Source organism: Eretmochelys imbricata, chromosome 6, assembly GCF_965152235.1.
Source record: "Eretmochelys imbricata isolate rEreImb1 chromosome 6, rEreImb1.hap1, whole genome shotgun sequence".
Lineage (NCBI taxonomy): Eukaryota > Metazoa > Chordata > Testudines > Cheloniidae > Eretmochelys > Eretmochelys imbricata.
The window spans coordinates 22,742,136-22,813,317 of record NC_135577.1 but is presented as its reverse complement, the minus strand read 5'-3'; the positions used below and the strand labels follow the sequence as shown (position 1 = coordinate 22,813,317).

At 48.5% G+C, this 71,182-nt stretch overlaps 1 protein-coding gene across 1 annotated transcript; it reads left to right on the top strand.

Moving 5' to 3' along the window:
• Window positions 1-26,702: 26,702 nt before the first annotated feature.
• Window positions 26,703-64,664, top strand: SLC25A22 (solute carrier family 25 member 22). The gene is made up of 9 exons (XM_077819877.1): window positions 26,703-26,722; window positions 35,563-35,688; window positions 37,246-37,301; window positions 45,101-45,191; window positions 56,658-56,776; window positions 59,334-59,505; window positions 60,733-60,887; window positions 63,605-63,680; window positions 64,511-64,664. Exons 1-9 carry the CDS (start codon window positions 26,703-26,705, stop codon window positions 64,662-64,664), a joined length of 969 nt encoding a protein of 322 aa, XP_077676003.1.
• The last annotated feature ends 6,518 nt before the right edge of the window (window positions 64,665-71,182 follow it).

Genomic DNA, 71,182 nt, shown 5'->3' with positions numbered 1-71,182 from the left:
GACCTCGGAGTATTGGTTGACCACAGGATTACTATGAGCCGCCAATGTGATATGGCCGTGAAAAAAGCTAATGCAGTCAGGTGAGGTATTTTTAGGAGAGATAAGGAGGTGTTAATACCGTTATACAAGGCACTGGTGAGACCTCATCTGGAATACTGTGTGCAGTTCTGGTCTCCCATGTTTAAGAATGATGAATTCAAACTGGAACAGGTATAGAGAAGGGCTACTAGGATGATCCAAGGAGTGGAAAACCTGTCTTATGAAAGGAGACACGAGGAGCTTGGCTTGTTTAGCCTCACCAAAAGAAGGCTGAGGGGAGATATGATTGCTCTCTATAAATATATCACAGGGATAAATACCATGGAGGGAGAGGAATTATTTAAGCTCAGTACCAATGTAGACACAAGAACAAATGGATATAAACTGGCCATCAGGAAGTTTAGACTTGAAATTAGATGAAGGTTTCTAACCATCAGAGGAGTGAAGTTCTGGAACAGCCTTCCAAGGGAGGCAGTGGGGACAAAAGACCTATCTGGCTTCAAGATTAAGCTCGATAAGTTTATGGAGGAGATGGTATGATGGAATAACATGATTTTGGCAATTAATTGATCTTTGACCATTTGTGGTAAGTAGGCCCAGTGGCCTGTGATGGGATGTTAGATAGGGTGGGATCTGAGTTACTACAGAGAATTCTTTCCTGGGCATCTGGCTGGTGAGTCTTGCTCATGTGCTCAGGGTTTAGCTGATCGCCAAATTTGGGGTCAGGAAGGAATTTTCCTCCAGGGCAGATTGGCAGAGGCCCTGGGGTTTTTCACCTTCCTCTGCAGCGTGGGGCACGGGTCACTTGCTGGAGGATTCTCTGCACCTTGAGGTCTTTAAACTATGATTTGAGGACTTCAATAGCTCAGACACAGGTAAGAGGTTTATTGCAGGAGTGGGTGGGTGAGATTCTGTGGCCTGCGTTGTGCAGGAGGTCAGACTAGACAATCATAATGGTCGCTTCTGACCTTAAAGCTCATAGACTTTAATCTTGCAGCAGTTGCTAATGTAGGATCACCTGAGGAAGTTTCCTACTTGTACCTGGTAGCGGGTGGATTTTTCAAGCCCTGGACTTGCTCGCTCTCTCTGTATCCCCACCCTGGGATACAGAGGCCACCTCTTGCTGCTGCCACGTTCTTCTCCCTCTGATGTTTCATACAAGATGCCTGCACTCACTGCATGCAGTGACAATACGGTCTCTGCTCTTCCAGTTGGGCGAGGCCACTTTAGCTGCGTTTTTGTTGTTCCCCTTCCAGGAAGATTTATTAACTGTCTCTGAGGCACCGTGAACATGAAACTGTTACTTCTAGTTCCAGCTCCCAGACAAGTCCTGCTTTGGCTATAAAGTAGCATGGAAAGGGGGTGGAAAACTTGATCTTGGCAGATGGAGAATATAGGATCTTGTGAGTAATTCAATCTGTTTAAACAGCTGATCCCTTCTACCATTGTGATGAAGGGAAAGTGAACTGTTCAGTGAGCTCTTCCTCCCCCAGCATGGAGAGGAGGAAGAGTGTACATCTCTCATTTTGCAGATGGGGGAGGGAAAGTGAAGCACCAACATATTAAGTGACTTGCCCAAGGTCGCATAGGAAATATGTTCTAGAGAGCTGGGAATTGAACTCAAAGCTCCTGTGTACTAGTCCAGTGCCGTACCCACAGGTTCATCCTTCCTCTTTGGGTTCAAAAAGGGGCTCCCGGTGAGCCAGGCCGTAACATGGGGCTGTATAGTTGTGCCAATAGCTGGTGGCATGGTAGGACCCATGGTTTGGTCCAACTTATGTGAGCGGGGCAAAGCCATGCTAGAAATTGTTTTGGAGCCAAAACCCCTCTCTCCCCCCCCCCCCCCTTTTTTTTTAAAATTTTTTTTTATTTAGAGCATAGTTCTAAGTTTTGGTGATTGGTCTTTAGGCCAAACAGTATCTACAACATGGTTCAATAAAGACCATGTCTCAACAGCGCAGTCACACATGGCTACTGTATCAGTGTAACTGGGGCCTTGGTGTGGTGTTTTGTTTACCAAGGCTGCTGGGAGGGGGAGACAGAACCTGCTCAGAGGCTCACTGATGTCAGTGCAAAGATATATGTGGTCAGGCCCCCAAGAAGCCTTTCACTTTGAGGTGTCTGGTTTCAATCTGGCTCAGGGCATTAACAACAGGAGTTGGTTACTGCGCAGCGGGGGGCCGGGGGCCAGTGTGAAGCAAGTAGGCACACCAGCCCACTAGCGTGCCAATAGCCACTGGCCCTTGTGAGCACTCTTACAGAGCGGGCAATGATTGGAAGGGGGAATGGAGCCTGAGCAGCCCTCCTTCCCCTAGAACGGGTGGTACGTGCAGGGCCTGGCAAAAACATCGCTGCTGTCTGTCGCATACTTACTCTGTGGGACAAGGGATTTCAGACTCCTCTGTTGTTAATCAAGCTCTTTTCACTTGTCTACTGGCCAGTGGAACCAAGCTAATGACAAAGGGGAGCCACCTGGAGAAATGTGCCCTGTCTAAGAAACATGCACTGGGGTGGCTTGGTGTCTCATGAGATATGCTAATCATGGTAAAATTCCTGGCTATGGGTTCAAACACTACTGTGCTGTGAAAGACACTGGCAAGACGGTTAGCGCCCTTGTGCCAGGGCAAAGAAAAATCCAGCCCCTTACCCATATGATGGTGGTCTTTTTTCCCAGTGTATAAAGTAGCAGCTAATTTGAAAAAAGTCTTGTGTATTTCACTACTGTGTTCTCTGAGCCTTTCAAGTACACAATCTACACTGGGAAACTTATATGTACTGAATTGGGGAAACGGCACTCTTCCAGCAGAGGAAGTGAACCAGAAGCAGAGGAAGTCTGGCACACTGCACAGGATGGTCACTGAAGTACACTAGGAATGGGGTAGAAGGAGCAGGCGCAACTGTGCTGCTGTAATGCCATCATTTTCCATCTTAGATACTTCTATGGCCTCCATTACTGTCGCATCTCAGCTTCTCGCTATGTATTTATCCGCCCAGCGCCTCTGTGAGGTCTGTTATCCCCATTGCATGGAACTAAGGCTCAGAGAGGTTAAGTGACTTGCCCCTCCACTCCACTCCACTCTACCCCTCCACTCCAGAAGTGCCTCGTCAGATCTCCAGTCATCACCTGTCTCTGAGTAGGGATCTCATCCCACTCTCTTCTTGGAGGTTTTAAGGCTGCACTGTGATATCCGAAGCAAGCCAGTCTGCCTAACAGCCAGTAACTGTGCCCTGCTTTCTCTCTGAGGGCTATGAATGGTGTGTTGTCCACAGTTCCAATTACCACACAGCACTTTCTATGCAAACACCTTTATGCTTAAGGTAAAGGCATTCCAGAGAAAACAACCAACTGATTTAAACCTACCAAGAGCCACCCATCAGTTCTATGGGGCCCCAACAGGCCAAAGTCTTTCCAGCCCTGCTCTAATGGCTGCCCCCACAGCCCTTGGATAGAAGGGCCTGTCCATTTCCTGGATCAGAAAGAAGGCTCTGAGTTAGTTTAAAGGCCGACTTTTTATGCTAAAAGCCCTTTCTTTCTCTGTTGGTCTCTGACAGCCCAGTTTGAACCAATATATGCGAACCACTCCGAGGAGAGGTACCTCTCTGAAGGTATTTACAGCCTGACTGATTCGCCATAATCACCTCCCACTGTTTTTGGTTACCTCAGGAGTTCTGGTTCCCCTCCCTTCTGGAGCTGCAGAGAATCCCCAGCTCACAGTGTTACATAAACTTAATGCAATATGGCCCCCAAACATATGGCATGGGATCAGTGTTAGTGCAAACAGGACACCTGTGGTTTTGAACAATGTCCTCTGACCTTCCTCAGAGCAGAACTAAATGATGCATTGGTGGGAACAGGCATACATGACAGCACCTTATCTGAACTAGAGTTTCCAGCATTGGTATCAATGTTGCAATTCATCTAAGTGTTTATATGGCCCTCTGCTGGAATATTTGTGCCCCTCATAATTATTAATAGATTTTTCTCCTCACAACACCCCATTTTTACAAATAGGGAGCTGAGACAGCGTAGATGAAACAACTTGGTCAGAGTTGCACAGGGCGTCTTTGATTGGGAATTGAATCCGGGTCTCCTGAGGTCCAGTACGCTGTCCAGTAACACCATCCTTCCTACCCCATCCATGAGAAAGCTTAAGAAAAGTATTTTTGTCTCAATGTCTGACAAAGAGGAAGGATAGTCCAGTAGGATGAAGGATGGCCAGTTGAGGGCAGGAGTGAGGGTAGGACTTGGTTCAATTCTTTGCTCTGCCACAGACTCCCTGTGTGACCTTGGGCAAATCACTTGAGGTGCCTAACTCCCATTGATGTCAGTGGGAGGTAGATGCCTAAATACCTTTTGCAGATCGTGGTCTTCCAGTATCTCAGGTCCCCATCTGTAAAATTGGGATAACAGTGTGGCCCTGCCTTACAGGTATATTCTGAGGCTAATGCATTAAAGATGTTGAGGTGCTTAGATACTATAGTAATGTGGGCCAGGTAAGCACACTTTAATGCAACACACCTAAGGTAATCTCCCTTTTTGGGCATTTCACTTCCCTTTTTGGTTTTATATTGCTCCTCCAAAACAAACCTGCCATCCTGCATTTTAGAGACCGGTATGTGAGGTAATGACTTTTTATTGGACCAGCTTCTGTTGGTGGAAGGGACAAGCTTTCAAGGTTCACAGAGCTCTTCCTCAGATGCTCCATGAAGCTCGAGATCTTGTCCCTTCCACCAACAGAAGTTGGTCCAATAAAAGATATTAACTTCCCTGTCCGGACCAACACAACTACAGCAACAGTGTAACCATCCCACATGTTGCCCATAAGCTTCCTTTTCAGCCGACTGGTGAAAAAGCTCTCAGCCTGTGTGCGTATGCAGTCGGCTTTCTTGTTAACCTGTCTCATTCACTGGACCTGGCTGTTGTTTATGGGAGCATTTTAAATCAATTTGTGCTCGTGCAAAATTACCGTGCATTGACCTGACCCTCGTTGGCTGGATAATCTATGGGAACAGTCTTATCACTCAGTTTGCCGTCGGAAGTTTGCTTCACCCAAGCAGCTTTTGTCTTTCAGTGTAAGTTTTTTGCAAAAACCTGGGGATGGGGATGCACCGACCACTCTCCTTCCTGTTCTTTGCATATAAGTAAGAATGCAATGGAGGGCTCAGATCCTACAGTGACGAGTGCTGTAGATAAATAACCACAACCAGCCTCCAGCTCTTCCCAAAGGAAGAAGTGATTTGCAGAAATATTTCAACAGATGATCTGAATTTGGCTCTGGAAGAAAAGATGGCACAGTGACTGCAAAGCCTGGTATGTGAGCGTATCCATGAGCCAAGCTCTGCTCACTGCTGGAGCTCCCTTTGCTATGTGAAGGACGTGGCATGGGGTGTTTATAGTCCCCCTCTTGGACTTGTATAGCATTGAAGGGATGGGCATGCTTACTCAGTATCAGCAGTGGTGCAAAGACATTCTTGAGCTGCTCTTTCCAGGCAGATCATGGTAATCCATAGTCTGGGGCAGACCTGGTGACACTTTGAAAGTTTGCACACACCCTCTCGGACAGGCATATGTGCACCCATGCTCCTGGGTGTCACAATACGTTCATCCATCAGCTCAGTACAGATGTGATACCTCCTACATGTGGATTTGCCGATCCCAAAGGATCATTTAACCCACATGTAACGGTGTTGTACATTTGGATCTGCTGGAAAGTCATAACAATTTTGTTAAAGTTTTAACAGCTTTGTGTGACAGTAGTGCCTAGAACTCCTGGCTGAGATCAGGGCCCCATTGCGTCAGGTGCTGTACAAGCACATAGTAAGAGACAATCCCTGAAGAGCTTGCCATGTAAATAGACATTGTGGGGAAAAAGGGAGTATCGATATGCCCATTTTCCAGATGGGGAACTGAAGCACAGGAGCTAAGTGATTTGCCCATGGTCAGGAAGTCTGTGGCAGAGTGCTCAGTCTATTTCCTTAACTGTGAGACCATCCTTACTCTGTTGTTAACACAATTGTCTTATGAGAGCGAATATCAAATTTAATAGGGTGGTTATTGTATGCTATTTAAAAACTAGGCCGGGTGGTCTAGAGCAGTGTTTCTCAATGATTGGACCAGTGCCGGTTCCTGAGATTTCCCTGATGCAGTTTAGGAAGGCAGCAAGCTGGTTGCTGGTATCAAAAAGGTTGTGAAACCCTGGTCTAGAGGCTGCAGCACAGGGCTAGGAATTGAGAGAGCAGGTTCTTGTGCAAGCTTTGAACAAGGGGATAATTTTGTAAAAACCCTTGAAGATACTCAGTGGTGTGTGTAAATGTATGTATTATTATGCGGAACCTATTTATTGAGGATCAGCAATCATGTCATAGACAAATTACTCTGGATGTACCTGGGGATAGGGGGCATTGGCCAGTACATGTGTAATTTCACAGACAATAATTGTCACATCTGATTATTGATGTGTAAAATGTGTCCCATATCTACTTTCACTCAATATAGGAAGTGTGCTTAAAGCAAGAAAAGATCCTGTATCCAGGACTGTGCGGTTTGTTTGTCTGTAGCTTTTATCGTATACTGGAAAGAGCTAAACAGCTTGTCTGCTTTTAAAGACCACCAGAGAGACTGCTATTTCACAGCACTTGATGTGTGTGAGAGAGAGAAGTCAATGAATCGCTTTGACTCTGGATTCTCTGGGATAATCGGATTTGTGCCGTTGTAGTTGCCTTGGAAATACCAACGGTTGGCATAGAGATAGTATCCATAGGCTTCCCCTGAGTAACCGCTAACCTCTTTAGGGAGGAAGTACCAGCGCATCGCTGTTTGATATGCACTTAGCTAGGAGCCATTTTGTTGCGTTCCTAGGCAGCGTCAACTAATGGTGGAGATGGGAAGAGAACCATGTGATTTGTGATGTTGGAGAAGAGCAGGTACGCTCCTGTACCCATGAAACAAAGGGCTTGGCAGACTCAGTAGATTCCTGTGCCATCCTATATCCCCACCCCTGCAGTTGTATTTTTCTGTTGAAGGCTAGAGCAGCTGTGGAACCTTGTGAGAGGTGAGGAACATTGAGATTGCCATATTGGATCAAACCGGTGTCCTATCTAGTCCAGTATTCCTCCCCATCAGTGGGGAGCGCCAGCTGTTTTAGAGAAAGATGCAGTTCACGGTTATTAGATAACCTGCTCTCTGTGAGTTCCCTCCCAACATCCAATTGCTAGAGGCTGATGCCTGAGGGTTTATACCCTTTTGAAACTCTTGGCTGAGTTTCCTTAACCCTTACTGGTGTAACTCTGGATGCCATTGTTATCCATATAAATGTCCAGTTCTTCTCTGAATGCTGCTGAGCTCTTGGCTTCAATGACCTCTTGTGGCAGAGAGTTCTGCAGGCTAATCATGTGTTCGCTGCTTTTCTAGGAGGATTGTTGGAGGCAGCTGTCCTTCCCTGCTGCACCCTGCAGTGGGAAATGCAGGCCCAATGGGCTCTGACTCTGGATTTCGATTTAGCAGTCCTTTTATGGAGTGCAAGCTCTGCTCCATGATACCAGAATTAGTGTTACATCTTCATCTGGAGTTATTTATATCCTGTGGCAGACAGCACTACTTCCTATATGGCTGTTCTCATGCTGCTTACTGCAAGTACTTCCTCTAAAATGAAAAAAATTAGTAAAAAATTTGTCCTTAGTTGCATCGAATACTTTTCCTTTAGGTTTCTTTTTATATTTAGTTCATAATGAGCCCCCCCCCCACCCCCCACCAGAAGAAAACCTCTCTCTTTTCTAGAGGAGGAAAGCAGGTGCTCGGTTTGAAAGGCCTTCCTGCCTCGGGGCTCGTCTGCACTTCAAATGCTGCAGTGATGCTGCTCCAGTGCTTAAGTGAGGATGCTGCCGAGAGGGGTTCTGTCGTCGGTGAAGGTTCTCCGCCTCACCACGGGGTGGTAGGCTGGGCCAATGGGAGAATTCTCCTAGCACTCTGCCCTGGGGGTTAGGTCGGTTTAATTGCATTGCTCAGGAGCGTGGATTTTTCGCACCGCTGAGCAACGTTGTTACACCAGTGCAGTTTCCTAATATAGACCAGGCCTCCGTCTCTCTCATTCAGGGGTATTTTGTATTGACTTCAGTGGGCCTTAGAACAGGCCCTTTGGAAAGCAGATTATGCAAACTAAGGCTGCTTCCTTAGGCTGTTCCAGGGGAGGAGAGCAGGTTGTGAAAAGGACACCCACACCCACACCCACACCCACACCCCCTGCCCCGCTTCTGTCTCTCTTTGTTGGAAGGAATGAGGGAAGTCTGGGGGAAGGCTGTTTCTTTCTTCCTCATGAGATGAGGTAGGAGATTGCACTGCTTTTGCTCCTCCGCCCGCCCCATGTGTGTAGTGTTTTCCCTCTTAGGAATTGTCCCCCCGGGGAGCTTTATGCTGGTGTAGTTACACCTCTCTCATTACGCCGGTACAACTCCACAGGTTGTCACTCCTATTCCAGAATAAAAGTGGCTTTTTCCAGTTTAGCATAAATGGCTTCCAAAGAGACATAAGCTAAACCAGGGGAAAAAAAAATAAAAAGCCCTCTTCTGCCAGAGCAAGTGTCTACATGGGAAGTTATACCAGTATAACTATAATGGCTTACCTTAAACCAGTATAACCACCCATGTAGACAAGCCTTTAATTACAGTGTGCAAGCTCCATCTGAACACTGGACCTCAAAGGGCTGCACTGTTTAAATGTGATGGGAAGACTTTGTTCGCCCAGAGGGTTTCAGTGTGGTGGCTGTTGGGTTAGTATATAAACCTAGTCACATATAACTCAAAAGGGCAGTTATTTTAATAGAGCCTCTTTCCCCACACCTCCCTCTCTGGAGAAGACACCCTATAGATCTAGAGGGACGCCATTTGCTTCCAAGTGTTGTATGGCAAGGTCACAGACAGGTGACTTCTGTTGTGCCTTCTGCAGGAGCAGAATGCAAACTGTTGTAGGCCGTATATCAAGGGTGGGCAAACTTTTTGGCCTGAGGGCCACATCGGGGTTGCAAAACTGTATGGAGGGCCAGGTAGGGAAGGCTGTGCCTCCCCAAACAGCCTGGCCCCTGCCCCCTATCCACCCCCTCCCACTTCCCATCCCTGACTGTCCGCCTCAGAATCCCTGATCCATCCATCCCACCCGCTCCCAGGCCCTCCCATCCCTATCCAACCCCTGCTGCTCCCTGTCCCCTGACTGCCCCGACCCCTATCCACATGCCTGCCCCCAACCGCCCCTGTTCACCGTCCCCTAACCGCCCCCTGTCCCCTGACTGCCATCCCAGGACTCCCCGCTCCCCTCCCCCTTGCCATGCTGGAGCCAGCCATGCTGCCGTGCCGCCCAGCAAGAGTGGCGGGCCAGAGGGCTGGCGGTGGGGTAGGGGCCAGGGGCTAGTTTCCCCGGCCGGAGCTTAGGGGCCAGGGAGGACGGTCCCATGGGCCGTAGTTTGCCCACCTCTGCCCTATATAAACAATGGCTATTTTTCTTTCATACAATGGAGTCGCATCATACGTGCATTTAACTTACGCGAATTCAGCTATACGCGGTTGGCAAAAAAGAAAAATAACAGTGACTCACGGCGGTGGAGTACTGTGCAGGAGTTGATGGGAGAGCGCTCGGGGGTCAATTTATTGCATCTAGACTAAACGGGATAAATTGACCCCCGCTGGATCGATCGCTGCCCACCGCATCTCGCCGCGCTGAGTGTGATTCTAGTGTTTAAAGATACGTATTTTTCATACAACATGGCCGTTAAATGCAAGCCAACTACTTCATCTGGTGCTCTACCGAAGAAACAGAGATCTGTTCCAATGCCGGAGGAAAAACTGGCTGCGTTGGACTTATTGAGAATGCAAACTGTATGTCGGTCTCCAACATGGCGTGTAAACATGGCCGCAACGAATCTAGCATCCGTGCCATCAAGGTTCGAGAGAGAAATTCGTCAAGCCGTGGCATCAAGTGCTCCAATAACTGCTAAAGTGACAAGCCAGGTGCATGATAAGACTTTAGTGAAGTCTGAAAAAGCATTAAACTTATGGCTGGAAGACATGAACCGTAAACGTGTGCCTATTGATGGCAACACGTTGCGAGAAAAGGCTCTTAGCCTCTACACGCTGTTCAAACCTCCCGCCGAAGCGGGACAGTGTTCTGATGAGAAGGAATTCAAAGCCAGACAAGGTTGGCTTAATGGTTTTAGGAACCGCTTCAACCTCAAAAACGTGCAGACTACTAGTGAAGCTGCATCTGCCAATGAAGAGGCAGCAAAAGCCTACCCCAAACAATTAAAGAAAATCATAGAAGAAAAGGGCTATCTTCCAGAACAAGTTTTTAATGCTGACGAGACTGGGCTCTTCTGGGGAAAAAAATGCCCAACCGCACTTACCCTTCAAAATCAGAAAGACAAGCCCCTGGCTTTAAAGCAGCTAAAGACTGTGTGACTATGACTGTGTTTTGTGGCAATGCAGCTGGGCATTTAATAAAGCCAGGCTTGCTCTACAGGGCTGCAAATCCCTGTGCCCTAAAAGACAAGAACAAAAATCTCCTGCCTGTGTTCTGACAATCCAATAAAAAGGCTCGGGTGACGGCAGCATTATTTCTGCACTAGTTCCACAAGTGTTTCATTCCGGAGGTCAAGCGGTACCTCGAAGAGAAAGGACTTGACTTTAAAGTGTTGCTGATTGTAGACAATGCTCCAGGCCACCCTGAGGCACTCCGGTTTGCGCATAACGACGTTGAAGTCGTCTTTCTCCCTTTTTTATTCTTTCATTCTTCCGTGTCTCTCTCTTTTTGACTGTAGGCGATTTTCGCTTTATGTGCTGACTTTAGAACCTAACCCCCACGTAAGATGTGACTCCACTGTATTTCTTGGCAAACAATGGTGATTTTTAAACAAAGAGTACCCCATGTAAGCATTTAAGGTCCGAGGACGTCTCCCTACCAGATCTGAACTGCTTTAAAACTAAGGGCTCGTCTACACTTGAAGTGCTACGGTGGCACAGCAGCAGCGCTGTGGTACTTCAGTGTAGATGCTCGCTAGAGCGATGGGGGAGGCTCTCCCGATGGGAGAGAGGAATTCTTCTGTCCGCCTAGCGCTGTCTACACCGGAGGTCGTTGGCTTGACTACGTTGCTCAGGGGTGTGGATCACGGGATGCAGCTGTGGCCTCACACGGCAATGTTAGGATTTTGCAAGGCAGGCCACAAACATAAAGGTTGTTGCCCTGTAAGCGCATGGTCACGCGTCCCCGTTCTAGCTTTCCAGGGACGGTCATGTGGAGTCCATACTGGAACTGCCTGTGTTCATGAGTGTATTGCGTCATACGAGTGCCCATTCACAGCCTTGGAAGTGTCAAGGTCTCTAGATAATACTTAGTCCCACCATGAGTGCAGGGGACTGGACTAAATGAGCTCTCGAGGTCCCTTCCAGTCCTATGATTCTGTGGTATTTTATGGGAGGGTGAATGTCAGCACTTTTTTTTTTCTTTTTTTTTTTGTTTAAAATGCTTTGATTCCTGTGCTCTCTTCCTTCTCAAGAGCTGGTGCAACCGTTTTTCAGGCCTGTGAAGCATCAGTTCTGTGCACAACCAGGTGCTTGTGGCAGAGGAACAAAGTTTGTGTGTGGAGGGGCTCTCTCACTCCATGCAGTCTCCCAGGCCCCTAGGGACCATATGAGGGCATGCTTTAGGAAGTGCTCTGTGTATGCATTTCCTTGGAGGTGTGAAGAAATGTGACCAACCTCCTCTGCTCTTCCTCCCTCCTCACCATTACACACACCAGGGGGAGGTGACAGCAATCGATGAATATAGTCATGGTGTGAGCAGAGCTGACAGAAACGCTTTTCTCTCTAGTGATGGTAGAATTCAGGGATCTGGTTACCTCTGTGTTAGAGAGAAGAAAGGCTGGTGGGATTGCCTGCTTTTCCTGCCAGGGGAGAGGGGGAGCCAGGCCTGTGCTCAGGAAATCCTGATTTGTTTTTCAAATCTAGGAGGCTAATCCCCTTTTTCCACCCCATTCCTACATATACCATTCCCATGTGGCATGTGAACTGAGGTTAGAGATCCCCATTAAACAGTAGGGTTCAGTATAAGGCGGGGTGGGCAAAATACAGGCTGGATCCAGCCTGTCTAACATTTCTGTCCTGCCTGCCAGGCTCTTTGGCTGCCCCCTCACAATCTCCAGGCTGCTAAAAGTCCCGCGGCACAGCGGGGTGCTCAGGCAGGCTGCCTGCATGCCATGGCCCCATGCCGCTCCTGGAAGCGGCCGGCTGCTGGCACCATGAGGGGGAGGTGGCTCTGCCCCCAGCACCGTCCTCACAGCTCCCATGGGCCAGAAACCGGCCCATAGGAACTGTAGGGGCGGTGCTTGCGGGCACGGGCAGCGCACGGAGACTCACTGTCCCCCTCCCCCCAAGGGGCGCACAGAGACGTGCCACGGTGCCAGCAGCTGGCCGCTTCCGGGAGCGGCGTGGGGCCACGGCATGCAGGCAGCCTGCCTGAGTGCCCTGCTGCATTGCTGGCTGGGAGCCACCTGTGGTAAGCGCCTCCAGGCCAGAACCTGCACCTCCCACACCGCACCCCACCCCCACTGCCCCAGGTCAGAACCCCCTCCTTCACCCAAACTCCCTCCCAGACCCCCTCCATTAATATAGTAGAAATGTGCCGCCCATGATAACTTACCAAAATTCTTGGAGTCCCGTCCCGTCCCGTTCCCCCCCGCAAAAATTATTGCCCACCCCTGGTATAAGGGATTGGGATCATTGATCAAGGTCTGTTGCCCTCTGCGTCTGTGTCTGCATCAGCCCCCTTGCTGTTGTATGGCATCGAATCCCTGAGACTCAGACAGGTGATGGGCAGCTGGCTGCTCGATGCAGGACTCTGAGGCCCACCGGAAGCAGTAATGCAGCTTGTTATGGTGATGATGTCCAATGGGTGCTCTTTTAAATTCTCTCCTCATGCAGTCACCATTGCTGTATGTCTCCAAATGCCCCCTAGAGCCCTCTCCCTTCCCCATCTGATAACATTGGCAGGCCTCTCGGTGCTTCCCTTCCCCTCTCCTTTATACAGTTTGAAGGTGAAAGTTGATGTTTGTGTGGCACTTCTGGGACTTGAGCGCACATGAAACATTGAGTCTGTGTGTGCCGTGGCGGGGGAGTTGAGGGAAGAGTATCTGGATTAATTTATTAGTGATTTGAAACTGTTTTGACTCCCTTCTATCCGTAAACTGCCAATGAAATGATCCCCCCCGCCCCTCACCCCCCCCCCAAAAAAACTCTGTACCCCATGCAGAGTTTTTTATGCCAAAAAGGGAGAAGAGCCAGAGTCCCCATTCAGTGCACAAGGGACTTGGCTGTTGCTATTGATTATATATGGCCAGTGCGTCGATATTGCAGCAGTATAAAACCCTAAAGTAGATGATAAACTGCTTTGAGCTCTCTCATTGGAGCACATTAGAGAAGTGCAAGCAATTAGCATAATTATGAACATCCACACACTCTGTTACGCTGATTGAAGATTAGGACCGGCTCCCAAATTGGTGGTGGTGGTGATTAAAAAAAGAAAAAAATGCATCTAAGCTACTGCTTCTCCCCCCTGGGATGGGATTTTCAAAAGTGTCCAAATTATTTAGGAGCACAAGTCCCATTGCCTTTCAGATAGCTCTGGGGTAGACATCCGGGGTGGGATTTCAGGGATAGGGTGCCCCTAGGCTTTACTTAAACAGTGCTAGTTCATATAGGCATTGTCTAGACTAGGATTAAAAGATGTAAGAGTTACCAAGTTAACTCAAACAGTTTAGCAGGTGCTGTTAATATATAATTGCTTTGTCTTGTCTAGAGTTTTGGAAAGCGTTAACTAGAGTGCACTAAGTAACTTGATCTAATATCAGACCTTTAAATCCTAGTCTAGACAATATTGTTTTCCTCTTGTGCCGTTCCTCGATACCACTCACAACTGGGTTTGTGCTGCCCTTTTCCCTAGGGCACACTGGAATTGTTTGAATATAATTCATAATAATTCTTAGGTCAGTAAAGCACACAAGAATTTGTGTGTCTTAGTAGCCAGGTTAAGCGGATCCTATTACCTAATAACAATATCCTCTTTACTCCTTGGCAGCAGTGCACACCAATTGTTCCTGCCAGATATCTAGGTGGTGACTCAGGGTCATCAAGTTTTGAAGTGAGTATGGGTGGGTGTGTGTGGGGGAGAGAGAGAAAAACACAGAGCTCATGATGTTGGTGAAATACCAATATGTGCAAGAGATGAAAGAAGCTTTAGTGGGAATTTGCTGAATAACTAATTCTCAAGATATTTCCGATATCACCTTCAATATATGTTAATAGACTTTAAAGCCAGAAGGAACCAACCTGATCATTTAGTCCTCCTGCAGAACACAGACCATAGGGGATAAAAATAGAGAGAGAGTGTTTGCTTGTAAAAACTTTGAAATAAAGAGTTGAATCTTGTGCTGGCAGGGGAATGGACTAGCACTAGATCTAATGTCTCCTTCTGTCTCTATTTACATGAGTCTACGCAAAGGATCATGGCCTTATTGGGCCCACAGTAAGGCTATATCTACACTAGAAAAGTTCCAGCTGCCGCACTGCAGCTGTGCTGCTGTAGTGTAAACGCTTACCACAGCGACGAAAGGGGTTCTTCCATCCCGGTAGCAAACCCACCTCTCTGAGAGGTTCTTCCCTTGACCTACCACTGTCTACACCAGGATCCAGGCTGGCTTAACTGCCTTGCTCAGGAGTGTGGATTTTCCACACCCCTGAGCAATGGAGCTGGATCGACCCAACTTTTTAGCGTAGACCAGGCCTGAGTTGTCAAAGTAGCCAAGAGGATGGGCAATTTAGTGGAGGAGTTGGCTCACCAGCATTTAGTAGTACAAGGTGGGGTGGGGCAGAAAAAATGGAGACCCACCCCTTTTGCCCCCAAAGGGAAGTAGAAGTGTGTTCAGTTGGGTCACACAGGGGAACGTTGTCCTCTTCCACTGCAGTGGCAGTGGCATTGCCTATGGTGTTGACCCTATTGGAGAATATCTGCTTGTGGGGGTGGAGGGAAACACCGGGTTTGGGGCAGGGCAGGGAAAGATGGGTGGCAGAGATGTGGGTGAGGTTAACAGAAAGTATCGATCCCTCGTTCCTTTCTTTTGGTGCAGTGCTGCAGCAGTAGCTGTGTGTCCGAGCTCTTGCTGCCTGATTTGTAGCCCTGAATATTTGTAGCGGTAGCAGAGACTGTGTCTGGCATTTGGTGCTGTCGTTCTGCATCTGCCAAATGGGATAATGTAAGGGTCAAAAGATTTATTATTTTTTCTTTTTTAGAAGAAGGAAAATAGTTTTAAAAAGAAACCTTATACCAGACATCATTGTGGGCAAATGTTTGTGCTTGTGAGATGGCCTGGCTTTGGCCGATGGCCAGTGTGTGACCTTCCTTTGTACAACTCTCTCTGCAGTGCTCCTAGCTATCCCAGTTCTGCTTATGCCCCTCAACCCTGACCTGCACAATCCTCTGCCCTGGGCCCCTCCACCAGCTCTGCCAAAGCACCCCAACACTGATCTAAAGCACTCCCAGCCTGCTCCCCTCCACCAATGCACCCCAACCCTGACCAATAGCACACACTGCTAGTCTAACCTTAATACTCTCCTGAGTCAAGGCTGCCAGTTGTGTGCCAGTAGGGCCTAAGATGGGGTCTGACGCTCATGACCATTTGTAGTTAAACCCAAGACTACAGAGGTGAAAGGCTGGTGCCTCTCTATGGAAGCTTACTGGAGAGCACTTGGCCCTGAGAAGCCCTTCTGAGGGCATTGGGCACTGTTCCTGATGAGATAATGCAGGGATGCCTGCCAGAAGTGAAGTTTAGTCTTCTTGACGGGGCCTTTGAAGCCCTGTTTTTGGAGTACAGCATCCGGCTCTGAGCCAGGATCCTTATTTTGTCACTCATGGGGAATGAATGGGGCCTTTGACTCCTGGAGATCTCAGCTGGGTGGCAGGGCTCGCTTCAGCATGTTCCTACTCTAAGTAATGAGCTGGAGGGAGACCCTCTCTTTATACCAGGCTTCTTGGGTTTTTAATGACTTTTATATCTTGATTGTATTAAAGCACTCAGGACATTTTTTCTGGCTCTCATTTCCCGGCTTTTCGTATACCCCTGCCAGTAGCCCCTTGTCTATCTTTTGTGACCCACAAGAATCTGAATAAATGGTCTAAGCTGCTCACTCTACATCTATGCCAAACCCTTCCTAAAGTAGCTAGTAAAAGGGCCCCAGTCAGTTGGTGTGTCTGTGTCTATTCATTTTGGGTTTTACTCTCCATGGCCTGTCAGACCTTCTCAGAATATTGAAAAAGAAATGCCTTTTCTTACCAGCTTTGTTTTCCATTTAGCAAACTTCAGTTTCTCTATTCACCAGTCCCCTTTCCGTCCAAGCTTCTCGTAAATCTCAAGCCACAATGGTTTTCTTTTGTTTAGCTCCTGGCTCACATACTGGGACGATACTGGGAATGGGGTTGGTTAGTTTAACTTCTGCTCCCTCTGCTGGATCATCAGGCACAAAATAATGTAGGACCTATATAAACTTTTTGGCTGCCTTTTTAACAAACTTCATCTCTTGGCAATGATAGTGAATTAAATATATGTATATTTTTAAAATCACCATGGTTGCCAAGAAATGGAAAAGTAATATGTATTAGATTTTGCAATCCAGAGGACTTTCCTTACTGTTCCTACTTGCTTTAAGGTTGGTTTAAAACAAATGTGGTGCTTCAGCTTCTGATGCTGTTACAGCTCTGACCTTGCATTACAACGTGACTGAGGATTTTGCAAGAAGAGACACACGTGAGATGTCCTACTGGCTCTGTAACCCCATGGTCACATGTATCACATTGCTGACACTGGGCACTATCATGACCCTTTCTCTCTCACATGTTCTGGGCAGGGTAAAGGACCTGGTAGGTGAAATCATCGGTTTATTAACCAGTTGAGTGTCACTTACGGGAGAAATGATTCTGTCTTCATTACCTGCCTACCACATTTCATTCCGGGGGTCTCAGTGCATTATAAGTGCATATATTAAGCCTCTCAGCACCCCTATGAGGAAAGCCGCCTTATTCCCATTTTACAGATGGGGAAACAGAGGCACAGAGACCAGGATTTTCAAAAATGACTAGTAATTTTTGGGGTGCCTCAATTTAAGGCCCAACTTGAGATGCCTTAAAGGGGGCCTGCTCTTTTGGAGGTGCTCAGCAAATCACAACTCCATCTTTAAAATCTGGGGCAGGGAGGTGAAGGGACTTGCCCAGATGTCACAGTGAGTCTGTGGCAGAGCTGGGATTACACTTCAGCCATTCCAGCTGCCAGTCATGTGCTCCAGCCACTGGTTTTACGTGCTCAGACATCTTGGCATGTCCGTGAAGCACGAACTGTGTTGAGTCTGCAGAACTGAATGCCTTTAGAACATGCAGGTTCTCAGCCCGGGGGGTTGTGACCCTCTCTCCCACCCCCGGGAGGACAAGACCACACTTTTTTTTTCCTCCTTCTTCTTTATGGCCAGATGGGAAGGGTGGGTCCCCTGGGACTTTTTGGTTGTAACATTGCCTGGAACAGGTTTAGGGACCCTGAGATAACAAGTCTGTTTAAGGGAGGTGGCGGCAGGAGATCTGGGCAAACTGTGACTTGCTGTTTTGCAAGTCTCCAATCTAGAATTTTGACAGCAAATCTTCCCCGACATTTCTGGCTTGGGACTGAAGGGCAGCCCTCCCCTGTTGGACAGCCTAAGGGGATCACTCATTTGAAAAACAGGGAGGAGAAAAGCCTTGTAAAGGAGGTGAGGGAGAGAGCTGAGCTACCCAGATGCTGCAGGCCTGGCCTGTGGGCAGGATGTGGTAGGAGTGGTAGGGAGCCTGCTGTGGGTTGCTGCTTAAGCAGCATCCCTGCAGCTCCGGTGGGCAGAGGCCTTCCAGTGGCTTGGCTGCCCCCTCTTGCCCAGCAGCCAATCAGAAAGCTGCTTTGCCTGACACCTTCCCCCTCCCTGCTACCTTCAGGGACTTTGGTCTGTAACTGCCTCAGAGCAAGGGGGGGTGGGGGGGGAGGAGAGAGAGAGATTCATTCCCTGCTTTCTACTCCTTAAAGACAAAGTCTGTACAGAGATGTCCCGCCCATAACCTTTGTGCTTCTGATGACGTGTGATGAGTTCACATCTGCAACCCCAAAAGTATTTTTTGTAAATGCAGCATTTGGTGTTTGTGCTGTGGAGAGGTGCGACTCTGTAATGCAAGGGGACAATGCCATCAAGCGGTTCAGGGGGCATCGGTATTTTATTATCTAAGCCCCATGAGGTGCCCAGCGCTGTGTGCGACTCAGATACTCTCTGCTGCACAGAGCCTACAGTCTGAAAGGCAGATGGCACTCAGGAGGGAAATACAGATGAGGTCATTTCCTTTTTTCTTTTTAAAGTATGACGAGAGAGCAGTGCCTGATTCACCAGGAGCCCCCAGGAGAGATTTCTCAGCACCAGTGGTCTGTTATACAGTGAGAGGATAGAAAGCTTCTCTCTGGAAACGTTTTCAGTTCATTTACATTCCCAAAATGTCATCGCAGCAACTATGTGGTCGCCTTACTATTTAGTGAAGCTTGGCAGGGTGTCTGCGGCTCAGCGTTTTTGGAAAGGACTTCACTTTGAAATACACAAATGGATACAGTGTAATAGGATACCATAACCACATCCCTTACTCCAGGTTTAGGATGGATTGAGAGGCATCAAGTGGAGGGTCAAATGCCTCCAGTCCCCAGGAATTGTGTAGATTAACCCAGTACCCTGGAGGACATCATTGCTTGGATAAATGGTGTGAAAGGGGTGTGTGGGAAAGTGGGTGTGTCTGATCTAATGTAGTGCTAATTAGAGGTGCTGGCCCAGTAGTCCTGGAGATTGAAGGCCTCTCTTTAACCATAGCAGAAGCATCAGCAAAGCAAGAATCCCCAAAGCTGTGCACCTCACTTCTCATGAGCCATTGCATCCTGCAGGCCCAGGCCACAGTGCTGTTGTGTGTAAAATCTTCCCATCTCGTGGCCAATCCCTATGCTCCCTGACTGTTCCTGTGCCAGTTTCCATCTCCTCGTCCCCACAGTCACTCTCTGAGTCTGAGCGTTGCTTCTCGGTATTGTCCTCTCCTTCTTGGGAGGTGGGTTTGTCTCTGTTCATAAGCTACAATTCCAGTGATCCAGACCTGGTTTGGATTGGTTCAGCTATCTGATTGCTAGCCCTTTCCACCTGACATTCAGGTTAGTGTCCGATTGTACTGTACCAATTAACAGGTGTCATTGCCGATCAAAGAGACACACCAGCTGAGTGTGCTCAGTGGGCTAATCCCCTCCCAAGAACTAGCTGGAAAACTTGTCTTGAGTAGCCAGGGAAAATGAGTCTGGTCTCCCCCTAGTCCCAGTCTTTCCACATCACAAAACATTTTCAAATAAAGCAACAAGATTGACCATCTCCACTCAAGTGGCCCAAAGGCTAAGGCTTTGTCTAAGCTACCAAGTTTTGTCAGCAAAACTTATGTCGACACCCAAAAGTTGACAAAACAAAAATCGCCAAAGGGTATTCACGCTTGCTCCCTCTGTCGACCGATCATGTCCACATTGTGGGCACCATCATTGACTGCGTGAGCAATGCACTGTGGGTATGTTGTGGGAAGGCCGAGCTGATTGCTGCGTATCTTGGGTAGCTCCATGAGCTCTCGGTGCTTAGGAATGTCAAAGCAGCACAGCAGTCTTCCCCCCCCTGCCCCCCCCACACCCCCCATGACAGCAGTCTGCCTATCTCTGTGTTCCTAGTGCAGGGCAGAACAGGAGCATTCCAATCATAGAATAATCATAGAATATCAGGGTTGGAAGGGACCTCAGGAGGTCTTCTAGTCCAACCCCCTGCTCAAAGCTCTTTGCTCCCCAAACCGGAGCAGTACCCTCAGCTGTCAGATACTTCCCGCAGCTTTGAAAGGGGAGGGGCGTGTGCCTGCCAGGCAGCAGAGATCAAAACACTGAGCAGAGCGATCAGGGCAGGCATTGTGGGATACTGGCGGAAGCTGGTTCTGTTGACAAAACAAACAGCAGCGTCTACACTGGCTCTTTGTCGACAAAGGGAGGGGAAAAGAAAAAAGCCTCTCCTGGGGTGGAACATTGTTGTCGCCGAAACCAGGCATTTTTCCTGACAAAATTGACGTTGCCTTGCACTGTGTACGCTCTCATTGTTTTGTCACAAAAAAGCAGTTTTTGGTGACAAATCTTGGTAGTGCAGACAAAGCGTGTGGCTATGGTTACCCTACAGCTTAAGTCAACATAAGTTATGTCACCCATGGGTGTGAATTAGCCCCCCTCCTCGTGCTACATAACTTATGCTGATTTAAGGACCAGTGTGAACAATACTATGTTGGTGGGAGAGTTTCTGAAGATTGGGCTCTGGTTGGAATCCTCTTGAGCTGGGAACGGGTGTGCAGGAGAGCTTCCTTGGTTTAAAAACTGGCCTGTGGGTTAGTCCCATGTTTGGGGGGGGCCAGGTGCAGGCTCTGCAGAAGAGACCTTGGTGACCAGTGCAGGTTTTGCTGATCTATTCTGCAACACCAAATAGGCATCTCACCCAGGTCATTCAGAGAATGACTGTCATCCTCACAGCATAAAGGTGTGTCAGATGATGCCAAGTGGTGACCCATGAGGGTTCTGGGGCTCTCCACAGTACACCTGGACATTAACGCACTGTCACTTCAGCAGCGCTGGCAGGTTCAGGCAGATCAGCTGATCTGGGCCCTACGCTTCGAAAGGGGGTTGCCAAACTTGGCAAATCTACCGACCCTGGAGGGAAGTGAGCAGATGGGTCCGAAGGAGACCTGAAAGTTTGCAACTGAAGCACTTCCCTCTCTCTGACTGGTAACAGGTTTGGGAGCCCCCAGCTCTAAAGTTGATATAGTTGTGTGTCACCTAAATCCAGGCCTGGTTAGTGTTCTAGACAGAGTAGAGGGGCGTGGCCTGATGGCAGGAACATGGGACTGAGGGTTAGGAACTCGTGAGTGCTAACTCCATGCTGACACTTCCTCTGCTGCCTTGTGTGTGCCACTCAAGCCCTGTCACTTCACTTCACCCCTGGGGACGACAACTACTTATTAACCTGTCTCTGGAGGGCTGTGGTGAGAATCAGCCGGCTATGGTTTGCTTTGAATGGGACATGCGCTACACAAGCCTCAAGTGTCTCTGATCACCTACTAAGGTCATTGGAAGTACCGGAGGGTCCCAGCAAACTCCCCCATGCCTGTTCCTCCCCCTTGCCTCTCTCCACACAGTGGTCTGTTTGAACAAAGAGCATTTGCGCACACGCACATGCGTACGCACAGAGTGGACTGTGGTTCAGTGATAAAGCACTTTCCTTCTTGTGATAAGGTGAAGGGAAACAAGGTTAATAACTAGCCAGGTGCACAGGGATACGCTTGCACCAAAGGGATCAGAAGTACTAAGGTGGCAGTCCCTGAAGAAGACTGCTTGCCGACTTGAAAGGGTAAATTTTGATGCAAGGGGAACTCGGTTGTGGACAGGACATCAGAGATCAGTGCATGTGGTGGCAGAGAGATCGTGTGAGAGGAATTATTAACTTATCTTCTGTGAATATTGTCTCCTGGCAGACTGCATGGAAGGCCACGGTGGCATTTGAAACTGACTAGGTTTGTGTTGTGATGCTACCTGATGTAGCCAGGTGTGGTGGTTCCATCTCTGTGGGGCTGTTTTGGGGAGCTAGGGGTTGGAAAGGTAGGTTAAAGGTGAGGTACAGACTTGCTAGAGAGGTCCCCTGAATGGGGTTTGAGGTGTGGACAGCAGAGGGAGGTCGGAGTCTGGTTTGGTGTGTAACTCCCTCTCTCGCTAAGCAATGCAAAGGGAGCCGTTTGTAGCTGTAATGCAGAGCGGTGATCCGATCCAACGCAACCATCACAGGATGCTGGGGATCTCCGTACCTTGGGTCAGAGTTCTGTTCTTGGCATTAAGCAATGGGGTGCTTCCTTGGGAGGGAAGGAGGACAGTGCACTGGACAGTTGTGATCCCTCGCGGGCATGACTGGAATTGGTGGGAATGACTGCAGAACGTGAGAGAGAGAGAGAGAGAGAGAGAGAGAAGATGGCGGAAGGGACAATTTGATCTTTGGAATGTGACCCTAGGCTATGCTAGGACTTCAGCCTAAGGTGCAGCTTCACACCGGGGCAAATCCCTGATGTAGGCATGATTTACACCAATGCACTGTATAAACCAGGTATATGCTGGGAGTTTGCCCTGACGTAGCTACACCAGTGGTTAACGAACCAGGGTGGCTCAGGGCTGTTGGGAAGTTGTGGGAACGGAATGAGCTGCAGAAGCATTCACTAGGGACCCTAGCACTCCAGAAGTGTATACCCATGTCCTAGCATCTGAACGTGGGTTATCATGAAGACTTGCCCTTCCCAGATTGCTAAATGGGGCTGGCTGGCTCGAAAGGGGGTCTGGTGAGATGGGGCTGCCGTCCTGAGATGGTTCTGGTTTGGAAAAGATTGTAGACTAGTACTGGGCCCAGTTTATGTGGATTATCATGTTAACCATGTACAGGCATTTATAAATAGGCAGATGAAACAGAGTGATTGTCTATAATCTGTAGCATTGGCTGTAATGCAGCATATATGCCCTTAATGAGTGTGCCATTAATGTACTGCCCTTCCTTAGGATTGTCTGGCTAGAGCTTCCTCAAACAATGAAGGATGTGCGTGTCGTGCTAAGACTAATCTGCTTGGTCATGTTAATAAACATAAAAGGGAGATCCTGGTGCATGAATAATGGAGCATTAATCCATTCCTGGCTGCATTAACAACACACTATGTGAAAATTAATACCCCATAATTCATCCCCTCTGCAATTCTTCCTACCTAATAAGGCAAGGCTTGTAAGGTTTAGGAATTGCCGCTTTTTAGGGCTCATTGGCTAGTCCTGCTTAAAGGAAGGACCCCATAGAAAACACCTCTGCTTGCTGAATGGTACACTCCTCTCTCCCATTTGAGGCAAGAGAGATGATCTCCCCCACTCTTTCTCTGGTGTTACAGGTAGGGAGTTCTTGGATTTTCCAGTTTCCTATCCCTGCTTACATCCAGTTCTTTGCAGAACCCCTTTGTTACCTGGGCTGCAGGAAAGTGGTCTCAGCAGTGGTGTGACTCACATGGCTGGCCCGTAGCATTTTGGAGTGGCCATGTGGTGGTTTTCAGGGAAACTTTCCTTGGCACCATCTTTCCTTGACACAATCCAGCTGCAGGGCAGGGATTTGGGGCTGGTCTATACCAGAAAGTTATCTTGACCAAGCAACATCGCTCGGGTGCATGAAAAATCCATACCCCTGAGCAACGTAGTTAAGCTGACGTAAGTCCCTGTGTAGACAATGCTAGGCAGCATCCATCGACATTCTTCTGTTGACTAGCTCCCGCCTCTCGGGGAAATGGATTACCTTCACCGATGGAAGAAGCCCTCCCGTCCGTGTCAGTAGTGTCTACACTGAAACACTACAGTGGCACTGTAGTGTTCCAAGTGTAGATGAGTCCTGACTGTGAAGGTGAGACTGAATCCAGGAGCCTGGATCCCTGAAATATGCCCCAGGAGTCTGTCTGGGCACTTGCTCTGCTTCAGAAGCTTCACTTGATTGTTTTGCATTGTTGGTTATGAAGAGTCCTGTGCTTTACACAGATTTTTCTTAGTTCTCAGTTTTATTCCTCTGTTTCCCTTTTGAGTGTTTTAACCTCCTGTGGAATTTCCCAGGGATGGTGTCCTCTCCCTGTGGCTCTTTTTCCCAGCCTGGATGAGCTAGTTAGCATTCCTGCTGTAAGAGGAACTGGAATCTGGCACAGAGCTCGGATCTTCCCAACCAAGGGGCATAGAACTTTTTCATACTTTAAAATGAATGATGGGATTCTGGGGAATACAGCAAAGTGCACTGGTGGAGTTTAAATTTGCAATTGTGGCTGCTTTGCAGGTTGGCCACACCCACACCCCCCTGAACCCAGGTTTTCTGATTCCTAGTCTAGTGCCTTAGCTATAAAACCATCTTTTCTCTTGTACCATCCCCACTGTCGTGGGAGATCAAGAAGTTACATGGTCAGCTGTCTCCTGAGCATCCATTTTTCCTCTTGACCGATTAAAATGTAAATATTTAACATTACAGTGTTTTGTGTGTTGAACTATTGTACATATTGTGTCGCATATCTGAAATGCAGCTGCCTCTGGGGTGGAGGGCAGCAGCTGACTAGTACGCAGCAGAGGTGGGACCATGTATTATGCGCAAAAGCCCTATTTCGAAAAGCATCTTGTGAACCTAATGCCGCTGTAATGGCACCAGAGCTGCATGAGGACTGTGTGTGGAATTGGCCAGACCTCTTCTATCCATAAAAGGGAACACCCTATTTATTGTAGTTGCTACCGATGAGTTTTCATGGTTTAGGGTTTGCTTACATGGAGGTGTATCAGTTTAACAAAAGGTATGAAGCTAATCTGGTGCAAACCCCTTTGTGTGTATACACTCTTACTTTATTTAGTTTGAGTGATTTGTGTCTGTTTAGCTTAAAGTGTCTGAGAAGCGGTTTAAGCTAAATGAAAATGAGTCTCCAAAGGAGATTGCAACCATTTTAATTAAATGGTACATGTTTTGTGTGTAGTCAAGGCCTTAGTTTTTAGGGATTTTAGTATATTCTCACTTGTCATTCACTAATTTTGAAGAAGAGACTGGCTGCCTGAAAAGAAACCCCAGAAGACATGCAGGTGAATGAAGTCAGAGCTGAGTACATTAGAAAGAGCTCCATTCCCCAGTGGGTTAGTGCACTGGCCTCTGATGGCTTCAGATGAGTCCTGGATCTCAAGTGCAAATGGATTTGAAGGCTCAGCCTAATCGAGGGGGATGGCTGTGCAGATACCACCACGCCTGTCATTGAAGCTAGAAGTCTCTGCCCGAGAAGGACCCCCAGCTGAACTATCGGGAAGAAAGTGGGGATTGCAGGTCAAGACTGAAGTGTGCTAGCAGAGCGGGGTGTGTGTGTGTGTGTGAATTCCTCGTTGTCGCAAACACTAGTCATGAAATTGTACCCGGCAATGAAAATGCAGTGTTAGCCTTTAAAGCAGTGGCTCTCAACCTTTCCAGACTACTGTACAGGAGTCTGATTCGTCTTGCATACCCCCCATTTCAGCTCACTTAAAAACTGCTTGCTTACAAAATCAGACACACAAATACAAACATGTCAGCACTCTATTACTGAAAAATTGCTGACTCTCTCATTTTGACCCCATAATTATAAAATAAATCAATGGGAATATAAATATTGTACTTACATTTCAGTGTATAGAATATAGAGCAGTATAAACAAGTCATTGTTTGAATGAAATTTCAGTTTGCATTGACTTCAGTAGTGGTTTTTATGTAGCCAGTTGCAAAATTAGGCAAATATCTAGATGAGTTGATGTGCCCCCGGAAGACCTCTGCATACCCCTGGGGGTACATGTACCCCTGGCTGAGAACCACTGCTTTAAGGTCTCCTTACAGACTATGAAGGGGTGGGTGTGGAAAGGACTCTGATGGGTAACCCAATGGCACATTTCATTGCTAAGACAGAGGACAAAGAGTTTGTTTCCAGCCTATGGGTTGCTACTCCCCAAGTAACTGAAAAGGAAGCTGCCAATGAGCCAGCACTGCATTACCAGATGGGAGCTGGGGACCAGCTGCTTTCAGAGATGAGGAGTAGGTGGCAAGAAATGAGAAATATTAAAGGAATCTAATTCTTGACTATTCAAAATATCCACCTTTCTGGGGTTGAGTTCCTTCATGGGCTGGGTTCCAGCAGCTCCCTGGTAACTCTGTGGGGCAGCGTAATCGAGAGAACAGGCTCCTCCCTGTGAGACCAGATGGTGTGGAAGTCTGACATCCCCCCCCCCACCTACCCCCCTTCACCTGCTCCCAAGAGCAGACAGTTTCAAAACAGGCTGCTGTCCCTTTAAGCCCTGCAAGGCGCTTGCAGCGTCTGGCTGCCATCCTTCCTCATATGCTGGAGCGCGATGCTCTTGGCAGCCAGCTAGAGACCATGTGGTGGGTGGGTGTGATGATTTCACAGCCTTGCAGCTTCTTGACTATTCCTTCTGTGCATGGCAGAGGGAAAGTCATTGGAAAATTTGCCTCTTTTAAAAATAAGAGTGAGACAATATGACTAACCCTCTTTCCTCTCTGAATAATCCGTGTCTGGGAACTGCTCGCAGGAGTCTCTGGGATCGGGGTCAGTGACTTCCCCAGAGTCAGGGTTAGGGGCATGGATGCAGGGACTCGCTCAGTCTCTGTCGTCGGACGTGTCGCTCTCTGTGTGTGAGGCATTGGCTATGCTCCAAGTACAGACTGGGCAGTCCCTGAACGGGGTCGGGGAGGGAGCCTGTGTACTCTGCCTACAAAGGTTTGGGCTTTGCGGGGAATGTAAAGTCCTGTTCTCAATCTTGTCTCCTTGGTGTTTCTCTCTCACCCTTCTCAGGAGAACCACTCGCCAGGACAGAGAGGCAGTGACTGAGGGGAGGAAAAAAAAGAAAAGCGACATTCAGGAGGAGCATTCAGGAGGAGCAAATTGATTTTGAACAGGATCACGTCTGAATTAAATGGCTGATAAACAGATCAGGTAAAAAGTTTTGCTGTTCCTTTTGTTAGGAGTAACTGTGGGCCAGAGAATCTCACCTGCTGTACAAGAGGTTAGACTAGGTGATCCGATGATCCCTTACGGCCTTTTAAAATCTGTGATTCTTTCCCCACTTCTATGATGGGGTTCAGGGTGCAATCCAGACCAATGAGGGGCTGTGTCACCACTTTCCTTGCAACCCTGGGTGCCTTACAATGCTTTGCTGCTGTAGCTCCCAAGCTGGGATGCTCTCAACAAGCCTACAGGCATGCAGGTCACGCCCTGAGTAACTGTGTGCTAGATGTCCCTGGTTCAGCAGCTCTAACCCCAGCAGCCTGTCTACAGCCCCATGGTCCCACTCTGGCTTCCACCAGCCTTGGTTCATAGAATCATAGAGTTAGAAGGGGCCTCAAGGGTCATCTAGTGTAATCTCCCACCAAGCTGCAGGATTTGTTGTGTCTAAACCATCCAAGACAGATGACTCTCCAGCCTCCTTTTGAAAACCACCAGTGAAGGGGCTTCCACAACCTCCTGCGGCATCTGTTCCATTGCCCTACTGTTCTTACAGGTAGGAAGTCTTCCCTGAGATTTAATCTAAATCTGCTATGCTGCAGTTTGAATCCACTGCTTCTTGTCCTGCCCTCTGCAGCAAGAGAGAACAACTTTTCTCCGTCTTTTTTTTTTTGTGTGTGGCAGCCTTTCAGGTATCTGAAGACTGCTGTCATATTCCCCCACTCTCCCAATTTCTTTTTCCAAACTAAACATATTCAGTTCCTTCCGCCTTTGCTCATACAGCTTGTCTTCCATCCCTTTGATCATCTTTGTCGCTTACCTCTGGATCTTTTCCAGTTTCTCTACATTGGGGCGGACAAACTTTTTTGGCCTGAGGGCCACATCGGGTTTCCAAAATTGTATGGAGGGCCGGTTAGGGGAGGCTGTGTCTCCCCAAACAGCCAGGCATGGCCCGGCCTCCACCTCCTATCCGACCCCCACCCTGCCACTGCTTCTTGTCCCTCGCTGCTTCTCGCTCCGTGGGACTCCTGCCCCATCCAACACCCGTCCCCTGACGCCCCCCCCCGGGACTCCTACCCCATCCACCGCCCCCTACTCCCTGTCCCGTGACCACCCCTGGACCTCTCATCCCTGACTGCCCCCTGCCGCCCCATCCAACCTCCCTCTCATTCCTCACTTGCCCCCTGGGACCCCTGCCCCATCCAACCACCCCTTCTCCCTGTCCTCCGACTGCCCCCCTGGTGCCCCATCCAACCCCCCTGTTCCCCGCCCTCTGACCACCCCTATCCACAACCCCACCCACTTCCCACCACCCCCCAACTCCCCTGCCCTCTATACAACCCTCCCTGCCCCCTTACCGCGCTGTCTGGCGCACCGGTGGCTGGCGGCATTACAGCCGCGCCGCCCAGAGCACCGGATCAGACCGTGGCTCTGCCACTGAGCTGCCCGGCCGCCCAGAGCGTTGCGCCGGCGGTGTGGTGCCCTGAGGCTGTGGGGGAGGGGGGACAGTGGGGAAGGGGCCGTGGGCTGTCGTTTGACCAAAATTGGACACTGTACTCCAGCTGAGGCCTAACCAGCGCCGAGTAGAGAAGTACCATCACGTCCCTTGACTTGCATACTATGCCTCTGTTAATGCAATCTAAAATTACTGCTTGTCGGGTGACCCCAACAACCTCATTAGTCCCAGATTTTCCCCAAACTGTGTGCTCTGTAATGCCCGATCCTCTCCTGGACCGTTCAGAGAAATAATAAGGTTCATTTGTTCCTCTGAAGACACAAGCACATCACAGCGTATTAGTTTAACTGGGGTAAATACACCATTCCCTTTAAACACAGCACTGAGCTGGTTGATAGTAAAAATAAAAACAAATGTATTTACAACAAAACATAGATGAAGTGATGCCAAGTAAAAGGAATAAAGTTAGAAATGGTTACATGCAAATAAAAGTGAAAACACATCGAAAACGTAATCTAGCAAGATACAGGCTTTGTTCAAGATGGTGTCTACCTTCATTCATTTTCCAGAGACTTGAACACGGCCTTGGCTGAAGGACCCATCTTTCTCAGCATGCCGGAGCTCTGCTTCCTTGTGTCTGTCTAGTGATGGAAGCCAAAGATGGCTTCCGTCTCTCTGCTTCTATCTGCCAGAGTTCTGTGACTTTGTTTCAAGAGGCAGGCTGACCTCATGCTGTTCTTCCCTTCCTGTGGCCTTCTCCTCCCCCCCCCCCGTTATGTAAATAGAGCTTCCATTGTCTTGATTACACCATGCTTGATTTACATAGGAGACAGATAATAGCTGGGGTGATCCCTCCTGCTATGTAGTACATACTTTTCACAGTAAGCTATTACCAGCAGGACAGTGGGGTGGGAGGAGGTATTGTTTCATATTCTCTGTGTATATATAAAGTCTGCTGCAGTTTCCACGGTATGCATCTGATGAAGTGAGCTGTAGCTCACGAAAGCTCATGCTCAAATAAATTGGTTAGTCTCTAAGGTGCCACAAGTACTCCTTTTCTTTTTGCGAATACAGACTAACACGGCTGTTACTCTGAAACTTTTCACAGTGCTATTATTCACCAATGTGTCTGTCATTCACTATCAGAACAGACACATTGGGACCATACAATATTACTGTATATAAAGGCATACAATATTACCGTAGTATAAAAGTATAATCAGTTGATTCAGTTGCATATCACTTGAGGTTCAGCCCCCCTGTCTTTATAGACCAGTAATCCTTTGCAATGGATTCTTCTGAAGGTTACCTCTCCAAAGTACAGTTTATTCAAGCTGTCTGGTGGTAAAGGAAGTTCCATGCTCTTTCTTCCCCCCACTTATTAACTCAAATGCAAATTCTTCTGTTTCCTACCATCTCCTCCTCCTGCTATCTTGATGGTCCTGTTTACTGCTTATGTGGCAATTGAAGTAAATACACATTCCTTTGTTCCGTCTGCCATACCTGGTTTACACACGTCAGTCATTATTGCAGCATATATTCATAACTCTCTTAATACACATCATGTACATACATCACTCAATATTATATGGTCAGCAAGTTGTTAGTTTTCAAGTGATACCTCACAACGCATATTTTGTACGAAGATTATCAAAGCAGTTTGTAACGTGTGAATACAGGGCTGCTTGGTGTCACAACTCCCCTCTCTCCTTCTTTTCTCCTTTCTTGTATCCTCCTTCTATTGTCTTTTTTCCTTTCATCCTGCCCTACACTCCCCACTTCTTGTTTTATCTGTCCACCCCTCAGCCCCCAATTCATTCCTCCTCTTTACCTCCCCTCTCCTTTCGAAGGCCAGCTCCACAGCTGGTTTAAATCGGGGTCATTCTTTGACTTCAATACACTGATGTCAAAGGAGCTGTGCCGACGGGCACCAGCTGAGGATCTGGCACTTTCTATTTTTGAACTATACACAGCAGCGACCTAGTTCCCTCTTCCTAAAGCCTAGTCTGTCCATCTAATTGTAGGCACCTTGGTATCCAAGCACTGATGCTACCAGGTTTAAAACAACTAGATGATTTGAGGACACAGCAGGCAGCTTGCAAACCTTGCTCCTGGCTTGTCCCGGAGCTATATTTGTGTCCTTTAGGAAAGTAAATCTGGAATATGCTTCTGATTGTTGTGGATCATGCTATTGGCTTTCCAGGAACCATGAGGGCTGGACCAGCATGGTCCCAAGGGTGGGCGTAGCTTTCTGTTAGTGTGGGCAGGGTTTACACTTGCTGTTCACAAAGTTTTTCCTGACGAAAGGTGACTGCTGTCTGGCTCCAGAACTTCACTAACACCTGACCTCCCCAATGCATTGTCTCCCAAGAGCACCTGTGAAGAGAGGGGGAGGCTAACCTGGGTCAGATAATGGTGTTCTCTTGACTTGGTTGTGTTGATGGTGGGCGAGGAAAAGGGCTGCCCTTATTGCGACTTGTCGGGATTGAACTATTTTTTCTGCAAGGCAGAGACAGCTGATGGAAAAGGGCCCCAGGCAGAGCAGCCAGCAGCAAGAAAACATCATTGTGTGTTTAATCCCTGAGCAGTGTCTTTTGTCCATTAACTGATCTCAGGAGCTCTATGGTGTTTGTATGTATTCTTTCCTTAGTCTGAATTGCAAGCCCAGATTCATCTCTGCTAGGCCACATGGCTGTACGTGCCTGATAGCCCCAGTGGAGTGAATCACATATGGCAGGAGCTGCAGACTTCAGCCGTGGCTCCAGCTGAAAAGGCTGGAGGTGGCTGTGCAGGACGCTGGACAGAGTGGAGTACTCCTCTGCATGCTGCCCCCACAGCATGCCTTCTTTGCCCACCGCTCTGTCCCTGGCAGTGCACATGGAGTACAGAACGATGAGGAACTTCTCCCAGCTCTCCCATATCCCGGTCCAGTATTTTAATCCGTAGGGGGTGATGGGTCTGTTCCCACCTCTGTGATCCACTTGTTGTATAAACTTGTGTAAGTATTTAATCTCTGTGTATATTACAGTAGCACTTAGAGTTCCCGAAGGCCGTAGGGGCTGTGCATACACATGGCAAGATGTGGTGCCTGCCCAGAAGAGAGTACAGCCTAAGTAGACAGGACAGACAAAGGGTGGGAGGAAATAAGTAGTAGTACCGCTATTTTACAGACAGGGAACTAAGTCAAAGAGATTTGAGTGACTTGCTCAAGTTCACAAAGGAAAATCCGTGGCGGAGCCTGAAATTGAACCTAGATCACCTTAGTTCCACTGCCTTAACCACAAGTCATCCTGCTTCTCTGTGCCTCAGTTTCCCCATCTTTAAATTGGAGGATACTACTCACCTCACATGGGTGCTGTGAAACTAGATCCATTTGTGCGTGTAAAGTGCTTTGAGGGACTCATCTGGGAGATGCTAGAGAATTATTATTGAACATAAGAGCGGCCACACTGGGTCAGACCAGAGGTCCATCTAGCCCAGTATCCTGTCTTCCAACAGTGGCCAATGCCAGGTGCCCCCCGAGGGAATGCACAGAGTAGGTAATCATCAAGTGATCCATCCCCTGTCGCCCATTCCCAGTGTCTGGCAAACAGAGGCTAGGGACACCATCCCAGCTCATCCTGGCTAATAGTCATTGATGGACCTATGCTCCATGAACTTATCTCGTTCTGTTTTGAACTATTTTGACCATGCAAGTCTGTGTGCATGTTCTCCTCTTCTAGGTGATGACTCCGGAGGAACCAGAATAACTGAATAGGTATCTTGAGCAATGCTTTCCTGCCCTCAAATAACAGGGGTGGGGAGAAGCTTTCCACAGCTGTCGCTTGCAAATTGCGCATGGCCTGACGCTCTCTGCGTGTGTCAGCATGCCCAGGCCTTCTAGTTTGTCCTCTTTTATGTTTGTGTGGTGGTGCTGGGGTCCGCACTGAAATGCATGAACTTGTCATGCCTTGTGCCCAATATTCTACCCTGTACTGTGCTAGCTATGGGGTTGGGTTCCTCACTCCCACTTGGTGGTTTCTTAGTGATAATTTCTCCTTATTGCAGCAGAGTACCAGAGTTACTCCAGAGATGAACTGGGGCAGCCCCAATCCTGACTCTCCTCGGGATTGTGATTTACCAGCAGATGCTTTGAAATCGCATCTAGGTGTCAGGCTCCCATCCTGCATTAGCTGCATGAACAGATCCAGGCAATAATGTCCTTTGCATCAGCTGAGCTCAGTTCACCTGGCTTTAAATGTTCCCCCTTTTTCCTTTCGCTGGTGTCTTGGCCTTTCTCACTAATGCTATGCCCTGTAATGGTGACCTGTCTAAGGTACTATCTTTTTCTCTAGCCTCATCCCTCAGGGTGGGTCCTACTGGAAGAGTCCTGTGTGAGGACCCTGAGAACTAGTGTTGAGAAGATGCCAATATAGCTATTGGAAACAGGGTCTCTTCCTCAGGAAACTAGAGCTTTTAAAGGAGCCTCTGCTTTGCGGATGCTTTTTTTGGTGCACCTGTTGGACATTGTAGATGCAGAGTCACAAAGGAAGCTGAACGTCTTGCAAATGGGAGAGTTAAAATGCCAAACTATTGATTTTCTGTTTGCACCTCTGATTTATAATACATGTACAGGAGAGTACATGTAAGCGCAGAATGGGGGCTGAGGTTCAGCTGAAAATCTGGCCCCAAGAGAGCAGCTCTGCTCGGCGACATTGAGTGCCCTTCCAGAATGGCACTGTGTTGTCCCTTACAAAAGGTGCCAAGAAATAGCTTGGGTTCGCCCGTCTCATCTATGGGGTGAAAGGTAGAGGAGGCAGGCCCTAGAGGGCATCTAACTCTTATTTTTTCCCCTCACCACTGTCTTAGGATTTTATATAGGAGTCTGACTCTTCCTACTGGGACACCTCTCCTGCCGTGTGCACCTTTCCAGCCCTGGAATCCCTCCCTGGGATTTTTGCTTTGCAAAAGCTATAGTCATGTCACTGTGCATCTATAGAAAGCCAAGGTTATTTCCTTCTATATTCTGCTCCATGAGGCCCCCCCAACACACATACTCTCTCTGTCTTTCATGCCCTGAGCCTTCTTAATCTCAGAGGGCTTCCATCAGGCCTGTAGCAGAGAGGCAGACCTTCCAGAATAGTAGCCGGACAGCTTCTGAAGCCTGGTCTCTGCTGTCGAGCAGCCGCCATCCATTATTGAGCTCTTGGGAATGCCTCTGAGCAGCTGAGGAGTTAATAGGCCTTTCTGCTCCCCTTGCTTCACTCCACTCCAGCAACTTATCTCTGACACTTCCTCAGTTCAGAGCAGTGCACCACTGATGGCCCTGCCTGCTGGCATCCTGTGTGCAGTGTCCATTATTCTTCAGAAGGGAGAGGCCTCTGAGGGAGCCACATGGGATCAGTTGTTTCTCGGGCTGTTTAGCTGTGATGAGGAGTGCTTATTAGTCATCAGTTTAATAGCGGATATATCCTCCGCTCAGGGGTCTGTATCTTGTCCTTTGCTGGATGGAATGCACTTGGAGGGTCTAATAGGCATCCCCTGTCTCTGACACCAGTGATTGATCGACTTTTTAAATGTCTTATGGTCCAAGTAATTGAAAGAGTGCTGGACTCTCGCTAAGCAGGGTGGTAGATCGGCTTTAACACTGAGGTACATGTAGGTACCAGGGAGAGCTGCTTAGAGATGAAAAAGCTCAACTGTGAGACCCCCTGCACAATACAGCCTGCTTTTGTCTCTGTTTTTCTTTGCTACGTGTAATCTCACCCCTCCGTATCCATGTGCACTCAGCTTCACCTCTGTCTGTGGGGTCCCGCTCCCCGTTGTGCCGCTGATATATCTGGGATCAAATGCCTCACACACATGCACGCACAGTGTCTTCTCTGACCGCAGGTCCAGGAGCCGTGTCTGAAATGTCTTATTGGTTCTGAAAGTGTGTAGGGCCAGCCTGCCAGCGAAGCTCCTCTGCGCTGGTCTTCCCCACATGAAGTTAGCGGCCTACGTGTCATGAACCGCTAGTTAGCTGCGTCTGACGCCAGCTTTCCTCTGCTGCTGTAAAACATTAATGTCTAATCCCGATGGTTAGTGAGACATCTGGCCCTTTAAACAAGGTCAGTCTACAATGTCCCCATTGGTCTGACAGGCCATTGGCTCTTGAGTGACTAGAGAAAGCCTTGCACCCTGAACTGGTGTAACGTTCACTGCCAGTGTTTCTATTGTTGGGCCTGGGCAAACATTTCACTGAATCTTGGGCCAAAAGCGGGTGGATTTCCCCAAATCTGGGCCCATGGCTTTATTTTGTGGCATCTGTCTGGAAAAGTGGGGCATGTTTCTGCTTATCTGGCAAAGGCTTTACCTCACTCAGCCCCTTTTGGGTTTCTGAATGAATCCCAAACCACCTGAAGCCACAGCTCAGTGGGGAGTGTTATATCGCTCAGCAGTGCCACCTGCTGGCTGGTCAGGAGCAATAAGAACCAAACCTGGATGGGAGCTCTGCTCGGCCCTCTGGGCTGGAGGACAGAAGTGATGAGAAGGCAAAGAGGAAAGGGTGGGGGTGAGAACTGATTTTTTTGAAGGCACAGATTCTATTCCTACCTCCTCCCATCTGCTGGTGGGTTCTAGATTTCATGACTAGGTTTCCCCCAGTCTACGACAAGAGGTCACACAAGGGGGGCAGCGTCAGACAGCAGCTGTGTACAATGTTTATTATTTGCATGACAATAACATGTAGAGGCCTTCGCAGAGATCAGGACCTCATTGTTCTAGGAGCTGCACATACACACACGGGGCGAACGCGAGTCAGTCTAAACAGACAACGAGGGATAAAGAGTAGGAAGTGGGGATGATCATCCTTCCTAGCTGACAGATGGGGAACTGAGGAACAGAGAGATTAAATAACTTGCCCAAGGTCCTATAAGGAGTCTGTGGCAGAGCAGAGTATTGAATCTAGCTCTTCAGAATCCCACTCTGGGCCTCAACCACAAGGCCAGCCTTCCCCTGTGGAGCTGGAAGGATCCCAGTACTGTACTGCAGGTAGTGGTCACAATAAGACTGCTGAAAATACCTTAAACCATCCCCCTCATTCTTTTTTAGTGGCTAGAGCATTGCAATGTGCCTTGCGCGTGGGACCTGGGCACTCTTGATTCTCTGTTTGAGCTTGGATTCTGTGCCTCAGATTCCCCATCTGTAAAATGAGACAAATTATACCCCAGCAGATCACTTTGTGTGTTAGGTGGAAAGCACCAAGCGCAATATATTATGATTATTTGCTTGTGGGAAGCTTGGTTTATTTCAGCTCATAGCACTCCTGTTGACGGTCGTGGTTCTTTATTCCTCTTTCCCTTTTTATATCTTGTTGCCAATGCATCTGTGTGTTTTTGTTTTTTTTCCCTTGCAGTTTGCCTGCCAAGCTGATCAATGGAGGGATAGCTGGGCTGATTGGAGTCACTTGTGTATTTCCCATTGATTTGGCGAAAACTCGCCTGCAGAACCAGCAAAATGGCCAGCGGATGTACACCAGCATGTAAGTACTGGCTGGGTGGGATCTCAACTTTCCCTCCCCCTGCCCCCCCCCCCCCCATTTATGGTGACATCAGCATTTCTAGGAGTTTAACTCTCCTAAAATCAGCCATCAAAAGAAGCTATATTTAAAATAAATAAATAAATAAAACATTAAAAATTAACTAGCCCAGGCTGAAACCCCACAGGTAAGGTCCCTGCTGGGAGCATTTTTATTTGTGTGTCTTGAATTATATTAATTTTTGCACCCCTAGCAGCAGTGCATTCTTTTGCACCAGGGCTGTAAGGGAGGCCGGGGTTATGGTCAAGACGTTGGCCTGTGACTCGAGTTGGGTTCAATTCTCTGCTCTCCTACAGACTGCCCTTGTGAAATTGCCATTTAATCTCCCGCGGCCTCGGTTTCCCAGCAGTAAAATAAGGATAACAATATCTCCTTTGCTTCATCTATTCTCATGACAAGCTCTTTGTGACAGAGGCTGCCTGTTGTGTGTGCGTGCAGCGCCTAGCACAGTGGGGCTCTGAACGCACGCAGGTGACTTATTTGTTCAGCCTTGAAATAAACATAGAGTGACATTTAAACTCACCAGTACCACATTTACACCTGCCACTGTCTAATGCTTTGGGTATCCTTGCCAGTCTGACTTACTGGGAAGGGATCATGAAGCTGTGGATGGGATAGTATTGTCCCTTGTTAATACTGGCTTGTCGCACAGAGGGGTAGTGAGTGTTAGTCGGTTTATGGTTTTCCAAGTTCTTTCGAGATAGCGCAGAAGGTGACCCTTTTCAGATCCCAGAGATCCACCCAGTGGAAGTTTGGGGTCTGGCTCTGCTCCTGCTGAAGTCAGTGACCAAATAGCCATTGATTTTCAGAGGCAGCAGGAGACGTTGCATTGTTCTTAACAGGGAGCCTGGGAGGCTTTTTGGGTTCAGGTCACAGTGTGTGTGTGGATCTTGTGTTATTGGGGAAACAAGATATGACCGAGTTATGCAGTTTTTGCTTACAAAGCCTGGGTCTGGTATAAATAAGTGCATATGGGTCTGATCCAAAGTCCACTGTAGACAATGGGATTCTTTCCATTGACTTTATTAGGCATTGGATTGGGCCCAATGCAGTAATTTTCCACTAGTTTAAAACAGCCCCCAACATCCTGAGTTCCTTAAAATGACAAGGCAGGTTAGGGTGGCTGTGCAAAACTTCAGTTTCAAACCCAGCTCTTTATTTCCCTTCCTTGATCAGGGCTGATCACTGAAACATGTTGTGCTATTGTTTTGGGGCTCCCATCTGGTTAACGAGCAGCTCCTCCAATTAACATTCTTCCCTTTTGGAGAATGTGGAAAGCAAGTTTGTTCTCTGTGCATGGGGTGAGCTGGTATTTCAGAGCCCCTCTGTGCCAAGGACAGCTGTACTCCTGAGCTCTCACAACGATGGTGTCAGTGGCTAACGCTGTTTCCACCTCTTCCTGGACTTCGGCTGACAAACTGTAAATGAAAATCGCTTGATTAGATTCTTCCCTCTCCACCTTTGCACTCCTGAGGTTTTATGTCTGTCTCTTGTTTGCAGGTCTGACTGCCTTATTAAGACAATCCGGTCGGAAGGTTACTTCGGCATGTACAGAGGTAAGGGCTGGAGGCAGGGCAGAAGTGCAGCATCTGACTCCTCCATCCTGGCCTGAAAAGGCTGTTGAGACCGCAGGTGAAATAAAACCAAAGCCACTTGCCTCTCTTTATGGAGTGAGGTATTAGGGATGTCCTGAACTGGTTGAAAAACCTTGAAAAATCTCACCTAAAAACCGAGGGCTCAATATACAGAAACACAGGTATTGCCAGGCTGGCTAGACCCCCTGCTTCACCCAGTCCAGTACCCTGTCTGTGTCTGTGGCCAGTGCCATATCCTTCAGAGGAAGGTGCAGGGCCGTCCCTAGCTATTTTGGTGCCCTACGCAGCCCCCCGGCCTCTGCGGGGGTGGGGGCTGGCCCCAGGCTGACAGGGGGAAGGGGGCTGGCCACTTCCTGCGGGAAGTGGAGTGACCCGGCCCCAGCCTGCTCTGCTCCCCTGGCTCCCAGGCTTGCGGGGAGGGGGGAATCGCCCCCAGCACCCGCCGGTGGAGCGGAGCAGGCTGGGGCCAGGTCGCTCCACTTACCGCCGCCGGTGAGTGCAGGCCCAACCCCTGCTGGAGTCCTCAGGGGAGTGGGGGCACGGCTGGGGTGGAGCAAGGGCAAGGGAAGAGGTGGGGCGGGGGCTGTGGGGGCGGGGCTGGGGTGGGAAGAGGCAGGGCTGGGGCAGAGCAGGGGCGGGCCCTGGGGAAGAGCTGGAGCAGGGGCTCAAGCAACACACAGCTGTGCAGGGCACCAGCAAATTTGGTGACCCAAATTTCCTGGTGCCCTATGCAGCTGTGTACTTTGCGTATGGGTAAGGACGGCCCTGGGAAGGTGCAGGGAGTTATGGGGTAATATGTCCGGAGGGAAAATTCCTCTTAACGCCGATAAATTGAGAGGTTAGTTTGTGTCCAGAAACAGGTTTATATTCCTTCCTAAGCCTTTGTTTTGTTATATTTGCTGTTATAACTCCTGGCTAGTCTCATTATCCATACAAATAATACCTAGCTCTCTTGTAATGCTTTCCATCAATAGGTCTCAGAGCATTTTACAAAGGAAGCGAGTATATCCCAATCGTTTCTTCTTTTGATCCTCGGTCCCTTCCGTTCTCCTCCTGTGGCACATAATAGCTTAGTCTCCTGTGCGCGATAACACTTCGCTCTAATTCTGGCTGTGGGGTTTCATGTACAAGTCCTGGGTGGTGTTGGTGGCCTGTGATGTGCAGGAGCTCAGATTGGGGGCTCTCAAATTGGAGGTCAGGACCCCTCAGGGGGTCACAACGTTCTTACATGGGGGGTCGCGAGCTGTCAGCCTCCACCCCAAATCCTGCTTTGCCTCCAGCATTTATAATGGTGTTAAATATATAAAGTGTTTTTAATTTATAAGGGGGGGGTCACACTCAGAGGCTTTCTATGTGAAAGGGGTCACCAGTCACTGGACTAGATGACCTGGTGGCCTTAAACTCTGTAACTGTGGTATCTAGCTGCAAGTATATGGTGCTATATAAATACCTCAGAAATATTTGCAATCCTCATAGTACCTATTCACTGGTACAGATAAAGAACAGGTTCTCAGATTACTTGATTAAATGAATCCTCGCTCCCTTTTTTTAGTGGGACTCCAGAGATCTTCGATTTGTGGCTCCCCGGGCATGCTGTATCTTGCCAGTTCTTTGTTAGGTTACCAGGGAAACAGGAATACTGTGGTTTGATATAATGGGAACAGTGGATTGGCTGCTGAGAGCAGCCTTCTCTGGCCCAGGTTGTTAATGGGAGGAAAAGGGGGCGGCAGGGTGGATTCTGGTTACGGATTGGCTGATTGCGGTGGTGGCTTTGGGAGCAGTGCCTAGACAGTGAGGCCGTTAACATAACAGAACCTTAGCAACTTTGATCTTACAGAAATATTCCAAAGCGAATGACATTCACATCTCCAAGGGCTGAATTTCTAGGGTGCTTTTTATCCTTGATAAATACATTGCAGCAAGTGGGGTGGTGTCAGAGCTAACTGGATCCAGCTCTATCAAAATTGTGTATTTTTTGTCAGATGTAAAAACATGCAGAAGTCATCATAATCCTATCAAACCCATGCAGAAACATACCGGCCCAAACTTTCCCTAGAGTCTAGTCTGGTTTTGGCCACTGATAGCCATGCTCTAGGCCCCCAGTGGCAGAGGGTTCACTGGGTGGAAGTGGGGAGGCAGAGGGGTTGCTAAGTGGCTGCAGCTTTCCCCCTCTGTTTCGGGTTTGCATGGGAGCAATGTGGCCATGGATGACGCATGGTCAGCACAGCTGGGAGCTCATTGCTACCTCTGTTAAGGGGTGAATTCAACCTTAGTGGAAACAACTGAAAGAGGGCAAGGAGTGTCCAATAGCTTTACATTCCCCTGCACCATCTTAGAGCAATCTAGTCCCTTGTTCCAAACCCCAAATGCTCTACTAACCCCCTCCTGCATGTGTAGGAGCAGCCAGCACAGTAGGTGGACTCCTGTTACTACCAATCTGAGTTATATCTGAGCCAGTGATCTAGGGGCGAAAGGCTCCATGTCCTCTCTTTACCAATCCCTAAATCGTCCAGCCTGCCACATCCAGCTGTGCTCAAAAGCATGGTGTTTACTGCTGGTACCTCTCAGTCCCTGGCTGAGAGGCAGGGTCCTATGTAGTAGAAAAAACGGGAGCTGCAGGATGACCAGGAGCTCTGACAGGTGGCTTTGCTGACTTAAACAATGCGTCAATCCAGCTCTACCAACAGGACAAATCTCATGACGGCAGCGTCTGGGCTGCGTTCCTGCGGCGGTTGTTTCCTTGGTGACTTTGGGCAAGTCACCGGGGCCTGGTCTACACCTAAAACATAGATCAACCTAGCTACATCATTCAGGGCTGTGAAAAACTTCACACCCTGTGCGACGCAGGTTGACGTGTCCCCTGGTGTAGACGCAGCTGGCTCAATGGAAGAATTCTTCTCCCAGCTACTGCCTCTCAGACGGGTGGATTAACTACAGTGATGGAAAAACTGCTTCTGCAAGAAGTAGGGTGACCAGATGTCCTGTTTTTAAAGGGACAGTCGCATTTTTGGGGACTAGGTGCCTATTACCCCTTACCCCCCGTCCTGTTTTTTCACAGTTGCTATCTGGTCACTCTAACAAGAAGCATCTACACTACAGTGACACAGCTGTCATGTCACGGCTGTGCTGCTGTGATGTAGACATACCCTACGTGTCTCTGTGCTTCCATTCCCCATCTGTAATACAGGGATAAGAGCACTGCACTCTACCACGCCGAGGTGTTGGGAGGGTAAGTGCACTGAAGATTGTGATGTATGGGGGTGGGGGCATAAAAGTACCGAAGACAGCTAGAGAGGTAAGAGGAGCCTTTATTAGCAGAGCACTTTCCATGTGATCTATCAGAGGACAGATGTGCTCTGTGCACTTCTCTGACCCAGAAGAGTAACTGTGTAACCTGTTACAAGGAGAACCCAACGTTTTCTAAAGGGGTCCGATGGCCTGATCCAAGCCTACTGATTTGGTTTGTTACACATGTCCTTCACTGTAACAAAAAGGAAGGTAGGATTCCACTTGCTCTCATGCACTCTAACACATGGCCTTCTTTGGGTCCCGGTAGAATTCCTGGCAGCCAGTCCGATTAGCCCGTGGATGCCAAGGGACTAACAGAGCGAAGCTGCGCCTCCCAGCCTGCTCTGTTCCTGAGTCACTTTGGCTTTTGAGCATGATGCTGTCGCTGTGCCAAGCTGTCTCCAGACTGCAGCATGACAATAGTGCTTCAGTCCTCCGCACACAAACCGGACAGCCTTCTGGGACTTCTGCTAAGAATACCCTCTGCGGTGTCCCCTGGTTCACACGATACCTGCCAGAACTATTCTGGGCTGCTGAGGTCATGGCCAAAAATTTTTGCCTTAACGTATGCTATTTATATTCTTGGTGGCTATTTTTATATTGCCTGCCTCCTGCCCTCTCCCTTCCCAAGGAGAATGCAGCAGAGGTGTTCCTGTATGGCAACACTCCACTCTCTTCTGACCTCACTGGATCATCCAGCTGCACTTAATGTATTGGTTCTGCAGTACCAGGCTGGTTTGAGTTTATTTTTTACCCTTAATTTTCCTTGTTGGAAGGTCTCCAGATGTTCCACTTCATCCAAGATCTCTCACCTTGTTGCATTCACATCACATCTGCATGCAGCAGAATCTGACTTCCCAAAATATGAACCCAAAGCAAGGCCACTCCAGTATAACATGCCTACCCAAATAACACTGCTGGCGTGAAAGCTGAGCTGGATTTACATACCTCTTGCTCAGTTCTGTTTCTTTCTGGTCATAAAACTTGAGGTATGTAACTACCGAGTCACGTCATGTGGGCATTAGGGCCGTTGTGGGAATCTCAGCTGTTCAATGGTTTACAGTATTAATTTTTAACTCTGGCAAATCATGAGAGCTCAGACTGAAATACCCATCGTTCCGATTACCATCATGCTTTCTTATGCGTCGCTTCCCTTGGGATTTGATTTTAATAGCCACTGTCTCTCTTTTCTAGTTCTGGAAACCACTGCTTTGTACGATTGTGCCTAATGACCTGAGAGGGCTAGATACTCTTAGGACTAATACAGACCTAATACAGATTTTTCAGGACCAGTATATTTCTAAGCCTTGATCCTGGATCAGTGATTATTTAAAATAAATAAATAAATGGCAATTCAACCTCTGGAGCACTTTGCAGGTTGCTGCTGGGACACAGCATTTTATGATGAAATATATTTTATAACAAGGCCTGGAGGATTTTGTAAACGGAAGGCCCACATAAAAGATTTATTAGGGCTACGAAAGGGTTGGGCAGTTACTCTTGTTTGCATGTTGAAGTTTATGGGATTTCCCACCTCTTTTAAAACCTTTTTGTTTTATGGTAGCAGTTTATCCTGCCTCCCAATTCTCTGCTGTCAAGTTTTTCCACAGTACACCATGAACTAATCCCTAGAGTGGCTTGCCTGTGTGCTTGTCTGTGTACCCCTGCATGGACGTGCTGGCATGGGTATGAGGTGTGGATGCTCAAAGGTGAGCTTGGAAAGAATGGGTTTGCAAGCACAGGTCACAAACCCTGGTTTACTATGCAGTGCAGGCATAGTTATATCTGAGCTTAGAGATCCTGTGGCTTTATTTATAGTCCATGGAGAGCTCCTACAAGTGAACTTGGGTTAGAAAAAACCATCTGTGTATTTGGGATGTGCAAAATATTTTTTTGGGGGAGATGGCACATTTGAGTACTGTAGAGATTGCTGCAGTCCTCCATTTCTTCCTCCTGTGGTGATTTGGAAGCTCTTGTGGATTACCGAGGACAAGGATTATCTATACTCTCTTAAGCAGCTTGCTGAAAATGTCAAAGGTTTAGCAGAAATCCTAGGTCTATTAATTTTTACATGTAGTGGGGGTTTTCTTCCAATTGATTTGAGATTGGTAGGTAATATTGCTCTGAAAGCTTCCTCATTAGTTTGAGGGCTTCCATGTTTGTCAGCGCTCTCCCATTTCCCACCTTCTGGTGTCATTAGCTTTTCCCCCCCGAAGCATCTGCATAGATATTAAATTGGGAGGTGGATATTTGGTTTTCTTACTTTTACCTAGGTAACGTTATTTAGTGACATAGGGTGGGGGATGAGGAGGTGTATTTCTCTGCTGCAAGAATCTCCCCTGAACACTCAGCGTGTGTGTGTGTGTTTAACTTGGTTAATTATCCAGCTCTTGTATTTGGGCACTCGAATAGGAACTTACCTTAGGCGCACACATTTGAGAATGGGGCCTTGTGAACGTGCTGGCTATTTACTCTGGGGAGTGGCAGTAGGGAAATCCAAGAGAAAACTTTTGTGCGTCAGTGGTAGGGGTCAGGTGTGTGGCACCAGAGGGTCGAGTCTGCGATTATTGATCTCACACTCAGGCCCCTGGAGAAGGAACATTTTAGGAAACCTTTTGAAACCAAACCAATATCTGGCCTTGCAAGGAGGTTGCAAGAGTCCCAGTAAGATAGCGTGTGACTCAGCAAAGGATCTCCTGGATGTAATGCTTGTGGAAGTTACTGCCATCTGATGGTTGCTCATTGATGAGGTGAATTGAAGAGATTGATCTGTCTGTCTCATACCAGGAAGGTGTTTGAGATTTTGCCAGCCAACATAGACTCGTGATAGCTGGAGAGAGCCGTGTAGGCCTATCCTATCTGACAGGGACCAGTGGAGGCTCTCTTTGCTTACAAGGATGATTTTCCACAGTGTGGGGAGAGGTGTTGTCAGACCACAGGACGTGGAGCTAGGGATTCCAGTGTTCTGGTCCCAGCTCTGACACTGGTTCACTCTGTGACCTTGGGCAAGTCCATTAGGGCTTCCATTTTCCAAAAGTGCCTGCAGATTTTGGGTGCCCATCCTGAGAAATGTGAGGCCAAATTTTTAGAGGTGCTGAGCACCTACAGCTCTCCTGGACTCCGGATGAATTTCTGGGTGCTCATTCCCTATGAGAATCAGGAGTTATGTCAGGTTGGGAACGTGAGATCGGTGGAGCCTTTTGAAAATATAGGCCTTAACCTTTCTCTGCCTGGGCGCCCCATCCCTAAAATGGGGATAACACTTTCTCACAGCCATGCGGTAGGGCTTTGTTGCGTAAAGTGCTTTGTGAATGAAAGAGACGTTTCCCAAGTATTGTGGATGCCAGAGAGCTTGATGGCCTAAACTGGGTGCCCTCTCTTGAGGGTGGCTTAGGGATCGATCCTGCCCTGGTGCAGGATGGGAATGGACAACATGACCCTTGGAGGTCCCTTCTGACACTCAGGTCTCTAGGAGGCTCAACGTTCTGAAGCAATGAACCAAACATTACAACTTTTTGCTCAGAGCCAGGGAGCAGCAATTGTTTTGTTTTCCCTTTCCCTTAAATACAGTTAGGGTGCCCCTGTGTTTCACTCATTTTAATGGTCTCCATAGCTGTCAGTCTGAGGACAGAGCAGGGCAGGCCATTCATTGTGGCAGCCACAATATAGGGATTTGCCATTTGTTGCTCTCAACAATAGAGTACTTAAAAGTACGGTGGGTGTGAAGCGCTGTTTACATACCAGTGCAGAGGGAGGCTGTCTCCTTGCTCCGGTTGGGACTGGTCCGGGGGCTCTGATGTGATGCCTTACAGACAAGGAGTGAAGCATTATGCGAAGCAGCCAGTGGGAGGCTGCTGGAAGGATGACGCTGAGGACAAGGAAATAGAAGTACAATTGCCTAGCCAAGGGCCTGATCTAAAGCCACTGAAGTCTCTGGAGAGACTCCTATTGACTTCAATGGGCTTTGGATCAGGCCCTGAGCCTTTCACAGCCTGTGGCCTATATATGTTACCTGACTTGCAGGCAAATTAAGTGTGGCAGTATTGTTCTGGGGGGCTTGATGCTTCCCAGCTGGGAAACAGCATTAACAGGATGCCTGCAGGGCTCATTAAAATGTGTACTTCCTCCTTGGGGGCCTGATCCAAAGCCTGCTGGAATCAGTGGAAGTCTTTCCTTTGACTTCAGTGGGATTTGAATTTGTGGGCTGCACCAATGCCATGGAAATTATAAAAAGCTTGTTTAAAGTGGAAATGGGACGCTTCAGGGGAGGTTTTCAAAAGAGCCCAACGTTGACTTTCAGTGGCATTTGTGTGTCTAAATCCCTTGGGCACTTTTGAAACCTTTTCCCATCTTGTTCCTAGCCCGGTTTTGACTTAAACTCCACTAAAGCTTATCCACTGCGCTCCTGAATGTGTCAAGATAACAAGTCTTTCCTGCTGCTACAGTGTTCCTTTCCTTTGTTTCTTTCCCAGGGGCTGCGGTGAACCTGACTCTAGTGACACCAGAAAAGGCCATCAAGCTAGCGGCCAATGACTTCTTCCGGTATCATCTCTCCAAAGATGGGTGAGTGGGTGGCTTGCACCACTGGCAGTGCTGGAATGGGATTTGTGCTAGGATGTGGGCTCACTGGGACTGGTCTGGTCTGAATAACCTGGGGAGGCCCAGTTGGGCAACCTGCTGTTCTGAATGGGATTCATCTTTGAACTGGTTCAGCCAGCACTAGCATTCTGTGTGCGCTGTGTACAGAACTGAAAGCAAAAGGCCCCTCCCTGGAGGGTTTTATTGAAGCTCCCAGAAATAGTTCCAAATCTCAGCCAGGGTTCCTGTAGCCAGAATTTCCACAGAAAGCGTCTGCACAGGAACATAGCCTCAGCAACTGGCCACGTAACCGCTGGGATGGTCCCTCCTTCTCAACCCCTTATTGGACGCTCCTCTGCCCCTCCCACCTTTGCAATGACTATATTCTGAGCGGGTGGTGAATTGAGTTCTGGATGGTCGAAGGCCCCAAGCTTAGCACCAGCTCGTGGCTTTGCAATCTTGTGGGGTTTGATTTCTTTGAAGATATTTGGCAGCTGGGAGTGGGAGTGAATTTTGATTCTCCAATATTGGTATTTGCTACTTCACCTGCATGTAAAGGTCATAAGTCAATAAAACAGGCTTAATTTAATGTTTGTTCATGTGAATTCAGTGCCAGGGAAAGGTGCTAGGTTGATAGCCATGAAGTCTGAAGTCCTGTATCCATTGAATAGCTACTGCTCGTTTTGCCAAGATATCTCTGCTCCAGCCCAGGGGACAGTTCAGGGTCTGTGGCCCATTCAGTCCTTGACCTCTCTGACCCTGCTGATAAGAGAGCAATCTGTGGTAGGGACTTCTGTGGTGTGGAGGCTTGTCCCCTAGGAATTAGATACCTGTTTCACACGAGCCAATAAACAATTGTCATGTATAGGGTACAGCTCTTGAGCACTAGCTACCTGAGTTGGATTTGCACTAGAGACCTACAGCTGAAAAGCTCTGTATCCGATTACCAATTCTTTGATTTATCAGCTCCACATAGTGTACCAGGCCAGATTCTCAGACAGTGTAATCAGGGTAGCTCATTGATGTCAATGGAGCCATGCTGATTTACCCCCGCTGAGGGTCTGGTCCATTATATCTTTTATGTATGTGACTTTTTGGTTGTTCTGGGGTCATTAAATCACAAGTTAATGTTCATACTTGAGGATCCATATGATTCACCGACAATAGTCCTGTAATTACTCATCATGGGTTTTTTCCTTAGATTTTAAGTTTCTTTTTCAGTAGCTGTAGCTATTCTGTGCTATGTACAAACAGGGAGAGGATATGTCCTTAATCTGTCCTTGTTCCAAGTAGCTAAGTCTGAAGCTTGGAGTGGAGACAGAGCTGTGATTGCATTGGTTCTGAGCCCAGATGTTGCACAGCACAAGATGTTGCAGATTGTTAACTTGCTATTAACATTGGGTTATCTGAGGACCAGAGGCTAACCACAGGCTTTGGAAGGATCACATTGAAAGGAGGGGAGAATGGCCTGGAGCTGCCAGTCATTTACCCTTGGAGTATCTTTTCAACCAGGTGATCCAGAGAGTGATCAGTTGAGACCGGCAGAGAAATAGCATCCTCTGGCAAGACTACATTTCAATGTACCTAGCATCCTGGCAGATCAATGTTTAGTGCTGACTCTTTCAGCATTAGGAAGGCTGGATCCTACCCATGAAGCCTCTAGAGCTTTGAATAGAAGAGGAAAGGACTGTGCCTTGAATCTTTCACACACCCCAAGACTGTCTGGCTTTTTGTGACAGGCAGCCCCAGGCAGTACACAGGCTGGTTAGCATGGCTTACATTTGGAGTCAAGTACAACAGTGTAGTAGGAGCTTTGGGAATGGACTTCCAGTTTTGATTTCTCTTAGGCTCCTGGTTCCCTTGCATAAGGGAGGAGGTGGGCAGTGCTGGGGCTGAGTGTGAGTGTGTGGGGTTGTTGTGGTTAGGATTAATAGGCCTCTCCATGTTCCTCCTGCTGTCCCTGTATGCATGCTGTGGCAGGGACGGGCACTGCATTAATTTAGGAAAGCTCCATTTCTGCAGTTAGCTGCAACCTTTCTATTCCAACCCAAACAGTCTTGGAGTCTGTGAAATAGCTGGTGCAGTTACTCCCCTAGCTCTGGATAGCTTGGTTGGGTACTGGTCTAGGTGGCATGAGAATCCAGTTGCATATGGTCTCAGCTACGAATTGCCTTGCATTTACCCCCATCACTAAAACACCAGGCACTTGGGGGGTGATTTGGCAGGCTCTGCTTGAGAGAGGCCCAGGACTAGGATAGCCAGCAGGGATCTAACTTAAGACTCTGCTGTGCTAGAGCACGATGGGGAGTTGGGAGAGCCCCTACTCCCACTGTGTGCCTGGCAATAGCCAGTGCTACCAGCCCCTCTTCATCTTCATTGTGAAATATTGCAGATATCACACACACACACACACACACACACACACACACACACACACACACACACACACACACCCCCTCCCCCACTAAAGTGATGAGTAGCTGCCTTGACCCAGTGTCATGGAAGGTACTGCAGTAATGGATCACACCAGGGGACTCTCAGGCTGTACTGGGCGATGCGCTCAATTAGATGCCTCTAGGAATGAATAAAGCACGGAAGCTGCCACTCAGGCCTAATCTGTTGCATTCAAATAAAAGGTCCCAGACCACCGAACACGAAGGCCGAGCTGTCGTGCTGAGTGGGTGCACGTTGCCCCTCCCTCCCCTGTCTCTTCCTGTTTCCCTTGCAGTGCTGGGGAAAAGCACCATGTGCGGTCTTTGCTGCTGGCAAAGCTCCTTCACAACCAACTCTGATCCCCAGCCAAGGTGACAGCCTAGAGCATGAATAGGCTCTTGGGGAGCCAGAGCTGGTCCTGCCTGCTTGAGAAACGTGAATGGTCCCTGCTTGATTCTCTCACTGCCCAGCCCTGGGTGAGCTTTGAAGCTCTGTAGGGTTTGAATGGTGTTTTTCCTTTCTCACTGACCTTGTGGATTAAGGGAGGTGTTTTCCTGCAGCGCTGTCCTTGGATCCCCCTGCAAGAGGGAGAGGGAAAGGCAGGTGCTGGCTCAGCCTGCCGCATGCCCTGCCCTGCAGCAGCGGGTAGATGCTGGCTGGTGCTGGGGAGTGAGAGTCAAGGCCAGAGAAGAAATGCAGTGAGGCGTCTGCTCTGGAACAGTGTGTTTCCGGTCAGCTGGAGCACTCTGCGGGGAGAGTCCTGGTTTGAAAGCAGGAAGTGTGAGCTCATGCCCAGATGTGGTAGTGGTGGTGGGTAGTTTACCCGTGCCCCCAGAGGGATGGGAACATCTCATCTCATCTCTCCTCTCCTCTCCGGAAAGGGGGCTCTCGAGGCTGTCCCTTACTGAATGCGGACTACCCCATGTCTGCGGTAGGTGCTCGGATTCAGATCGGATTTTAAAATGGAGTGAGGTCTGGAAGGTCTTTGTGTTATGTCTGGAAAGTGGGAGGTGGCTGAATGGGCAGTAATGTCTCCTGGGTAGCATAAGGGCCATTAGAAGCTGCTGCATAGCCATTCTGTCTGCATCCTTTTCTCCCTGTAACTCTTAAGTGCCTTGGGATGCAGAGAGCGTAACCTATAAAAAGAGTTTGCCCCATATAGTGCTCTTCCCCTGCTGCTGCCTTACAGTTCACTGGTCCTTCTCCGAGCTATGGCAGACGCCACGTGTGGTTAACTATAAGATGACTGAAGGGGGCCATTTTGTCCCATTCATGAAGCCAAGCGTATGCCCCCTACAGTTCCTCCCTCATTCACCTTGTGTTTGAGCCCTTTCCTCAAACTGCTCGCTGTGGTGAATTTTTCCATCAAGGCAGCTCTTTTCCTTTGTGGGGGCAAATGCCCTCTCCTCTGCCCTCTTCCCTGCAAGCCAGGCTTGTAGGGCAGGGCTGGCAACCCAGCAGACCAAACTACTCTGCTTAATCACAGAGTAAGGGACCTTAGTGATCGTGCCAGCATGAGCTGCATCCACCCTGCCCTGTAACGTGGCTAAGCCTGTGGCACCTGGTCTGTGACTAAAGCAAGAACTCCAGGGCTGTCGATCAGCAGCGCCTTGGGCAAGCTCTTGGTCCAAGACCTAGACATGAATAACACACTGCTGTCTTGGAGAAAGGCATGGCTGCACGTTGCACGGCAGGTGAATGCGCTTCCACTCCTGCGCGTGTGATTACAAGGATGGTAAGTAGCACGAGAGCTCTGCAAAGGCCTTTGTTTAGGGTGGTTTATTCTAGTCCAAGGGCCTGTTGTCTGGAGTTGAGTTTTACGTGGTGCAGGAACATGGCCATGGAGGTCCTTGCATGAGCGGAACAGGTCATATTTGCTGGAACAGTTAGTAGTTCTGTACATGCAGATACAGTGCTCTTAAAATACATATTGGCTTTGGCTGGTGCCCAGCCTAGTGACGTGATTGCAGCTCCCGCAGTCTGAAAAAAGAGAAGCTGCAAAGATCTTCTCTGGCAGTTTGAATTTGAATGTCTTAACTGTCGATCTGCCAGTGGCTGCCCAGCTGGAAGTATGCTCAGGATTTGCATGAGTCAGCGTTGCTTGTCTGATAAAAAGCATGCGCACACACGTAAATAAAGTTCTGCGTGTGTGTGAGAGAGAGAGATGTATTGTTGCAGATGCTATATGACCGCAAACAAACTATCCTTGAGTGACCCTGCAATCCACAGAGCATGCAGCTATCGTTATTTTCCACAGAAAAGTGCAGTCTTACCATGAACCTGCCTTGAGCGACCAGCAAAAATGAATTGCTTCAAAGATGTGGGCTGTGTCAGGAGTCAGGGTTTGCTGCAGAGCCAGTCTCCAGGCAACCTAGTGAGCACAGGGGGCCTGTAGTAGACCACCTGATTAGCTACACCTAATTGGTAAAAGGGGCAACAGACGGGCTCTTAAACTTAGCAACAGTATAGTGGCTGCGCCAGGTATTTGCCGATGGCTGTGATAGGTCCTGCGACTTGGTGTTCCCAGCCTTGCCTTGCCACACTGCAAGTAACCCAGCTCTGACCCTCAGCTCCACCTTCTGATTTCTGGCTTGGACTGACCCGGGGCTCTGGTTCCTTCCTGGCTGCCTCCTGCTCTGACCACTAGGCATAACTGTGCACGTCCCAGTCAGACAGTCACAGAAGGCTGACTGAGACTGTACTCGAAATCCTGGGGGCACTTTAAGGGCTGGGGATGTCTCATGATCGGGGATTGGTTACTGCTGGTACATTCCTCTTCTCCTCCCTCCCCCCCCCCCCCCATGAGTGTCTTATGAAACTCTGAATAGACCGATTATGTATTTTATATTTCCTCTGCTATAATTCAAGTGTGGGTTTTAATAGAGGGACATGACATTAAAATCTAGCTGTGCCCATCCCCACTTGGCAGTGAGACCAGTATTGCTGCGTTTCCCCCTGTGCTTTTGTTTCTGTGTTTTGACTTTACAGAAGAAAAGCTTCTTTTTACCCCTTGCTGTGTCCAGCCAGGGAGTCCACCATGAGCAGCCGGGTGCAGCAGGCCTCATGCTTGTAAGATCTCTTCGAAGTGGAACCCAGCCAGGAGGATGCTGTAATATCCTCCAGGTTGCAGCCGACCCGGTTTTGTTCTGCTTGGGGCTTGCTGTGTGTGTCACAGATGCAAAAAAACCTTGACAGGAATTCTGTGTCTCTTCAGATTTGTGCCTCATCCCCATCATTAGAGCTGACATCATCCTCTGATTTTGGTGTTTCAGCTAGGAAGTTCTCTGGGGCTCCAAGAACTATGTAGACAGAGGAGCCACATGGGAGTTCTCACTCTGCTCCTCTTACAGATCTGTCCTTTCTGAGGCCCCTCAGACTAGGAGAAGGCAGGAAAGGGAGAATAGGGGGTTTCCAGTCTACAGAGAATGGAGACAGGCGTTTTTCCTGCACCTCCCTGAAGCTGGAAGTTTCTGCATGCTCTTTCCCACAGTGGGAGGCCCAGGTACATACACCAGTCGATAAGATAGCAGCTGTGTTTGTGCAATATGTAAACAGGAGAGGAGTTGCTAGGGCCCCATTGAGGAAAGCGCTCAAACATGTGCATAAGAACCCTTGACATCAACATGCATTTAAGATGTTTTATTTGTGGGTGCCCAACTTGAGGCCTGTTTTAAAGAGAATGGATTTTTCAGAGCTTGGGTGCTTAGCACTGTCTGAGAATTGGGCCCCTTTAAGGTGTCTCATGCCAGGCACTCACACTCAGCAGTCACTTCTGGAAATCTTAGCCTTGAATCTCAGCCTCTACAAGCATTTGCACTGAGAGCAGCCTTTAAGCTGCCCCACAGGGCTACATCCCTTGTCTCCTAAACTCAGTGTGCTGTACAGCTGTGGTGGGCGGTGGCAGTCATGTAGGGTTTCTCGTATTTAGGCTCTGCCCAGTATTTTGGCCTCAGTGGGTTGAAAACTGTCTCGGTTTGTTACAAAAGATGTGGTTTGCTTACAGAATATCCCAGTGTCCGGCCGTCTGGGTTGCTGACTGCTCCTCTCCAAGGCACATTATCATCATTGATTTCCCTCTGAGATATATTTTTTCTTATCTTGACCTTCGCTTTGTTTGCTGTTCTGGAATAGGCCTGGAAAGCTGCAGATTCAGTGATTTTGGTTCCTAGCAAGCTCAGCACAATTGCGTTAATTGCTTCTTTGCTGACAGAAGTGAATTCTGCAGGGAAATGGGTATTTTTTCCTCTTTCTTGCCCTGTGTGCACAGGATTGTCTTGCTCAGTGAACTGAAATATGAGACGTATTAGTCCGCAGTGCGTGCTGGGGACTAATGCTGCTAAATGGCAGGCACCCCAACCCTTCTGCCGGCTCCTGATGGAAATATTTTTTTTCCATCAGATCCCAAGTTTGACCCTGATTCCTCTTTATTTTATAATGTCTTGCGCTCTTCCCAAAAGGTTCAAATGTATTAGAAGTCTGATCCAAAGCCCATGGTAAGACGCCCATTGACTCCAATGGCCTTTGGATCAGCCCTGTATGTTTGTGTAGTATTGATATGTGCAGTTAAACAGCTGTTGTGTTCCACCCCAGAGGTGACTATTTCTTGGGGGTGACGGGGCTGTCTCTCTCTCATCCATCTTTTCTCCCATCACGGAAGTACTGTCAGCGCTGGGCTAGAACATGACCGCTGTTTAACCCCATGCCCACCGATGCTACACAACAGGGTACCAATTCAGATACTATTTGGGGTATTTCTTGCTTACCCACACAATGCATGAGCTGGTGCTGCCAGGAGTTGAGATCTGGGTGCACTCCCCCGTGCTCTGCTATGCCATTCCAATTGCTTACAGCCTTCTCAAAAGATCACTGACTCAGGTTGAAAATCCTCATTCTTTGTCTCAGGCTGGCATGTGTGCATGGGGGTGGTTTGAAGACCACGGTTCAGCTGTCTTTGAGGATGGAACACGGTGCCTTAAGGTTGCAGCTTTTATGACATATGTCAGGAAATTCAAAAGGATGGCTTCCACAGCCACAGTACTGAGCCCTGACGCATGCTTGCCAGAAGGTGCTCTGTTTTACACCGGATGCAGGAATGGTAAATGGCCTCTGCGTTGATAGGGTCAGACTGCCACGGGGGTAAATTAAGTGAGACTCCTTTTGAACTCAGTTGCTCTATGCCAGTTTAAACCAGCTGAGGATCTGGTCCACAATTCACTGTTTGCTGTCGTATTTAGGCACCTAGGGCGATGCATAGACACACACAGGATCTGGTACCTTTTTAAAAATGGTGTATGCGCAGCTCCTCAGCTGGTGTGTGTCAGCATAGTGCCCTAGAAGTCAGTGGAGTCATACTGACATATACCAGTGGAGGTGCTGGTCCTTTGCCTAGTGTCCAGGGGGTAGTGGGTGAAACCTATTTGTCCTGATGATGCTGATAGAACATTGAGTGTTTATTTGACGTTCACCTTCAATTGCACACAACCCTGCCTGGCTCCTGAGTGACTAAAAGGAGTGAGGACCTTGCTTCTTGGGCTGTTGTACAATCAGAGGCTTGCTGAATAACTCTCCCAAGTATTCAGAGCCCTCAATCCAGTGGTGAGGGTCAACTGCCCTAGGAAAACACCCACTTCCTCACTGAAACAACAAGGAGTCCATGGCACCTTAAAGACTAACAGATTTATTTGGGCATAAGCTTTTGTGGGTAAAAACCACTTCTTCAGATGCAGACGACTACTTCTTCCTCACTGAGTCTCTTAAAACATCTCAATGAAGGGGAGAAAAGGTCCATGTGGACCCAGACTCTCTGTAGGTGACTGTCTAATAGTTCAGCGATTCATTGAACATCCCGTGCCCAGGGGGCTTTGAGAAGGAAACTCAGTGAGAAATTCCTTCCTTCGTTCTCGAGGGAGAAATCTATCTTTAGTCATTGATAATCCTCACTGTGGCTTTATGCCCATAATCCCCTCCACTGACATCCTCCCCCAGAGCAGATGTGAGGTAGAGAAATCTGAACAGCTGACATGAAGGCTATGGGGGATTAGCTGCAGGCAGCAGCCTGACTAGCAATCCTGTCACATCACTGGATAGGTGAATTTAGCCTTGAGGGAGCTTTAAAGGGGTGGGGGAGAATGTTGCTGAGGAGAGGGGAGTGAGGATATTTCTCATGCCACCTGATTCTTCCCTGTGGCAGGAGATGCTGACAACTCACTGGATCTAAGAGCCACTGCTAAGTGCACTGTATTGTGTTTGAGGTGATGGTGTGGAAACAGTGTGACGCTTCCAGGAGCTCATTTATAGTCTGGGCTTGAAGGATGCTTTCAAACCATTATTTGTTAGTGTAAATCCAGCATCACTCTACTTAAACCAACGGAGTTGTGCTGAGTTTGCACTGTCTGAGGGTCTGGCCCATTAAGTTCAATATGTGTCACAGAGACCTTTTGGCAAAGGTTCCCCTGTTCTTTGCAAACAGCTGTAACTGAAGACCTGACAAACTCTCTACACCAAACACGTCTCACGGGCTATTTTTATCCATAAAGAGTAGCATGTAAGGTATCTCAAGACTCCTAATCATTGCGAGATGTATGAGCGGATAATGTTTAAGGGATAATGTATATTGGGAATATTGAAAGTACGCTGTCTGGACTTGGAGCAGAGATTAGTCACCAGGAGGTCATGTGTCTCGGTGATGACCCAATCAAGCAAAAGAGAGTTGTCACCCCTCCCTAATCAGCCAACCGGGTAACGCAAGGTTCTGTTGTCTACCCTTGTCACAGTCAATGGAAAACCATCAGAAACTGTGACAAACACTTGAAACCACGGAAAGGTAGAAAAGAAACTGTAGCAAGCAGGGGTTCACCCTGCCTGTGAATAGAAACCAGTCTGTTTTCAGTGTAACACAATGTAGGATAAGGCACTTTGTATCCATTCACTGAAGAAAATCCCTGGTCGGGATGGGGGGGTGCTTTCATGAACTTTTGGCTGTTGGTTCTTGAGAAACCAGCCAGCTCTGCAATAGACTGAACTTCGGGAGGAAATCTACGTTATTAGCTAGGAAAGGTAACAATTGATAAGTGTAGATCCCGGTTCATTTTTTGACTTTTTTTTTTTAATTTTAACTACTTGTTTCCAGCACACTCTTCTTTCTATTTAAATTTTTATTCATAAATAAACCTTATTTTGTTTTATTATAAATGCTCAAAAGTGCTGGGTGGTTTGCAGGAGGAGTGTTTAAGGTTAAACTGGGGTACACTGCACCTTTGGGTGCAGGGGGTCTGGGATTTATGCATGTAGCCAGTGTCAGGGGTGGGGATATCACAGGGGAACAATTCAAAGGGACTTGGGGGTTGGGGTGCACCTCTTGTTAATTTGCAAGGTGAAATAAGGACTGGCATAGCCCAGAGGAGAGAGCTTGAGTGAATGAGGGGCTGGCAGGCCAGGTTACTGCCCCAAAAAAGGGCTCCCTCTTGCTGACGGGAGGGGTAACAAGGTGACTCTCAACTCTGGGTGCCCTGAGAATGTCACACAACATTCATACATCTTATTGCTTGTAAGACTCTCTTAGAGGCTTTAAAATAAACCTGATTCTACCCCCCTCCCATCACTTACTGATGTGTTTGTTCTTATTCTACTTGGAAACCATTCAGGGCCCTCTTCCCTCTTTTGTAGAGAGCTGGAGTTAACCCTCAAAACACAGTATTGGCCCAAAACACAATGGCTGTTCAAGTGTTTGGGTCAATGCAGTGGGATATTGTTATGATTTTGTGAACAAGCGAATGGGATTGTGTTTATATAAATGCAGCAGTACGTCTTGCTAACCCAAATTGACCTTGTGTCTGTATCATCAGTGGTATCGGTACCACCTTGGAATATTGCTACAGAGCCATCAGGAAGAGCAAAAACATTGCTTTAGAGTAGCTCCTATTAAAAAATATAGTGTTTTGGCTGTTTATTTTTCATCATGGTAGATTTTTGTAGTAAATATTTAGGATACAGAGGTCTCTTGTTATCAGATTATTATATAACTTTCTTTTTTTAAGGTAGGACAAATTTGGGATAACACCTTGACACTGAGTCTTTTGTAAGTGTAGACAACATCTTACAACACTATAGCAGCACAGCTGTGCGACTATAGCACTTCAGTGTAGATGCTACCTGTGCTGACGGGATGGAGTCTCCCGTCGGAGTAGGTGATCCAGCTGCCTGAAAAGTGGGTAGCTAGGTCGACGGAAGAATTCTTCCATTGACCTAGTGCTGTCTACATGGGGACTTAGGTCAGCTTGACAATGCAGGTCAGCTTGACAATGCTGCTCTCACCCCTGAGCGAAGTAGTTAAACCAACCTAATCTTTTAGAGTAGATGAGCCCTAAGAGAGGGTGCCTGGCTATGGCAGTCAACAAAAAACCTCTGGCTGATTTTCTGATACAACTTTTTTGACCATGATCTTGGGTACCCATCTTTGGTGCCTTAAGGGGACCTGATTCTCAAAGGGCAGGTGCTCATCACTTTCTGCAAATTAGGCCTCAGTAAGATGTCTTAAATTGAACACCCCAACTCAGCAGTTCCTTTTTGAAGTCTTGACTCTGTTATTTTGTGGGGTTCTAGCTTTTTGGAAGAGGTGAAGGAGAACGTGTTGCTGGTTGCTGACATCTGCAGCTGCAGGCCGTTAAAGGCTAATGGCCCTGTGGCAATTTCTGGTACCTGTGACTGACTTGGGAGCTCAGTGTATGGGGGAGCTGTCAGATCCCCTGCTCCAGAGCAGATTATGTTGGACCAAAACACCCAGCCTTTATGACACCAGCTGGCTCATTGTGCCCAGTTAAGACAACCTCCACTTTGAGTCCCAGCCGGTGGTACCTGTGCATCAGTGCTGTGGCCCCGTCCTGTAATTCCATCACCATGGGGATGGAGCCTTGCACTGAGAGCTGGCGTCTCTTAGAGGGAACCAAGCTGTCTGTGTTGTTCCAGGGGCACGTTACTCTGAGCCAGATCTTCTGACTGAATCTCTCTTTTGCTGGGCAGGAAGAAGCTGACGCTGCTGAGGGAGATGCTGGCCGGCTGCGGGGCAGGCACCTGCCAGGTGATTGTCACCACTCCCATGGAGATGCTCAAAATCCAGCTGCAGGATGCAGGCCGAATTGGTACCTTGCACATCTCTTCTTTCCTTGTACAACAGGCGGGCAGTGGAGGATACCTCTTGAGGGGATTCAGCAGGGGTGGGGAGAGAGACTGTGAGAGAAGGGGAGGGAATGAGCGTAGAGGTCACTGCTCCCTTCTGCAGAGGGGTCTTAAGCTGTAACAGAGCTTTCCTCATGCTCTTCCCTGCAGGCCTCTTAGAGCCCCCTCTAGTGGCACGAGGAAGCAATTTTCACTACCTGTGCTTAAGTCATGGGAGGGGATAGGCGGGCTGCTGTGCATGCTGTAGAGATGATCACATTCAGCTTATGAATTATTAAAACTCCTCCGTTAATGCCACAGGAGAAGGGTTTAACGTCCCCTTGTGCTTGTCCTCTGATACTTTCCCCTCTGCGTCTCACCCCATTATCCCCTCCTCCCCCAGCCCGTCACAAGTGGCTTGTTGCCTGCAGAAGCCCCGTCCTGCAGCTCATCTGTTTTTTCTTGTGAGGGAATGAGAACAAGCTTCAATCAGCTTCTTCTGAATAGAGAAGGAAGCTCCCCATGTGGGGCATTGCTGCTCTCAGGGGGAGGGAGGGACCGTTTCAGTCCTGCTCTTTCTGTGGGACTCTTTGTACCATTGTCCCGTATCCTCCTTGCCTCTCTGGGTACTGGTTTCCTCTCTGATCTCAGAGTGGAGTCTCTGACTCATGAGGTTGAGAGGAAACTGAAGACTCTCCCTTGTGAGAGTGAAAGGAGAGCTCTGGTTCAGGGCTGGAGCATGCGTAATCTACTCACAGAAAGGGACAAACAAAGGCACGTGTGGCCAGGGAATGGAATTTGATCTCCGCTTGCTCTCTAGTAGAGAAGCATTGTACCATTTGCCACCATTGGTGTTCTTTGCTCAGGAGAGGCCTAGGGCTAGAATAGCAAAGGGTGCTGCAGGTAAAGGTCGAGGTTCATAGGCAGAACTGTGTAGGAAGCCAGGACTGGGGTTGCAGGTGGTGTTGCAGGTCAGGACTGGGGTGAATTGGCAGAGCTGCAGGAAGGGAAAGGGGATCATGAGCACAAAACAGTGTGGTGTGTCAGTTCCGAGATTCATGGGCAGCGCTGGGGACGGGGAAGGGAGTTAAGACTATGGAGAAGTCCTGTTGGAGCCCATGTGAGACGCGTGGACAGAGCTGTCAGTTATGCACCAGCTGTCCACCATGTGCTGGCACTAGTGTCTTCACAGAAATAATTTAAATAGAATTATAAGATAATTACTTAAAACAACAGAAAGGAGAGAAGTGTTGCTAAAACCTAAATCTCTTCTGGAGTCCTGCCATGGATGGTGCTTAGGTCCTAAAATCGCCTAAACAATGCCCAGGTAATGCCCAGGTAATGGTGCTACTCAGCTAACCCACAGTGGCCCCCACGCATTTGCCCATCAGGAAGTATTTCTGGCTCCAGGCTGCAGCCAGCTTAGATCAGGATTCTTCCAGCTTGGCATCCATGTTCTCTGTAGGGTTCCATTCTGCAAAGCAGCTAAATTGTCATACCCAGCGTCCCTCGGAGACTGTATGCCCAGTGTGATGTGTACATAACAACTGCACATCCAGGGACTTTCCTCTGTGGAGGTACCATTATGATTACACATAGTAATGTCACATCCTAATTTTGGAACCTCATAACCCAAACACCCCATGAGCCCAGAGAGTTTCTCTTTTCCTTTTTTCTCCCCAAGAACCTTCCCTTGCCAATTTTAATGCAAACCTTGTTCTGTATGTGTGTGGGCTGAGGGATTGATATGTGCTCCATCTACTGACCAAACGGCAGAAGTGCACTTGGGTTTGAAAGGTAATGGGAGATAGGTAGCATAGTGCGTAGATCTAGGGTACTTTATTTCGGGGTTCTCTTCAGTTTTATTTTAAAGTGGTTGTTTAAGGGAAGATATTAGGAATGAGCCCTTCTTATTTTTTGGGTGTTTAAAGTCCCTGTTGCATTGATCTCTTGTACTCAGCCTAGTCTATAATTGTCAGTTCTCCACACCACACAAGCCTTGCATGACTGACCGTGTCTGCTCAGGAGAGACCCAGGAGTGGAACTGCAGGGGCAATGTTACAGATCAGGACTGAGGTGTGGTGGCAGAGCTGGGCTTGAGCCCAGGACTGAGGAAGGGGTGCTGCAGTTCTGGAGGGGAGGGAGCTTGCAGGATGCATGGCTGGCTTTAGCCAGTGCTGTTAGTCCTTCCCTCTCACCAGTATCCAGTTTACACCACAGACCTCTTCCTTTCTGAAACGTCCAAGTTCCTGTGTAGCCTTGTCACTGGAGCCATGTGATAATTGAAAGTTGTGTTTTTTAATATGGAGATATACCTATCTCATAGAGCTGGAAGGGACCTTGAAAGGTCATCGAGTCCAGTCCCCTGCCTTCACAGCAGGACCAAGTACCGTCCCTTATTTTTGCCCCAGATCCGTAAATGGCCCCCTAAAGGATTGAACTCACAACCCTGGGTTTAGCAGGCCAATGTTCAAACCACTGAGCTATCCCTCCCCCTTCATAGCACAGGTTTATAAATAACACTCTGTCACTCCCATGCAGCGGCCCAGAAGAAGCTAATGGCAGCACAAGCCCAGCTCTCCACCACCACCAGCGCTGGGGCAGCAGAGTCGGTAGTGGAGACACGGACCACGGCGACGCAAATCACCAGGGAACTACTTCGGAGCAAAGGCATCATGGGGCTTTACAAGGGCCTTGGGGCCACGCTGCTAAGGTAGGGCTGTGCTCGCTGAAACTCTGAGCGCCTTCATCTATAAAAGACTGAAGTAATCCTCCCAAACCCTGCTCCTTGCAATGGTGCTACTACTGCATTTGGGGCTATTAACTGGACAATTCTATTATCATCTGGGTCACTAACAAAAAACATGTGTATCAAGCACCCAATTCTCCTCTCCCATAGATCAGTGTGATACTGGAGTTCCCCTGGGGAAGAAATGGAGTACATGAGTGGAGAATAAGGCCCCTAGTGCTTTTGTGTTGGGCAGAGAGAGAGAATGAGAATTCTTGGTAGTCTGCCTTCCTTCTAGTCTACATAGGTTCTTATACCACACTGATCACTGTAGTCGTGCATGAAGAGATGTGACTGATATCTGTCACATGTTGGTTGTTCTCTCATCCTCTGCCCTTGGGAAAATGTGAGCAGTGGAGTGTCTCATTTCGGTAGGGTGACTTTTTGTTTTGCTTTGTTAATACACATGTTGCTCTGTAGTCATGTTAGAGAAGGCAGGTCATAAGAAATGCACCTTGCCCTTGGAGTGGAAGGTTGTGAGCCTTGTGATGGTCCTTAGTGCCTAGGGGAGTTTGTGTCACAGTCTCGGATCAGCCCCTGGGAAAGTTCCGTCTCCCATGCAGACGAGCTTTACCCTTATTATAGAGAGTTCCATTGTGCCAAGTCTTCCCTCTGGAGCCTTAGGTGATCTTTGGCTATCCTGGGTCTAGTCCATGGAGTGCCTTGAAGATAAGGACCAAGACCTTGAGCTTGATTTGATCCATAGGAAGCCAGTGAAGAGAGTGGCTTTGACATAAGCTCTTATCTTCTCAAGTGACTGACTCACTAATTAATTATTGGTAGTAACACCCAATGGGACTGACCGGGCAGGAGGAAGGACTTTAACTCTTTTAAAAAAAATTAGAACTCTGGACATCCTGGGCCAGATCCTCAGCTGAAGTAAATAGGTGACGCTCCCTTGGCTCCGGCAGAGCTGTGCCAAATTATATCTGCTGAGCATCTGCCTCCTGACTCTTGTCTGTGGGATATAGAAGCTGCAGAGGGAATGTCTTTCTCAAACCTCCTTGCATGTCATTCCAGTAGCTGGGAAAGAGGCATGGCCTGGCACCGTTCTTGACCTGTGAATCTCCCAGCCCTTCCTGCTGTGACTGGCTGCTTGGTCTGGGGGGTGCAGCTGTGCTGATCTCTCTTCTCCCTACCCCCCCATTACAGAGACGTACCGTTTTCCATTGTTTACTTCCCGTTGTTTGCGAACCTGAACAAGCTGGGCCAGAAGAGCCCTGACGTCAAGGCCCCATTCTACGTGTCCTTCCTATCCGGGTGCCTGGCGGGCAGCACGGCAGCAGTGGCTGTCAATCCGTGTGATGGTGAGTCCTGAGTGGGAGCAGGCGCTGTCAGCCTGAGGGTGGCAACAAGGAGTTTCATGGACACCCAGTCGTGGAGCTCCCGGCCCCTCGTGGACAGTGGTTGCGATGGATCGAGTGAGGAGGAGGAGGAACTTACCACTTATGGTGGCTGTGTTGCAATGACATTGGTGTCAAACGTTGAAGTGGCCCTGTGCCCCCTTGTACGATGAGATGTGGCATGGGGAACAGGGCAAAGGACTCAGAGTTCATGTCCCCAAGTGGCCCTGGAATCAGACAAGCACTGGTGGGAGTGGGGGAAGGAGATGGCTTGTGTGTTAGGGGGACATCCCTTATGCCCCAACCTCACCCATGCACCCCTCTGTGTAGTACCAGGAGAAGAGAGAGCACTGACAGGGCCATTCTGTCTAGGAGAGGGGAAGTGGCAGGGTCTCCCTTTGCTCCCCACAGAGAGGTGGGAGAACTGGAGGCTCCATGTCCCTCTGGTGATCTGAAGGAACTATCAAGGAGAGAGAGAGAGTCCTGTAGAAGAAAGGCTCACAGCCCCTTGAACTCCCCAGCCAGATTTGGAAGAATCCTTACGTCACCAGCCTGGAAAGAGGCATAAGAGTACTCCTGGGGGAATTCTGTGCCACTGCGTGTGTGCAGAATTCATGCCCCCTGCAGATTTCTTTGCTTCCCCACAGAAAAATGATTTTTGGACAGGGAAGCTGCAAGAGCAGTCACGCACCACTCCCTAGCTGCACCCGTACATTGTTTCAGGCACCTGGAGCAGCTGGCAGAGAGGTAAATCACTGCACGGCTGGGAACATCCTAACCAGTGGCTCCTACCCTGAGCCAGGATCAACTGCTAGTCCGGGCTGGGTTGGAGGCGGGAGAAGATGGGACTTCCTCTTCCCCTGCAAGGAGTGGCTGGGGCTGTGTCAGACCCACCCCCAGAAACTTTCCCCAGCTGCAGGAAGCTCTGCATCCTCCCCTGCTTCCTGTCCCCATCGCTGCTCAGCTGCAGGGGGAGAGGTCACTGTACGGGGAGCTGCTCTACCATCTGCCCAATCCCCATGCATCGGGACCTCCCATACCCAGACACCCCTGCCAAGCCTCACCCTGTACACCCAGAACCCCCCTCACCCTCCATACCCGAACACCACCCCACTGAACCTCAACCCCTGCATCTGGAGCCCCCCTGCACCAAGACCCCCTGCACCCAGACCTCCCCCCACTGAGCTCCCTGCACTCAAACCCCCACCCTAATGAGCCCCACCCCCTGCACCACCCTGAGTCCCCACGTCCAGACCCCCACCAAGCCCACTCCCCCAGCACCCAGACCTCTCTGCTGAGCCCCAACCGCTTTCACCTGGAAGCCTCTGCATAGTCCCATTGCCCCTGGAACCCCCGCAACGAGCCTCCGTGCATCCAGATCTCCCACACACACCTAGACCCGCCCCCACTGAGCTGCCTGCACCCAGATTGTCCCACACAGAATCCTCTCACCCCCTACCTGCATCCCGCCCACACTGAGCCCCTCCACATTTGGATCCTTCCTGGTTGAGCCTGCCTACCCCACACTTGGTGCAGAGGGGCAGGGCCCTAGGGTGTTTCTGGGGCAGGCCCAGGCCTTCTGCTGTGTCAGGGTTGGGTGCAGCCTCACCACTGAGTCCATGTCCCAGGGGTGGAGGGTTGGGAGGCTGCAGGGTGATCTCTCACTTTCGTGTATCCAGTGACCTGTGCTCCCCACTGCCAAGCCGGAGCCTCTGCATTTATGTATTGACAAAGTTTGCAGAATTTTAAAATACTGTGTGCAGAGTTTTAAATTTTTTGGCACAGGATGCCCTCAAGTGTATAAGAGGGAGATCTCTGAGGTCAGAGCTCCCCCCTAGCTCAGGAGAGAGAGCTTGCCCACTGCTTCCAGCTGAGGAGGAGCTGAGCTTTCCCTTTACTTCAACCCCTGCTCATGGGAGTCCCCACTGTCAGTGGTGTGTGTTAGTTAAACCAGATGGAGGGGGCACTCTCCGTGCGGAGGACCAGAAGTGGCCATTATCACGTCTTTGTGATGGACATGTTTCTGTGTAGAAACCATTGTGTGTGTGTGTGCTCAGCACGTGCCTTATGTGTATTCAGGCTTTTGTACATCCAGTGTGAGCTCCTGGGAAGCCATTACCTTATTGTCTTAGACTGTGTATGCCTTCCAATAACACCGTTTGGTCTCGCCTCTGTCTGCAGGGCTAACCTGTGAGAAACAATAGGAAGTTGTTTTCCCTCCCGTAATCGTATATTACCAAGATTTTTAAGAGTGACTAGTGATTTTTTTGGTGTCTCCGTTTTTTTGGGGGCCCAACTGCAGGCAGGGCTGACTTTCAGAAAGTGCTGGGCCTTGGAAAATCAGGCTCCTTAAGAGGTCTGGACACCCCTAAATCAGAGTCAGTTTGGAAAATCTTGTTCTCTTTGTGTTTTGTGTGGGGATTTTTAAATCCATTTGTAAAGGAACAGTTAAGGTTTTCCCTTGTTTTCTGATACTCTGATTAATCTCATCTGTGATCATAATCCCAGTAATCTCAGCTTGGCTTTGCTAGGCCCTAAATGATCACTCTTGCCTACTAAAGAGCTATGCAGCAGTGTGTAAAGCACCCGGCAGAAGTTTCGGGGGGAAAGAACCAGAGGCAGCCCATGGCCAATATGAATAGGGTTCTTAAAGCTTCTTTTCTCCTTCTCTCTGTCCTCAGTAATCAAGACAAGACTGCAGTCCTTGAAAAGGGGAGTGAATGAGGACACATACTCAGGAATCCTAGACTGCACCAGGTAAAAGGTGCCCTCAGTGGTTACCAGACGATCAGGTTGCAATGCCTCTGTTCTAGGCATCTTCCATTGCCTGCTTCTTGGCAATGGGAGGGAGTTGCAGCACCAAGGGCTTCTTTTTAAATTGTTTTATCTGAATGGCTAAAAGGGTTTTATCCTGTCCTTGGGGAAGGTTAATAGGGCAGGTGTCCCCTTCTACCAGAAAACCCCAACTACCCCTTTCCCCAAAAAGCAATAACCTTGAAAACAAATACCCAGCCCCAAGCCGAAAAGAGAGCAGAACCAGAGACTCTGTGGAGTTGACTAGGGGTATTGCTATTGCTGTTGGTTTTAACATGACAAAGTGCCCAAATCCTAGGGTGGGCAGCACTATAAAACCCTAAGATAGATAAGGCTGAGATCTGCAGCAGCTCCCACTTCCTCTGTGATCCTGCCTTATAGGACCTCCTGCACATTGCAGGCTACAGAACCTTACCCACCCACTCCTGTAATAGACTTAAAACCTCTGGCTGAGTTACTGCAGCCATCAAATCCTGGTTTAAAGACTTCAAGTTACAGAGAATTCACCACTTACACTAGTTTAAACCTGCAAGTGACCCATGCTGCAGAGGAAGGCAAAAAAACCCCCAAGGTCTGTGCCAATCTGACCCGGGGGAAATTCCTTCCCAACCCCACATATGGCGATCAGTTAGACTCTGAGCATCCTGATTCTGGTAACAGACAATAAATTACTTTGGGAAATATTTGCGTTAGCACAAGTGACACTTGTGATGATGGGCAGTGGGTGGGGTCAACGTATGCGGAATCTCACCGGTGTCTCTGTGCCTCTGTAGGAAAATCTGGCAGAAGGAAGGGCCCCTGGCCTTCCTGAAGGGGGCGTACTGCAGAGCCTTGGTCATCGCCCCGCTCTTCGGCATCGCGCAAGTCGTCTATTTCATAGGCATCGCGGAGTTCTTCCTCGACATGCTTCCGAAGCGCCGGGATTAACCTTTGCACGCACTCGCTGCTGGTCAGAATTCATCCAGCGTTGGTTGTCGTCGTCAATGGTGTCAGAGCAACAGCACAAAGGGTTAAAGCAGCAACCTTGAGGGTGAAGGTCGTCTCCAAACAATAAGTCCCTTCCACCTCTTGATACGTCCCCATCTTATCCGGCCCTCCAGGACAATACTTAATTATGCATATCTATTATTTTTAATTGTCATTCTTAAAGACACTGGTTAGCACAGACTGGGCTCACAGACCTCGGACCTTCTCCCAGCAATGGGAGGGGAAGAAACCGCCCACAGCCTCTGAATTACCAGGTAGTCAAGAAAGGCGCAAAAGAACCAAACTCTCTGTTTCCCCAGTCCCTCTTCTGGTGTGCCAAGCTTCTGGGAAGACAAGGCCCCAGCACAACTTCTAAAGGGGGACCATATTGTCAATAGAGGAGGCAGGTAGATGCCAGAATCAAAAAGTTTCTTTGTAAGGACTTGTCCTGAAACCCCCCTAAAATCAGCTGGACTTGGATGAACTTCTTGGAGATCAGAGGAGGAGAAAGGGTTTATTTTTTTTTAATCAAAGGGACTTCCTTGCTAAATAGGGGCTGTGGGGCCTGTGTGGGGGGAGATGTACACTGCACGTCCTTGCAACGTGTCTGCTCTGTAAGAGTATGTCCGTGGGATCACGTGTGAATGTCTTCAGGTGCATCTGTGTTTAGCTATGAGCTACAGGTGGGAGAGGGGAGAATTTAACGACATGGGATCAACTTTTTATTTATGCAGGAAAAACAAATCCAATTACATTCCTTAAATCAGCCCAGCTCTGACGTGTCAAACAGTTGCTCTACCCAGAGTACTGGTTGTGTGTGTCTTTGGACCCGTCTCTAAGATGTGTTTCTCTCCTTTCCTGTGGGTGTTTGCACTCGCAAAGGGTCACTTAAAAAGAGGTCTCAGAGTCAGGCTTTTTGGTTAAAGATCAGGATAGGCCACATCCTCAGCTGGTGTAAATGGTTGTAGATCCTTTGAAGTCCGTGAGCTCTATTGAAATCAGTGGGACTATGATAGTTTGCACCAACTGAGTATCTGGCTCATTTTACTTGGGGATTGAGTTGCCAACTTCTTTATCCAGACCAAAACTGGGATGTGGAAAAGAAATGAGGCCAGGGCATCTGTTTTATTTCCACAGGGACCTAATTCCATACGACTTACCTCTCAAAGGCCAGGTGTGGTTTTGTTATGATGTTTTCTCTGAAGTACATACAGAGAGGCAGTATGACTCCAATCGGATCCGCACCAGCAGAAAAGCCTGCCTATGGGCGTCCAGTTATGGGATTGAGGACGATAGCCAGTCTTCCTGCTCGCTTTGGGGAGGTAGTCATTAACTGGATAACAGGATGGCAACCCTAGACACGTACGAATTCAGTTAAAGGGACACTAATGTTTTTAAAAAACCCAAACCTTTTCTTTATCTGTCTTCACAATCTCACTTTGAATTGTCACAAGAGAAAGAACTGAAAATCTGGTGTGCTTTATTATTGCACGTCATTCCATTTCAACATGTACACTAAACTGGTTTCACTTTTTGTTTATAGTCAGCTTCACTTTCTGCTTCCCCATCACTAACATCATGGTGATGTTTGTTTCCGACACAACAGATGAAGAATAACTTTAAAAAAACAGTTTCCACTTGAAATCTGTGTATTTCAACCCTTTTTATTTAGGTTTTGTAAAACTTTTTCTTTGTAAAACCTAAATTGGAGGCCAGTTGTCCTGATCATGCACCTTTAACGTAGAGGAGGTTGTTACACAGCTAAGTTCTCACTTTTGCCTATGTGAAACATAAAAAATGACTTTATCCTACACAGATGGGACTCTGCATAGACGATCTGTCGATCATAGAATCATAGAATATCAGGGTTGGAAGGGACCTCAGGAGGTCATCTAGTCCAACCCCCTGCTCAAAGCAGGACCAATCCCCAATTAAATCATCCCAGCCAGGGCTTTGTCAAGCCTGACCTTAAAAACTTCTAAGGAAGGAGATTCTACCACCTCCCTAGGTAACCCATTCCAGTGTTTCACCACCCTCTTAGTGAAAAAGTTTTTCCTAATATCCAACCTAAACCTCCCCCACTGCAACTTGAGACCATTACTCCTTGTCCTGTCCTCTTCTACCACTGAGAATAGTCTAGAACCATCCTCTCTGGAACCACCTCTCAGGTAGTTGAAAGCAGCTATCAAATCCTCCCTCATTCTTCTCTTCTGCAGACTAAACAATCCCAGTTCCCTCAGCCTCTCCTCATAAGTCATGTGTTCCAGACCCCTAATCATTTTTGTTGCCCTTCGCTGGACTCTCTCCAATTTATCCACATCCTTCTTGTAGTGCGGGGCCCAAAACTGGACACAGTACTCCAGATGAGGCCTCACCAATGTCGAATAGAGGGGAACGATCACGTCCCTCGATCTGCTCGCTATGCCCCTACTTATACATCCCAAAATGCCATTGGCCTTGGCAACAAGGGCACACTGCTGACTCATATCCAGCTTCTTGTCCACTGTCACCCCTAGGTCCTTTTCCGCAGAACTGCTGCCTAGCCATTCGGTCCCTAGTCTGTAGCTGTGCATTGGGTTCTTCCGTCCTAAGTGCAGGACCCTGCACTTATCCTTGTTGAACCTCATCAGATTTCTTTTGGCCCAATCCTCCAATTTGTCTAGGTCCCTCTGTATCCTATCCCTGCCCTCCAGCGTATCTACCACTCCTCCTAGTTTAGTATCATCCGCAAATTTGCTGAGAGTGCAATCCACACCATCCTCCAGATCATTTATGAAGATATTGAACAAAACCGGCCCCAGGACTGACCCCTGGGGCACTCCACTTGACACCGGCTGCCAACTAGACATGGAGCCATTGATCACTACCTGTTGAGCCCGACAATCTAGCCAACTTTCTACCCACCTTATAGTGCATTCATCCAGCCCATACTACTTTAACTTGCTGACAAGAATACTGTGGGAGACCGTGTCAAAAGCTTTGCTAAAGTCAAGAAACGATACATCCACTGCTTTCCCTTCATCCACAGAACCAGTAATCTCATCATAGAAGGCGATTAGATTAGTCAGGCATGACCTTCCCTTGGTGAATCCATGCTGACTGTTCCTGATCACTTTCCTCTCATGTAAGTGCTTCAGGATTGATTCTTTGAGGACCTGCTCCATGATTTTTCCAGGGACTGAGGTGAGGCTGACTGGCCTGTAGTTCCCAGGATCCTCCTCCTTCCCTTTTTTAAAGATTGGCACTACATTAGCCTTTTTCCAGTCATCTGGGACTTCCCCCGTTCGCCACAAGTTTTCAAAGATAATGGCCAATGGCTCTGCAATCACGGCCGCCAATTCCTTTAGCACTCTCGGATGCAACTCGTCCGGCCCCATGGACTTGTGCACGTTCAGCTTTTCTAAATAGTCCCTAACCTCTTTCTCCACAGAGGGCTGGCCATCTACTCCCCATGTTGTGATGCCCAGCGCAGCAGTCTGGGAGCTGACCTTGTTAGTGAAGACAGAGGCAAAAAAAGCATTGAGTACATTAGCTTTTTCCACATCCTCTGTCACTAGGTTGCCTCCCTCATTCAGTAAGGGGCCCACACTTTCCCTGGCTTTCTTCTTGTTGCCAACATACCTGAAGAAATCCTTCTTGTTACTCTTGACATCTCTTGCTAGCTGCAGCTCCAGGTGCGATTTGGTCCTCCTGATTTCATTCCTACATGCCCGAGCAATATTTTTATACTCTTCCCTGATCATATGTCCAACCTTCCACTTCTTGTAAGCTTCTTTTTTATGTTTAAGATCCGCTAGGATTTCGCCGTTAAGCCAAGCTGGTCGCCTGCCATATTTACTATTCTTTCGACTCATCGGGATGGTTTGTCCCTGTAACCTCAACAGGGATTCCTTGAAATACAGCCAGCTCTCCTGGACTTCTTTCCCCTTCATGTTAGTCCCCCAGGGGATCCTACCCATCCGTTCCCTGAGGGAGTCGAAGTCTGCTTTCCTGAAGTCCAGGGTCCGTATCCTGCTGCTTACCTTTCTTCCCTGTGTCAGGATCCTGAACTCAACCAACCATGGTCACTGCCTCCCAGATTCCCATCCACTTTTGCTTCCCACACTAATTCTTCCCGGTTTGTGAGCAGCAGGTCAAGAAAAGCCCCCCCCCCCCCCCCCCCCCAGTTGGCTCCTCTAGCACTTGCACCAGGAAATTATCCCCTACGCTTTCCAAAAACTTCCTGGATTGTCTATGCACCGCTGTATTGCTCTCCCAGCAGATATCAGGAAAATTAAAGTCACCCATGAGAACCAGGGCATGCGATCTAGTAGCTTCTGCGAGTTGCCGGAAGAAAGCCCCATCCACCTCATCCCCCTGGTCCGGTGGTCTATAGCAGACTCCCACCACTACATCACTGTTGTTGCTCACACTTCTAAACTTAATCCAGAGACACTCATAACAATCTTTTGTGATCAGTACTATGATGCTTGTGTCACTCTGGATTTTTTCTGAGTTGCCCTTAAAGAAAAGTTTGGGGTTTTTTTTTCCGTAGGGTGACTCTTCTCCTGCTTTATGATGTATTATGAAGGCCTGAAAGGTGTACAGCTTTTTTAAGGATTTTTTTTTTTGTTTTCTGCTTGGATTTTGCATGCATGGTTCAGATCCTCACCTAGGCTGGAAGAGTGATGGTCGGAGAGCTAATGAAATGGTGATGCCCCACGAGATTGAAAGTTGAACAGTTGATAGGGAAAGGATTTCTAGTCACTACTTCAAACGTTTTTCTTTGTGTTAACACCTATTTAATGTTAAGGACTAACTTACATTTTGGAGGAAGGAAGGTTTTGTTTAACCCCATCCGTTATGGTATGACTAGACTAAACATCCCACGAGCCTCCCAGGCGTTATCCAGCAAGACCCGGGAAACCCAAGAGCTGACATGCCTGATATTTAAAAGGGAAAGAGCAAGTGACCACCTCCTCCTCTTTAGAAACAGGCCTTCTCTATACCTCATAAAGAATCCAGAAGGAACACTAGCCTGATTTTTGAACAGTCCTTTGCAGCTTACTTTGGTCTTTGCATTTCTTGGCAAAATTTTAATGTTCAAATGGTAAACGCCCCTCCCAGCCAATATATTATTGTGTATGAGACTTACAATTTGGGGGTAAAAATACATTGCCAGTAAGTGTGTCAGAATGAAATGAAGAGTTCAGTGGCAAATACAGGTTTGAAGCAGCCTCTCCCCCTATAATATGCTGCTCTTACTATGGATATCTGTGCTCCCAGCTGTCCGCTTTGGTCCTATTTGGTTTCACATTGTGATGTGGACCAGCAATGTTGTTGCCATGGTTATTGGGCACAGAAAAGGGCCTGGAAAATGCTGCTTTATGGCCTCAGACAAAGATCCATAGAAAATATCCCTCCCTTTCTCCCATCTCCCCCCAGCTTTTATTTTTAAATTTCAGCAGAAAGATTGCACACAGTGAGCCCTATGTGGTGTGTTAGCGCGGGGCCTTTGTGAGCTGAAGTTCTTGGTGCTGACGAACTCGCGCTGCTCCAGCCTAGTGAAGAGTCCTCTTTAGTGCCAAGAGACTTAAGGACTGACCTGTAAAATTCTGAAGTCAGGAGCAATTGCATCTGCCTGAGATCTGGAATTTCAAAGGGGGGGGCCCTGGCGTTGCTGCAGTAACCGACTCGAGCTGGTGGCCCTGCAACCCATCAACTCAGAAACTCTTACATTAGCATTTAATAACCCCTCTCCCCCTCCCTCCCTCCAGGGCTAAGCCCTGTCCTTTCCTGGCAGGGCTGCCTGGCGCCACCCACGAAAGCTAGCAGGTGCCTCCTTTTGTTCTGATCATTCCAGCCATGGAGGGGAGCCATCAGCATTCGTATCGGCAGCTGTAGCCCATTGATTAAAGTGGAATCAGCTGCACTGGTGTAGATTATGTGTATGCTAGGGTTTGGCACCAGAGGTTAATATCCCCGTGTGGACAAGGCCTTAGTGCAGCTCTAAAGACCAAACTGTAGATGTTTCCATTTAACAGAAGTGTGACTCCCTGTTAGTTCTGTACACCCTGTCCCACCCCCTTCACGCTGGGCATTACCAACAGGGCCAGCACTTCCCTGCAGGTGGTGTTGCTAGGGCCATTGGGGAACTGCAGTACTCAATGACTAGGTAACAACCTGTGGTCACCTTGCCAAGTCCAAGTGCAGAACCCACCCCAGTTAAGGGCCTGAGCCTGGATTATTAGCAGGCATGAGTGCAGCTCACATCTCTGCAGAGCTTTTCCTAAAGGAGGAGAGCAGGATCAGGGTAAAGAGAGTTTGAGGTGAGTCCTGTGTCTTGATTCCAGTGGCAGATTGAGTACCACCCTGTGACCCAGCGGTGGGGCAGCGAGCTTGCAGGCCCACATCTCACGGGGTTTTCAGAACATGCCCAAACCCTCTGGAAGCTGGGAACATTGGGTTGATACCCAAATCCCCTTTTCACAGCTTCATGA

Excerpts from the sequence above, each read along its gene's own strand:
- SLC25A22 (XM_077819877.1), top strand. The coding sequence starts at position 26,703 with ATGGCTGATAAACAGATCAG. Across the intron at positions 59,506-60,732 it reads CTTGGGGCCACGCTGCTAAG|AGACGTACCGTTTTCCATTG; the intron begins GTAGGGCTGTGC and ends CCCCCATTACAG. Across the intron at positions 63,681-64,510 it reads GGAATCCTAGACTGCACCAG|GAAAATCTGGCAGAAGGAAG; the intron begins GTAAAAGGTGCC and ends GTGCCTCTGTAG.